The sequence below is a fragment of the Schistocerca serialis genome, chromosome 6 (genome assembly GCF_023864345.2).
Source record: "Schistocerca serialis cubense isolate TAMUIC-IGC-003099 chromosome 6, iqSchSeri2.2, whole genome shotgun sequence".
In the NCBI taxonomy this organism is placed as follows: domain Eukaryota; kingdom Metazoa; phylum Arthropoda; class Insecta; order Orthoptera; family Acrididae; genus Schistocerca; species Schistocerca serialis.
This window is the reverse complement of record NC_064643.1, coordinates 330,167,988-330,240,076: the sequence shown is the minus strand read 5'-3', so window position 1 is coordinate 330,240,076 and position 72,089 is coordinate 330,167,988. Positions and strand designations below refer to the sequence as shown.

At 41.4% G+C, this 72,089-nt stretch overlaps 1 protein-coding gene across 2 annotated transcripts; it reads right to left on the bottom strand.

Moving 5' to 3' along the window:
* Nucleotides 1-55,462: 55,462 nt before the first annotated feature.
* Nucleotides 55,463-67,401, bottom strand: LOC126484486 (tax1-binding protein 3 homolog). 2 transcript variants are annotated; one of them, XM_050108018.1, is made up of 4 exons: nt 67,155-67,388; nt 66,870-66,998; nt 61,302-61,379; nt 55,463-56,242 (listed from the first exon to the last, which is right to left on the bottom strand). In XM_050108018.1, the coding sequence occupies exons 1-4, from the start codon at nt 67,209-67,211 to the stop codon at nt 56,132-56,134; spliced, it is 375 nt and encodes a 124-aa protein (XP_049963975.1). In that variant the 5' UTR covers nt 67,212-67,388; the 3' UTR covers nt 55,463-56,131. The 2 variants fall into 2 exon arrangements, with proteins under 2 accessions (XP_049963975.1, XP_049963976.1); XM_050108019.1 differs by having other exon boundaries at nt 56,165-56,242; nt 61,302-61,363; nt 67,155-67,401.
* Between the last annotated feature and the right edge of the window lie 4,688 nt (nt 67,402-72,089).

Sequence of the window (72,089 nt, the reverse complement as noted above, 5' to 3'; positions counted from 1 at the left end):
TTGGTTCCCTCCCTTTTCGTTTTTTCCTCTCCTCCCTCTTTGTTTTCCCCCTCCTCCAGGTCCCCCCTCCCCCCATCTGCCTTTGGCTCGGGAGTGTCATCTTTGTGCCACCGTTTTCGTGCAGTGTTTTACAATGAGTGTTTTTACAGTGAATGTTCCGTGTTGTGTCTTTTGGGAAGTGTTGCGAACGTCATACTGTCGCTGGATGTGATTTTTTATCTCTTGCGAACAGAAACCAGACTGTCGCCATGTTTTTTAATTGTGTGTCTACTATGTTACTTGTCTGATTCCTGTGTATTTTATTAACATTGCCAACCCCTTTTGCTTTCTGTTTTAAACTTTCCGCATTTTTCCGCCATTTTACACTTTAAGTCACCGTTTTATCACCTGTTTTCCTTGTTTCTTTTCTTCTTCCATTTTTAAAAAAGTCTGTAGACTGTAGAGCAGCGTACTAAGCTGCTGCCACCCCGCCCCCTTCGGGGGGGGGGGGGGAATTGAAAATCAATAAAGGAAAAAAAATAGTGTACGACAGTCAGTTTTACCACTGACGACGACCATGGAGGTAGTGGTCAAAAGCTTGGAGTTTCATCCTGAATTGACGCGGCATGTACACCGAGCGATTTTTATTCAAGAAATACGTCACGAAAGACTTCGTAGCCATACTATGTTATCTTCTTCGCGAATCATTTCTGCTCCAATCCAACTTTCCTACAACAACATTTGCCGCACGACTCTGTAGCCCACCTCTCCTTGCCATTGTGTGTGAAATCGTGCACAACACACACAGCCGCACGAAGTAGCCGCGCGGTCGCAGACGCCTTGTCACGGTTCACACTGCACTCCCTATCGGAAGTTCGAGTCCTCCCTCGGGCATGGGTGTGTGTGTTGTCCTTAGCGTATGTTAGATTAAGTAGTGTGTAAGCCTAGGGACTTGTGACCTCAGCAGTCCCACAGGAACTTACCACCACCACCAAAACTCATACGATCGTGGACGAGCAGTTGAACGGCTAGAAGCCAGTCGAAGTGTGTACCCTTCCAGCATATAAAAATTTCCGGTACAAAATTGACTGAGAATTGAAACTGATAAATTTTGGACGTAAGCAGTGCTACGTCGTGGCCTGTGAAATCAGTCTGAATAAACTGAAAAATTCTTACCTCATAATGGTGTCACCGGATAACGCTGTCTATATATCTGCTCCTAAATGGCACAGCTTAGGCAATGCTGGCCCTATCTACTACTACTGAACAACATTTGTCTGAGATTTGCATTATTAGAAAAAAAACTGATTTTGCTTGTTGACACAGCTGCATAGCTGGTCCTCTGGTTACTAAACAAGACATGCCTATAATCTGGAAAGTTGTTTGTAAAATATTTAAATTCAAGTAAATGGCTGGTAAAAAATTATGTTCTGAAAAACCTTATTATTGAAAACATTTCTGCAAATCATTACATAAAAATTTGAACATTACAAGTCTGACTTCGTTAGTGCTAACAAATCACAAAAAGATTGAAACAAATTCATATTAACATCTCAGACAACAAATTTAAGTACGCGCATGGCGATGAAGAATAATAAATTTTACCTTACGCTACATGGCAAAGAACTGCGCTGCACTAGCGGCGACTGCTATTGCTCTTAATGGCTAGCAACTGTACTGTAGCGCTGAGCTACTACGACTTCGTAACAGCGAGCTATTGCGACTGCTCCATAACAACGAACTATTGCGACTGCTCTGTAGGAGCCAGAGATTATTACTGCTGCCGACACTGCTCTTACCTGCGATTCTATTGCAGCAGAGATGTTTTATATCGCAGGCAGCGCGTGAGCAATACATCGAAATTACATTTGCTCCAGTAGGGTAGTGAACAATAAACCTCTTACGTAACGATCCCCTTACAAGTGTCACTACTGCGACCACAGTAAAGGGTGTATCCAAAAGTGTCATCTCACAATAAAACAAGACCGCGATAGCATGCCAGCGGTCATAGACAGACCATCACACTACAGGAGGATCGATACTTAGCCCTAGTGGCGAAAAGCAATAGAGATCTCACTTTGTCATATCCTCCCCACTCGTCTAAAATAGGGCGCCTAGGAAGCTGTTTTCTCGGCGAGTAATAAAGAACGGACTAAAGCGGGGAGATGCCCTGTCCCCGCTACTTTTTAATTTAGTCCTAGAATGGCAGCAGATAATTCAGAGGGTGTGGAGTTAAATGGAAATATTAAGATATCAGGGTGTGCAGATCATCTAAACATCATTAGCGATAGGAAAGAATCTGTAACAGCAAATGCGAATGCGTTAATCAAGGCTAGTGAAGATGTAGGTCTAAGGATAAGTGAAGACCAAATACCTGGTTACTACTAGAATGCCAACAGCAGTAGATCAGGAAATGTTAACAGTTGGAGACATGCGGTTTGAAAAAGTGAACACATTTAAGTATCTAGGCGTGGACATCACATCGAGAAATGAGAGCCGGCCGCGGTGGCCGAGCGGTTCTAGGCGCTTCAGTCTGGAACCGCGCGACTGCTACAGTCGCAGGTTCGAATCCTGCCTTGGGCATTGATGTGTGTGATGTCCTTAGGTTAGTTAGGTTTAAGTAGTTCTAAGTTCTAGGGGACTGATGAACTCAGATGTTAAGTCCCATAGTGCTCAGAGCCATTTGAGAAATGAGATTGAATCAGAGCTGAAGAAGAGATTACGGGCGGGAAATGTGTGCTACTTCTCACTGAATAGATTACTTTCATCACGGATATTGTCTAGGAATTTAAAGATTAGAATATACAAAACTATTATTCTGCCAGTTATGCTGTATGGGTGTGAGACTTGGTCTCTCACTGTGCAAAATGAAAAGCCGTTTCGAGTATTTGAAAACAAAATTGTGAGGAAAATGTTTGGAGCAATAAGGGATGACATTAGCGGAGAGTGGCGAAAACTGCATGACGAAGAGGTTCACGAACTCTATTCAAGCCCTGACATAATCAGTATTATTAAATCACGGAGGCTGCGATGGGCGGGTCACGTAGCTCGAATGGATAAGGGCAGGGCAGCACGCAGAGTACTGGTAGGGCACCTAGAAGGAAAACGTCCTGTGGGGAGACCGAGGCGTAGATGGGAGGACAATGTGAAGGCTGATTTGAGGAGCCTAGGTATTGAAGGTGAATGGAAGGAAATAGCCCAAGACAGGGACAGATGGCGAAAATACGGTGCTGCGGTAATGGACTCTCGAGTCCGGTATGACCAGTGAGTAAGTAAGGAAGGAAGGAAGGAAGGAAGGAAGGAAGCTGTTTTCTCGGCGAGGTAGACTACAATTCAAGCAAACCTTATTAATGGACTTTATTACAGTAAATTAACTTGACAATAGTTAAGTTTGCGTATTTACAAATATGGGACGCAAGCAAATGACGACATGCAAATAATCAATATCCTTCGATATGTAAAATTTCCATGCAAGCAATTAATACAGATCACAAGTCACGGCTAAAGCGTCTGGATGACGGCACGTCTTCTAGTCCGGCCGCTGCTAGGCGGAATAGCACTTATATTCTCTTCGTATAGCCGCCGCTCCCGTCGTGGTGTCGTCCTAGTCAGCGTACTGTTGGCTGACGTCTCACAGCCCTCTCTGCTGTAACGGCCGAGAGGCAGCGCTTGATGTTACGCCGGGACACACTTCGTAGGCAGATCACTGCAGATTTGCAGCCGCTGTCTCTACGTGTATGTTTGCCAGAACCATTTCGTGGCGATTACACATATTGCGCCTGTTTGTGATGTGTACGTGTAGTCTGAGTAGAACGGATCGCACACGTCGTATTAGGTTTAGGTACTCTGAGGTGGACAGAGGGACTGTGACAGTGCAAACAAGTTAGTGACATACAAATATACATTTCATTGCGCTGCAATACTTAACTAAACTTCTACACCAATAGACCCAGAAGGCCGCAGCGACCGTGGCCGAAGCGTTGGTGTTTCTCCAGCAGCAGTAGTTTTATACATTATGACGCGGTACCACACCAAGAAAACTTTCATGTCCACTTGTACAGTAACTCGTTGGATGTGCTTGGGGACATATACAACCAAGCAGTGGACTGTCGAGGCGTGCGTTACTGAATACTATGTCAACAAGTCTGTCAGTCCTGGGTGCGACACTGCCAATCTCTGTAAGTAAACGCTTGTCTCCATGCGAAGGCTGGAGGTGACTCCACTAATGTAGATTCTCACAGGCTGTTCTCCACTACGAACTGCAATCCTGGAACTCCACACTACAACTGGTGTACGCCAATGCCGAACACGAACCGTTGCTGCCTGTGACCGCCGCATATTATAACGCAGAAATCCATCTCATTGGCGGCGGCGCGAGGTTGTTGACTGGGCCGTGCTTCTGGGTGGTAGTGAACTTCAAAGTGCCGCCCGTGACGTCAGTCATGAACTGTCTCAATGCACCAGCTCCGGTTGCTTCCATTAGCGAGGACCCAAGAGTTTGTATGGTCGGAAGCCTGTTAAATGGATCCCACTTCAACCACACCATTGTCGAGAAAGAGTTCGTTGGTGTAGGCAGCATTTTGGTTGTGGTCACCAAGGGGGGTCCAAAATGATGTTCTCCAACGAATCCCGTTTCGCTGTGGCATGTGATTCTGGCCATCAGTTAGTGTGGAGAGAGAGGAGAATACGTAGCAGACCACAGAATATTTATGAACGTCATTGGTACAGCCTATGCGTTATTGTGTGGGCAGGCATTATGAACAATGCCTAAACACCGCTACATATCTTTGAGTGAGGTACCGTTAAGCATAGCGGTATTCCAGGGAGATTGTTCTGGTTCACGTCCACCTGTTTAGGGGTGCAGTAGGTTCTGACTTTCTGTTTGTGGACACAGGACCGCTGAGGTGCTGGACACACTGGAAAGTGAAGATATTGAACATGTGGAATTGCCTGCGCACTCCCCAGACCTAAACACTATAGACCATACCTGGGAAGCCCTTGGCAGACGTGTTCCTCAACGAACACTCCCTCCCCAAACCGTGCAAGAACTGAAAACCACTTTGAGAGAGGAGTGGAACATTAAAATCCAAGGGCTCCTCAACAATTTGGCACCCAGCATGAATAACAGATACAAAATGAACACTGGTGTCCAAAATTATAGCAACAAACGGGAATTTTGCAAGAATGCCTCTATTTTGCCACAAAATAGTATGAACAGGTGATAGTAAAGTAGAAACGTCTTTGGTGTGACGTCACGTGTGCTGCACTGCTGTTGAAATTGCTCGTTAATATTTTATAAAATTTTAGCCTTCAGTTGCTTATTTTAAAGTTTATTTGAGTTAATATTTACTGTAAAAGTAACTTATTAGTAGATTTTCATTAATCTCAATCTTTCTTCCTGTGTTATTGACTCGAGTGGTCTATTATTCGTGAGTGTGCTTTCGTCGTTCGTCTAAGCCTCACGCCACAGTAGTGTGTTTACATTTTGCGGCGAGCACTGCATCTGTAGTGGTTATAAAGCTAAGTACTGACCCACTTACTTCTGCACTGTTATATTGTTATTAAATTTAATAGTTTTCGGCGGTGTTTCGTGCCGTTTGTGGCGAAATAACGATTTAATAATCTTTCGGAATCGTTCGCTCACTGTGTTTTTTAGAGTTTTCTGTGCGTTGAAGTCGTTTAGTAAATTTCGTGCCTCAGTTTTCAGCTGACGTTTCTTATTGTTTCTTATTGTTTCTAGTGAAATATTTCGGTAAAATTTTCATTCAGTGTTTTAATTTCGTTTAGTGTTCCAGTTGCCGTTTGAATTTTTTGGTTTTACCTAATAATTTTGTGAAGTTTTCTTGGTATTAGTATTAGCTGTGGTGTAGTAGTATTAATAAAAGTAGTTGCTTTCTTAGTTGGCAGAGAATTTAGAGACCATTATTGTTAGTTCTATAAACAGTTCTACTGGTGTAACGTAGACATATAGTTTTTTTCAGTAACTGTAAAATTTTACCATGAATGAGAAGTGTGGGCTCTGTCGTAGGTTTGTGAGTAGTTGGTTACAGTGTGGGATTTGTTAAAAGTATTTTCATGGGAGGGGGGGGGGGGGGAGGAAATGCAGTGGGGAAGACAGTGGTCATTTTAGTGAGATCCTCTCCTGGGAATGCAGGATCTATAGTAGAAATAAGTTGATAAAGGAGCAGGAGCGTAAGATCTGTGCTCCTCAGGTGCAGTTACAACGCGCAAAGGAGGAACTAGATAGGTCGAGGAGGGTGAAGGGTGGTGGGGAACTGGCAGTTGGCACGAAGGCAGCTAGGAAGAGGAGGTATTCAAACAGTTTTACTTTGCAACAGATTTGACCAACTGTCAGCTGAGTGGAGAGGAGCATCGTGTCGGGAACATGCAGCAGTCCTCGGCAATTAGGAGGCCTTGGTTTGTTGCAAAGTCTAGCAGAAGAGAGGAGGTTCTGCTGGTAGGTTGTTCTCACGGTAGAGGTGCGGGCCAGAAGTTGCAGCCGGCCGGAGTGGCCGAGAGATTCTAGGCGCTACAGCCTGGAACCGCGAGACCGCTACAGTCGCAGGTTCGAATCCTGCCTCGGGCATGAATGTGTGTGATGTCCTTAGGTTAGTTAGGTTTAAGTAGTTCTAAGTTGTAGGGGACTGATGACCTCAGAAGTTAAGTCCCATAGTGGTCAGAGCCATTTGAACCAGCAGTTGCAGGCGGTGTTGCGTAGTGAGTACCAGGTCACCAGCACTGTGAAGCCTAGTGCAGGGTTGGCGCAATGACTGACAGCATAGGGGAGTTATGTACGAATTTTACGAAGGAGGATCAGGTAGTGATAGTGGGTGTAGCAGGGAACAGGCTTGATAGGTACGGGGAATATGATGTAGGTGGTGACCTGGTAAAGATAGCTACTCAAACTGGTGGCACTAATGTGCATTTCGTGCAACTGTTTCAGCGTCATGATCGGCCTCACCTTAATGCGGCTGTTAGGCGCGTTAACGCGGGGCTGGGGAGGGTGCTAATGGCAGAGGGCATGGGTCACATATCACAAGGGAACCTCCCCATCGCACCCCCCTCAGATTTAGTTATAAGTTGGCACAGTGGATAGGCCCTGAAAAACTGAACACAGATCAATCGAGAAAACAGGAAGAAGTTGTGAGGAACTATCAAAAAAATAAACAAAATATACAAACTGAGTAGTTCATTTGCAATATATGCAACACCAAGGAGAGTCTGGGCTTAGGAGCGCCGTGGTCTCGTGGTTAGCGTGAGCAGATGCAAAACTAGAGGTCCTTGGTTCAAGTCTTCCTTCGAGTGAAAAGTTTTCTTTCTTTATTTTCGCAAACTTATGATCTGTCCGTTCGTTGATTGGCGTCTCTGTTCACTGTAATAAGTTTAGTGTCTGTGTTTTGCGACCGCACCGCAAAACCGTGCGATTAGTAGACGAAAGGACGTGCCTCTCCAATGGGAACCGAAAACATATTGCCCACGAAATACATCTCACGTATTTAATGCACTCTCTTCCAAAGTAGCGAACAGTCAACTGCCAGCCAGGGAGCCTCGTTAGCAGGAATACTCTCTCTTCCGTGAGCTGTAGTCGACTGACGTCGCGTGTTTCGATGTTTCTTTAGGTGTAGCGTCCCCATACTACGGAGCAGTTACCTCGCATCGGACGGACGGACGGACAGATAATAATTGTCTGAAAATAAAAAATTAAAATTTTGTACTCGAGAGAATACTTGAACCAAGGACCTTTCGTTCCGCAGCTGCTCACGCTAACCACGGGACCACGACGCTCCTGTGCGCGTATTATGCTTGATGTTGCCTATCTTGGGCATGGACTACTCAGTTTGTATATTTTGCTTATTTTTTTCATAGTTCCACACAACTTCTTCCTGTTTTTTCGATCAATCTGTGTTCAGTTTTTCGAGACCTATCCACTGTGCCAACTTATAACTAAATCTGAGGGGGGTGCGATGGGGAGGTTCCCTTGTCAGTGGTGCCAGCTGGATCTATCAGTAGATCGGGTTTCACTAGGCATGGCCCACACCTCAATAGATAAGGGAAGGGGAGGCTGGCTAAGCTTATAGTTGACAGTGTGGGGGGTAGTGGTGGTGGTGGTGGGGGGGTCACTCATGGAAAAATTTCTGTAGTAGTTGGTTTTAGAGCTGCAACTTTTTTAGATTGAAGTCAACTGATAGGTATACTTGCTTAAAGGAAATCCCTCTAACTATGGGCTCTCCTTGCGAGGATGTAATGTTTCCAAATAGAGAAGGAATTAGCATATTTCATCAAAATATAAGAGGTATTAGAGATAAAGTTAGTGAACTGCTTATAGATGTTGACTGACATTATTGGTATATCTGAGCACCACTTAAATAATTTGACAATTCAGAGGCTTCCTTTACCAGGATACAGATTAGCTGGCTATTTCTCAAGTAGTTCCTTGTGGGGTGGCTATGTACGTAAAAAAAACAGTTTTCCATTTGAATCCATAGATGTATCACGACACTGCACTGAACAGATAACTGAATGTTGTGCAGGGGCAGATAAATTTAGTGAAACTAAACTTCTAAGTGTTGTTCTTTATAGGTCCCCTAACTCCGACATCAGAGTATTTCTGCTCATGCTAGAGAGGGTTGTTGATTCACTTTGTAGGAAGTACCAGAAACTAGTTATATGTGGTGACTTCAATATAAATTACGTATATGACGGTGCAAGAAAAAGGATGTTGGTAGATCTCCTAAATTCATATGATCTGATGCAGACTGTGTTCTTCCCAACTAGGGTGCAGGGGAACAGTAGCACAGCCATAGACAATATTTTTATTCATTCTTGATTACTAGATGGGCATTCTGTTAGTAAAAGCGTGAATGGCCTTTCAGACCATGCTGCACAAATTTTAACACTAAAAGGCTTTTGTACTCAAACCAATGTCATATTTAATTACAAACTACGTAGAAAATTTAATCCAACAGCAATCGAGGTTTTTAACCTTGTCAAGGAACAAGAGTGGTAGGATGTTTATTCTGCCGATAACATAGGTGATAAATACAATGCTTTCCTTGACACATTTCTCATGCTCTTTGAGTGTTGCTTTCCATTAAAACGTTCTAAAATGGGTATTAGCAGTAATAGGCATACCGGGTGGCTGTCTAGTGGGATAACAAAGTGAGAATTGTATCAAAATGTTAGTAGTCACAATCAAGCTACAGTAGCCCATTACAAACAGTATTGTAAGGTGCTTAAAAATATTATTAGGAAGGCAAAGAGTATGTGGTATGCGAATAGAATAGCCAATTCACAGGATAAAATTAAAACCACATGGTCAGCAGCACAAGGTCGATGATATAAAGTCAGTTCACAGTAAAAATATTTCTGTTACTGATAGATGAGGTATATGTACTGTATTTAACAATCATTTTCTGAGTGTTGCTGGCGAATTAAATAAAAATTTAGTTTCTACAGGAAATCATATAGTAACTTTCTTGGCAAATGCCTTTCCGAGATTGACGTCTGAAATACTCCTCTGTGATACAGTCAAGAGGGAGGTTGAGTCAATAATTAAATCACTGAAAACTAAGGACTCTCATGGTTGTGATGGAGTGTCTATCAGAATATTAAGTACCGTGCTGCGCATGTTAGCCCTATATTCAGCCATATATGTAATGTTTCCTTTAGGAATGGTCATTTTCCTGAACGATTAAAGTACTCAGTAATAAAGCCGCTTTATAAAAAGGATGAAAAGGATAATGTAGACAATTTTAGACTTATTTCTATGCCATCAGTGTTTGCGAAAGTTATTGAAAAGGATATGTATGGATATGTATGTAAGGATAATTGATCATTTTATATAACATGATTTGCCATCAAATGTACAGTTCGGCTTTAGAAGTCGTTTAACAACTGAAAATGCTATATTCTCTTTTCTCTGTGAGGTACTGGATGGGCTAAACAAAAGGTTTCGAACGCTTGGCATATTTTTTGATTTATCTAGGGCATTTGATTGTGTTGATCACAAAATAGTGCTCCAAGGTTGGACCATTATGGCATATGGGGAGTTACTCATTATTGGTTAACCTCTTACTTTAGCAACAGGGAGCAAAAGGTCATTATTTAAAATGTTAACTGCTGTGATGTGGGGTCTGAGTGGGGTACTGTCAAGTTGGGAATGCCCCAGGGATCAGTGTTGGGACCACTCCTGTTCCTTATTTATATAAATGATATGCTCTAGTATTATGGGTAACTCTAAAATATCACTGTTTGCTGATGACACTAGCTTGGTAGTAAAGGAAGTTGTGTGCAAAATTGGCATGGTTTCGAATAGTGCAGTGCATGACCTAAGTTCATAGCTTGTAGAAAATAAACTAACGCTAAATCACAGTAAGTTTTTAGTTTCTAACACGCAATTCAACAAAACCTGACGTTTTAATTTCACAGAATGGGCATATGATTAGTGAAATTGAACAGTTCAAATTTCTAGGTGTTTAGATAGATAGCTGTCGTGGAAAGCATATGTTCAGGATCTTGTTCAAAGACTTAATACCGCCGTTTTTTTACTATTCTGACGGTATCAGAAGTGACTGTTCCTTTGGCACGAAAATTAGTCTACTTCGCTTATTTTCATTCGCTTATGTCGTATGGTATTATATTTTGGGGTAACTCTTCCCATTCTAAAAGGATATTTTTGGCTCAGAAACGGGTGGTTCGGGCAATAAGTGGTGTAAGTTCACGAACCTCTTGTTAACCCCCGTTCACGAGTCTGGTTATTTTGACATTGGCCTCTCCAAAAAAAAAGTATATATATATATATATATATATATATATATATATATATATATATATATATATATATTCCTTACTGTCATTTCTTGTTAACAATATTAGCTTATTCCCAAGAATAAACAGCTTTCACTCGGTTAATACTCGGCAGAAATCAAATCTACATTTGGATTGGACTTCCTTCACTGTTGTGCAGAAAGGTGTGCAGTATGCTGCTGCATCCATTTTCAATAAGCTACCACTCGAACTCAAATGTTAGCAGTAATCGAAACTGAAGAGTTTCTTCAGGGTTCACGCCTTCTAGTCTGTCGAGGAGGCCGGACGGTGTGGCCGAGCGGTTCTAGGCGCTTCAGTCTGGAACCGCGCGACCGCTACGGTCGCAGGTTCGAATCCTGCCTCGGGCATGGATGTTTGTGATGTCCTTAGGTTAGTTAGGTTTAAGTAGTTCTAAGTCTAGGGGACTGATGATCTCAGATGTTAAGTCCCATAGTGCTCAGAGCCATTTGAACCATTCTGTAGAGGAGTTCCTTGAAAAATTAAGCTGATTATTCTGGTAGTATCGATTGTGTTTACTTAAACTTACGGACTGAATTTTTTCGGGTTCATTAACATTTATTTTTATCTGTTATTACTTTTATGTTGTAAATTCATGTACTGACACGTTCCATGACCTTGGAGATTTGCACCTCAATTTTGTCCTACGGAACTTGACTTATTAAAAAAAAAAAATGAACAGTGTAAAAACAATTGCAACATGCATAACCTAGACAAATATGTTCTTCGTTTTTTCCAACTTAACGGACTTGCGCACACATTCCGACAACTGATTAATGTGCTCAATATGGAGTGTGACCATCTCTGGCAGCAATACAGGCCTGATAACGACTGGGCATGGTGTGAATGATGTCATCAATCTCTTGTTGAGGCAATAGCGTCCATTCTTCCTGCAGAACTCCTTTCAAGTCTTGGAGAATGATCAGTGGATGCTGACGCGATACAACCGCTCTCTCTAGTGCGTCCAAGACATGCTCCATGGTATTCAAACCGGGAGAGCTAGCAGGCCACGCCATGCGTATATCATCTTCCGTTTCCAAGAAAACATCAGCCACCTGTGCTCTATTAGGTCGAGCATTATCGTCCATCAAAACGAAGTTTGGGCCTACAGGACCTCGCAACAACCACATATGATGTCCCAAAATCTCGTCACAATGCCTGACAGCAGTTAGACCTTGCCAGTTCACCTGCACAACTTCATGAAGAGGTGATTGGGCGGTCAACATAATGTCCGCCCACGTCGTTAGGGATCCTCCCTAATAATGGTCTCTTTCCACAATACTTGGGTCCCAAAATCATGTTCGACATTCCTTCCAGACGTGAATCCGTCAGGAATCAGTCTCCAGGTCAAATTGGGACTTATCTGTGAAAAGAACATTTGCCCACTGTTCGACCATTCATGTGGTATGTTGACGAGACCCATTCTAGACGTTCCTTTCTGTGAAGACACTTCAGAGGTACAAGTACAGCAAGTCTCTCACAGTAAAGGCCACTCTGCTGAAGCCTCGATACAACATGTAGAGTGGATAGTGAGAGGTCAGACGCCAGTTGCCGAGCAGTCGTGCCCTTGCAGCCAAATAACGGACCTCTCTTTCTGGTGTCACACGTGAGCGTCCCTGCCCTGGTCTTTGGGATACAGTTTCGATCTCTATAAACTGTCGCCACATCCGAGAAACAACGGAACAAGTCACATTAAGCCATCGGGCCACATCAGTTTGCGAGTGTCCTGCTTTTTTTCTTGCTATGGTCCCCAGTGCAGAGTGTCTGGAAGGCGTCTTCTCTGTACCATGTTGCACCAAGTGTGACTGTTTGCATAGTGATTGTGGATGTGGGACTACCCAGCAAACACTACCCCGTAGGCTAGGTGCACTAACGTCATCATTGGCGTGGTTGCCCACTGACTGGAATGTCATCTTCCATGAATAACACGAACGTACGGACATCTGTTGACAGTTTGTATCATTACATCGTTAATTTACATACGGGACGGGGAAACAGCAGTTTGTTTCTTTAATTTTGGACGCCAGTTTACGTTAGTGCCCAAAGAGGGCATTTTCCTTACTGAGAGTCCGATACCGACCTTTATGTTGGAAGCCTGACGTGTGGCAGATATGAACATTATTTCTGTCTATTATCCTGCTTTCCCATGTGGTGAAATCTGCACCATTTTTCGTTATAAGTATACCACTGCAACTCTATTACGTATGCAATGTGTTTGCTGTTGCCCTTCATTCCTGTGAGTTGCCATTTCAACAACGCTTCTGTTCCTTAGCAATTGTCATGCAGTGTATTTTTTTTAAACCTTCTTGACGATTTTTGGATCATAAACAGTGTCGGCATGCGTTCACCATCTGCAAAGCCACGCCATGTTCAGTATATGACCGAAATCTGTAACGATTAAAAGCATGTTATGTGATGGCGTCTCGGAAAAACAACAAAGGATTGTGTAATTGCATGAGTAAGTTTGGCGAAGACCATGCGATGATTGTATGTTTATTGTTAGAAAGTGAATTAGATATTTGTTTCGTAGATAATTTCGTCGATTTTTTATGAAAATAATGTGGAACGTATACGGTTTCAGGCTACTTACGAATATACTTGATTATTTTGTGAATGTGGCTAACATTTAATAAGAACGAAAATATCACTTTAGTACTATTCATTCAACTATTGATAAGGTTCAATTTAGGTTTTTTCAGCTAAATAAGGTACCAGTTTTTAATTAAAAGTTTTGCATGTAGTGTAGATGCAGCTCTCCAGGGGAGGCTAAACTTAAAATTTGCCTTTTGCCTGTCTGACATTTTATGTTACTTGGAAAATGATCACAGATTATTGTAGTTGCATATCGAACTTCTTCTGAACCGCTAAGAGAAGAAAAAGACCTTTTTTACGCATCAATAATGGGTAAAAAGGTCTTTTTCTTCTTCCAGTTTTGTAGCTGAAGACATCGCTACTCCTATCTAATTGTTGTGGATTATTTATGACGAATTTCATAAGCGCATATACGTATTCTGAAGGAGCTGTGAAAATGTCCAACCCCTTGAAGAGGGGTCTACAAGATGACTGTGAGCGAACCCCACTTATTATTAATACTGTTCGCTTCTGTATAATCAGTACTTATTTTCTAACTGATAAGTTAAAGCCTGCCAAGTGACACACAACTTAGCATTTTTTTTCATGTTCGGTGCGCCATCTTTTTTTACCTGCTATCTTTCACAAAAGCCGGTTATCCGATATTGGCTTCAATTGGGGCCGTCGACTTAATCACCCCGCTGATAAATACGTTATCACACGCTTCTGTGTCAATCAGAGATACTTCCCAACTGCTATCTGTGCGAATCCTGTCGGAAAATCCAATACTTCCGGAATTTTTTGTTTAGGTATGAATCCATTCCTTGTAACTCTCATTCTAGTTTCTAGATTTGACGGAAAATACATAAGCGTCTGTGTAACAGTTGAGAAATCTTGCACGTTATAGCCGAGCGGGGTGCGTAACTGGTTAAGGTAATTTGTGGTTCAAATTGTGGTGTAAACCTTGGACTAGATGTGAATCGTTGCAACTCGTTCTCTGCAGCGCTGATATCCAGTACAACAGCGATCTGGAAGGGAAGATTCAAGCAAATATCAAAACAATTGCCGCCGCTAAGCGCACCGAGTGAGGTGGCGCTGTGGTTAGCACAATGGACTCGCATTCGGGAGGACGGTTCAAACCAGCCTCCGGCTATCCAGAATTAGGTTTTCCGTGATTTCCCGAAATTGCTCCACGCAAATGCCGGGTTGGGTCTTTCGAAAGGGCACGGCCGATTTCCTTCGCCATCCTTGAAAAAATCTAAGCTTGTACTGCGTGTCTAATGACTGCGATGTCGACGGGAAACTGAATCCAATCTTTCTTCCCATTAAGCACTGTGCATTACGCCCCGGCCAGCTTTATTTGTGGTGTTGACGGCTAGCGACATAGTGGCTGACAAAATTACTGCACAACGGAGAATTCGGAACATTATTTACATCAGGCAGTGACCTTGGTTATTACTCCGTGCATCAATTGATCTAATATCAGAAAAGGCAATGAGCATGTCTGATACGGTATAAATATGATAACTCTTTGACTGCTAATGTTTTTCCGCCTAGCCGACCCTAAATTTACGAAAATCGGCATATTTTGTCTTACGCTCTTTTCTCACAATTATATAATTTTTAATTCCATATAAATTATATCCTTACTATTTATTTAAGTGATGAGGAGTGATAATAATACTAGATTAAAACTGTGTGCCCGACCGAGACTCGAACTCGGGACCTTTGCCTTTCGCGGGCAAGTGCTCTACCAACTGAACTACCGAAGCACGACTCACGCCCGGTACCCACAGCCTTACTTCTGCCAGTATCTCGTCTCCCACCTTCCAAACTTTACAGAAGTTCTCCTGCGAACCTTGCAGAACTAGCACTCCTGAAAGAAAGGATATAGTGGAGACATGGCTTAGCCACAGCCTGGGGGATGTTTCCAGAATGAGATTTTCACTCTGCAGCGGAGAGTGCGCTGATATGAAACTTCCTGCCAGATTAAAACTGTGTGCCCGACCGAGACTCGAACTCGGGACCTTTGCCTTTCGCGGGCAAGTGCTCTACCAACTGAGCTACCGAAGCACGACTCACGCCCGGTAACCACAGCTTTACTTCTGCCAGTTCGAGTCTCGGTCGGGCACACAGTTGTAATCTGCCAGGAAGTTTCATATCAGCGCACACTCCGCTGCAGAGTGAAAATCTCATTCTGGAAACATCCACCAGGCTGTGGCTAAGCCATGTCTCCGCTATATCCTTTCTTTCAGGAGTGCTAGTTCTGCAAGGTTCGCAGGAGAACTTCTGTAAAGTTTGGAAGGTAGGAGACGAGATACTAAATTGTTCATTGTTTTAGTAGTACAAACTGATTACTCTTTGCACTCGGAAGTTTATGTCCATATTTTATATAATAATAATAATGATGATGATGATGATGATGATGAAGATGATGATGATGAATACAAATTATACTGGAACAGAACCATTATAACAGATAAAACAACACCACATAACAAACCTGACATCATACTCACCAATAAAAAGAAGAAATTAACACAACTAACCGAAATATCCATACCCAATACAATAATTATACAGAAGAAAACAGGAGAAAAAATTGAAAAATACATCCAACTGGCTGAGGAAGTCAAGGACATTTGGCATCAGGATAAAGTTGACATTATACCAATCATACTATCAACTACGGGAGTCATACCACACAATACCACCAGTACATCAACGCAATACAGCTACATCCAAACATATATATACAACTACAGAAATCTGTAATTATTGATACATGTTTAATTACCCGAAAGTTCCTAAATGCAATGTAACATATACCGTACAGTTAAAAGGAAGTCACGCTTGATCAAGGTCCGCTCCGCGTCACTTTCCATTTTTAACCAGACATACCGTCTGAGAAAGGAAAGAATAATAATACACAGGAGAAAAATTATCTACCGCCTGAACGGTCAGTATTCACACACAACATAATATTTTGTGTCGAGATAAAATCTCTCGTCCACTTTATTTGTTTTTAAATATCACGTTCGAGTTTTTTGCAATATTTGGACTGGGGACGGCACACAGCCCCCTGAAATGTTGATAGCGTAAAATGTACGTATTTTTTTCACATGAACATTTCCCTCTTTTCGTCCACAGTGTTTGCACACGCAGTTTTTTTACATTCTACATAAGTCACATTTTAGGTAACAGTTACAATACTTCTTCACATAGAACGATCACATGTTCCTTCCACCGATGTTATCATCGTTCTCAGAAATTGTATTAAGTGATGGTTGTTGCACAACAAACAATATAAATGGAATTATTTACAAAAGGACATAGTATGCAATTGAATACAAATGGAGATATGTTCAAAAAGGACATGGTATACAATTGAACTGTCATTTATCATATGTCACTTAAACCATTTTGTAAGTTGGATCGTTATCCCGAGGTCGTACTGTCATTTTGGCTGCTTACTTTTGGCTGTTGCAGCTTGTTTAGTGCTCGGAGGCACTCGATAACGAGTTAGTCTGAAATTTATACAATCCCAGGGGTATTAGCTGTTCGCTCCCCATTCGGCGAGGCCTGAGGAAAACCCTGGTGAAAACCTAGGCGGAGCGATAGACCAATCCGCTTCGACCATTTTCAATTAATTATTTATACGACGTCAGTTAAAAAATGGAATGTGTATGATGGTGGGTAACTGTTTGTTACAATATGCATGGGAATTGACTGTTATGATGATAAAATTGATACATCGTAACAATATTTTTGTATATATGACAGTATAACAATTTATGTTGTTATTAATCAAGGTTGTCATCTGTTGTGGTGGTATTCTACGTCACGACGTTCAGCTTCCGGCGGCGTCGGTAGGTGTGGTCTGCGCTCTGCGTCCGCCGTGGCGATGGAGAGGTCAACACCCGCTCGGCGTAGGCGTGGCTCCCGCCGCCGTTGAACGTCAGAATCAGCTGATCCGCCGAGCTGCTGGCGATGCGCATCTATCAGTTTTATTTATGTATTTTTCGAAGTACTTGCGCAAGGTTCCCACTTTCGGGTTGTACATTCCAGGTCTGTACGGTTCCTTACGTAGTCTTTCTTGTATGCTGTCTGAGCAAAATTTCTGCAAAAATGCACACTCAAACTGCTGCATAGTTAGGCATTTTTCGGATATATCTGTCACCCACAGTACCGCATCACCTTGTATAAAGGAGACCACGAACTGTATTCTTTGCCTTTCTGTCCAACTCCTGGGAAAAACATTACGAAAGCTCTTAATGAATACTACTGGGTGGACATTACGTTTCTCACTATTAAAAGGCTGAAATGTTCTGTGTTTAATTACATTATCTTCCTCGCGGTACAGTAGATCGCTACTGTCTATTTCATTCCTTGAATCATGGTGTGAATACACGGTACTGCATATTGCTCATGACCGTAATTAACAGCTGGTTGCGTCTGCGCATAGGCGCCTTCCATACTGATTGTGTTGTCACGACAATCGGTACGCGAAGTCTTATTAACTGTCGGTCTTCCAGTGTTTACATGATTTTCTAACTCACAAGGGGAGCCCACCAATTGTGAAATTCAGATTCGATTCATACTGCGCATAATAAAAGCTCATGGCCAGAGGTGTAATGTGGCAAAGCACCAAGATGCACTTCTCAGCCATTGTCTAGAAAATCGACAGTTAAAAGAAACCGTTGCGGTGAAATACTCTCTACGATTACCGAAAATCTACAGTTTCGTGGCGCAGTGGTAAGCGCTCGGGTTCGTAATCCAAAGGTCGCCGGATCGAGTCTCACGCCATGCAATTTTTTTTATTATTTTTTATTATTAGTTTTTTGTAATTCATATATATATATATATATATATATATATATATATATATATATATATATATATATATATATATATATATAAATGAATTGATTTTCGACAATGTTATAAGTTGCGCTAGGGACCGCATCTACCTTCTTTCGAAGTTAGCAGGTAACTCCGCTGTTATGCGGCTGCTTGTTTCGGCCCATTCAACATCTATCCTTCAAGTGTAACGAGCGAGTAACGGAGTTTATATTTCATACCCGCCACGGCAAATTTGTGTTCGTGGGGTCTCTATTCTAATTCGAACGTTTGACTTACGCTATACGTATTCGTTTCGGAATATCGTCTCTACGTCTTCCGTTAACTATACGTGGTTAACATTACGAAGACAATTAATAACATTTGTGAAATACAACTTTGTTTGCGGAAAACATAATGATGTTCGAAGTCGCCAGTTTTTCCACGACAAACGACTTTCAACAACTTATTATATGCATAATTGTTGCAATTGATTGCCGGGAATTATATATATATATAATCACATTTGAATTACAAAAAACAAATACTAAAAAATATATATACACACATTTGAATTACAAAAACAAATACTAAAAAAAACGGTTCATGGCGCGAGATTCGATCCGGCGACCTCCGGATTACAAACCTGAGCGCTTACCGCTGCGCCAATTCGCTGTAGAAAATTGCTAATCGTAGAGAGTATTTCACTGCAATGGTTTCTTTTAACTCTCGATTTTCTCGACAACGGCTGAGTAGTGCATCTTGGTGCTTTGCCACATTACGCCTCTGGCCATGACCTTTTATTATGCGCAGTATGAATCGAATATGAATTTCACAATTGGCGGCCTCCCCTTGTCAGATAGCCTCTGTGCGACATCTCGTTGCCAAATTGGTAACTCTATTGGCACACGTGACTTCATCTGCGCTAGTTCAGCTTGCATCGCGGCAGCGTTGGCGTCAGTGTTTACACCCATAGCCGCTGTCGCTTGTTACACAGCTGACTTCACATCGCTCTCTATCTTTACTGAGATTTCGCGATCTTTAAGGTCTAACCACTTGTCAAGTTCTTTTTCCAACTTGTGAGCTTGAAGATGCTGTGATATGCAAATGATTAGCTTTTCAGAGTATTCACACAAGGTTGGCGCCGGTGGCGACACCAACAATGTGCTGACATGAGGAAAGTTTCCAACCGATTTCTCATACACAAACAACAGTTGATCGGCGTTGCCTGGTGAGACGTTGTTGTGATGCCTCGTGTAAGGAGAAGAAATGCGTACTATCACGTTTCCGACTTCGATAAATGTCGGATTGTAGCCTATCGTGATTGCGGTTTATTCTATCGTGACATTGTTGCTCGCGTTGGTCGAGGTCCAATGACCGTTAGCAGAATATGGAATCGGTGGGTTCAGGAGGGTAATACGGAATGCCATGCTGGATCCTAACGGCCTCGTATCACTAGCAGTCGATATGACAAGCACTTAATCCACATGGCTGTAACAGATCGTGCAGCCATGTCTTGATCCCTGAGTCAACAGATGAGGACGTTTGCAAGACAATAGCCATCTGCACGAACAGTTCGACGACGTTTGCAGCGGCATGGACTATCAGCTCGGAGACCATGGCTGCAGTTACCCTTGACGCTGCATCACAGACAGGAGTGCCTGCGATGGTGTACTCAACGACGAACCTGGGTGCACAAATGGCAAAGCGTCATTTTTTTGGATGAATCCAGATTCTGTTTACAGCATCATGATGGTCGCATCCGTGTTTGATGACATCGCGGTGAATGCACATTGGAAGCGTGTATTCGTCATCACCATACTGGTGTATCACCCAGTGTGATGGTATGGGTGCCATTGGTTACACGTCTCGGTCACCTCTTGTTCACGTTGACGGCACTTTGGACGTTACGTTTCAGATGTGTTACGACCCGTGGCTCTGCCCTTCATTCGATCCCTGTGAAACCCTACATTGCAGCAGGATAATGCACGACCGCATGTTGCAGGTCCTGTACGGGCCTTTCTGGATACAGAAGATGTTCGACTGCTGCCCTGGCCAGAACATTCTCCAGATCTCTCACTAATTGGAAACGTCTGGTCAATGGTGGCTCGTCACAATGCGCCAGTCACTACTCTTGATGAACTGTGGTATTGTGTTTAAGCTGCATGGGCAGCTGTACCTGTACATGCCACCCAAGATCTGTTTGACTCAATGCCCAGGCATATCAAGGCTGTTATTACGACCAGAGGTGGTTGTTCTGGGTACTGATTTCTCAGGATCTATGTACCCAAATTGCGTAAAAATGTAATCACATGTCAGTTCTAGTATAATATATTTGTCCAATGAATACCCGTTTATCATCTATATTTCTTTTTGGTGTAGCAATTTTAATGGCCAGTAGTGTATAACTGACATCTGTTTGGTGCAGAATTTTAGACCACATTTTAGCTCATGTACTGTGTTCTTTCCAGAGACAAACAATGTCCTTTGTAGGAATAAAACTATAGGTTAAAACTACTGAGCTTGTAAGGGTTACTTTTAGATTGAATGGTAAACTTAATTAGTTTTTCATATTTACAGAAGCATATTTTTCATTCATTTCTCCTAACAGTAATGTTAATATTAATAATGTTAATGGAATGGCCAACTAAGCCAATGGCTTAAGAGAGCCAGGGAATATTAAAATGCTTGTGTGTCACACATGCACTGTAACTTCAGGTACCTTTTGTACATCAATTTGAGGTTATTTCCCAGTCTGATAGACCACAAGTATCATGTATCAAATTTTTAATCTTGACTTTCTCTGAAATATTGTCATACATTGTAAACAGTTACTGTATGCACCCTGTCTGTCTGACCTGGTGGATATTGTTAAAAGTTCCATGGCTCTTCACAGAGGATGAAATTGTATACACGAAAGCTGCAATGCTAGAAAATTTTAGTGAAATGCAGAAAGACCTGTGAAGCAGTTTGTAGTTGACTCTCAAAACAAAAACTGTAATGTATTGTGCATAAATGGAGGAAATACTCATTATTATTTTATAACACAGTTGCCAAAAAATCACTGGAAACATTCACATCCGTTAAATATCTGGGAGTACGTGAGCAGTTTAACATGGAACAACCACATAAAAGTAATTGTAGAAAAAGCAGATGCCAGACTGATTGACAGGCAGACGAGTGCTGGATCCTCGAAGGAGGTAGCTTATGAAACTGTGACTCAACTGATACTGCAGTATTGGTCTTCAGTCTGGAACTCATAACTGGTAGGATTGATGGAGGAAATAGAGAAGATTCAAAGCAGAGCAATGTATTTTATCAAGGGTTCATTTAGTAAGTGATAAGATGACTAGAGTTGCCCATCCAATTCCAGTAGCAGATATTGTGAGAGAGGCTTTGTACATCATGCCATGGTTTACTATTAAAATTTTGAAACTACTGGGATAACAAAGGTAACTGGCAACATGGATTTATCGTGGAGTGCCCTCACCCTCATCTTCCCCACCATGCTGACCTCACCCAGCCTCACTGTCCTGTCTTGTTAGTTTGCTACATTTGAATGTGTCAACAAAGGACAATCAAAATGTACATACTTTCATTAAATGTTGAGTATCGTAGGTACAACTAATTTTAATTCTGGCACTCCTTGGTTACCTGATTTGAGAAAAGTCATCAAACTTCTGCTCCTGGCTCCATTCAACTATACCGTCTAAACTTACATGCTATTAGGAAAACGTAATGGAGAAATGTTCTAATTATTTTGTATAATTAAATTTATTATTGTTGGCTGCTATAGATCATTAATAGTTATTGTGTTTGACAACAGGAATCTTAGGATTCAAATTTTGTCCTCACAGAAAGAAAATATAATAAAATTAAAATTTTAAAATCAGCCTGTATAACATTTTAACTCGAAGAACGTATAATGAAACCTCAAACTTCTACAGGAAATCTTTTTTCCATTGCATGCTAATTGTCTCTTTTTAACGTAAAAACTTGAGAGATATCTTATCTGAACTTGTACTTACCCACTATAAAATAACAAAAGCTAAACAAATAATTAAAAGTAAGCTTATTTTATTGTTATGACATTTCAAATGAATGAAAAGTATTAGTCTTTTTTATATCTGTACAGCTCTTTAGATGAATGTTTTCACAAAAAAAAAAACAGAAAAGTATCATAAGAAATGCTATGCTTTTGGCACAGCATATATTCAGATAATATATGGTTTAACAATAGCCAGATAAAAATATTAACCAGTTTCCTACTCACAGATAATCAACTTCATCACACAAATACTTTCTTGGTTTTGCTGCTGAAGTTGCTCAATCACTCTGTGCAAATTAGATTTGACTGTCTCCTGCCTTTCAATATGAAGCACAGGAAGTTCACTTAGTCCCATAGTTTTGTATTCTCATTGCCACTGTAATGTCTTGTATCATAGGAAACAAGGTAGAGGATGTTGTTTGGTGGCCAGTATCCTCTTTCCACAGCACAACTGCACACATGTATTAACAGGGTTCTTTATTTACTTAAACAGGAAGCTACTTATCTTTAAGAGAGTCCATTTGTTGTGGTACAAGCTTTTCCGTAACAGTCCTCGTTAGCCTCACTGCTGGAGAAGTACAAGTCCTGCTATGAACACTAATCTGGTTGCAACATACTGACGCCAACTTGGAGCGTGAGTTAGTGCACCAGTGACTGAGACTGAGATAATGACTGAACGACTGACTGACAGAGACTGAGCTGGTAGCTAAAAGACTGAGCCCTCTGGTCCACAGTGAAAATCTAAATACTTGCGGTCATGAGGGTGTTGGTGGCGTGTTGCTTGCAAGTCTCTTTGGCCTCTCTCCTCATAGGCATGCTCGATCTGGCGCCTACTATTGATCTTCTTCCTACATCTTTGCCAACAGGTGTGCTGGCAACAGCTTATGCCAGTACATCCCCTGCCCCCGTGTAGGGTAGGGAGGATGCTGGACACTGAGATGAGCTGGTAGCTTTTACTGTGGAGGACGGCATACTCCTAATTGTACCCCACCATCTGGCTTGCAAGGCAACATGAACATCCTCCAGAAAACTGCTGCCAATGCACGTGTCCAGGCCTGAGGGCATTTTGTGGGGTGATGACGGTGATGTCAACAGAGATTGTGGGTACAGGTCCATTGGGTCAGCAAGCGGGGACGGCGGGGGCGAGGCCGCATCATCCATCCACTCCTCTGTGGTGCCCTGGTGGCACCAATGGGTGACTGTGAAGGCCGTGTGGTCCTGTGAGGCTGTGAATCTGGGGAAAGAAAAGCAACAGAGTCACGGGGCAAATGACACACACGAATTTGGTTCTAACAGTGGCGTTACAAACCATCAGGACATGCACTCAAGTATATAGAAGAGCCAAGGTGTTCCTGGATCATGCCTCTTTCCCAGCATCCACAGTTGCCATAAACCCTGAAAGGAACATGATTGTGTGGTGCAAAGTGATACTTGCAGACCACTAGTGGCACTGGATGCTGAGGTGGGTGTAGCAAGTGTAGTAGCGTCCTATGGCAGCAGCCATGCAGGAGTTCCACCAGTGATGGTCCGTCTCGTGGGTGGGAGTGATAGAAGGTGAGAAAGAGTTGCAGAGCCTGTTCCCATGTGTGGGTGGTGCGAAGTTTGGCCATCTGTTGTTTGAAAGTTGTGTTCTGCTTCTCTGTTGGACTGGGGGGTGAAACAGAGCACTTATTACATGATGAATACCATTTTGTTCACAAAACTATTCAAAATCACATGAAGTTAACTGTAATCTGTTGACCGAAGCAAGTACTTTTGTCAAACCTTCAATGCAAAATGTGGAGGACAACCCCACAACCCCTGAATGGTGCTATGTGATGTGGTGGAAGCCACAGGCACCACAAATGGGAACTTGCTAGAAGACTCTACCACTATGAGCCAATGAGTGTTCCAAAATGGTCCTGCAAAGTCTATGTGCAATCATTGCCATGGCACCAATTCTTTGGTGGAATGGACTGGTTTTCTGTGCATTTGCAACACTGTGATGTCATCTGTTCAATGTGGGCATCCATGCCTGCCAAGTACAGTGCCGTTGCGCTAAACTGTTTAGTGCGAACAATTCCCCAATGTCCTTGGTGGAACAATTGCAACACGTCCTTTTGCAAGACTTTGGGAATAAGCACATGTGATTGTTCACTGTCATTTTGAACTAGAATTACACCCTGATGAATGGAAAGGCTATGCTGACTTGCAAAATATCAGTGCACAACTGAGGTCTGGATGCCGTTCAGTGAACAAGGCCAAGACATGTGAGTGTAATGCAACAAAATCCTGAGATCTGGGTCTGCTTCTGTGGCCTGTGCAATTTTTATGTAGTGAAAGGGAAAAGTTTCCAGCAATTCAGAGTCCTGAGCATCAATTTGGCAACAAGATGTGGTAGATGCATCAAAATCAGAGCCTGTGCCAATTGGAAGGCAAGATAGGGCATCTGCGTTGCCATGCTGTGCTGTAGGTCTGTAAACAATTTCACACTGATAATGCAAAAGAAGCAAAGCCCAGCGTTGCAATTTTTGAGCAGTGTGTGTCGGAACCAGCTTTGATGGATGAAACAAGGACTGCATGGGCTTGTGATCTGTCACTAGATAGAACTTGCGACCATACAAATAGTGATAGAATTTGGTTACACCATACACAGTAGTAAGGGCTTCTTTTTTGATATGTGAATAATTGCACTGAGCTTGAGTTAATAACTTTGAGGTAAAAGTAATAGGTCTGTCTTGTGCACCAATTCTGTGCAAAAGCAGAGCATTGATTCCAAAGGAAGAAGCATCGATATGCTAAACTACTGGCTTGGCAGGGTCAGAATGCACTAAATAACTGTCACTGAACAAAACATTTTTGAGTTTCTGAAATGTGTCATTACACTCTTTGGCCCACACAGAAAGTACATTTTTGTGATGCAATGGAGCCACGATCTGAGCGGCATTCAGTATGAACTGAATGTAGTATGCCATCTTACCTAGTACTGACTGCAGTTCAAATACATTGTGAGAAACAGGCAGATCATGGATTGCAAGCAAATGAGATTGGAGGAGGTGCACATCCTGAAAGTTTCACATGAACTAAATACTGACGTTCAGTTTGAAAAAAGTCACACTTTTTGAGATGACACAAGTCCTGCTTCTGACAACACCCAAAAAAAGAGTATACAAATTAGCAATGTGTTCCTCTAGTGCACGACCTGATATGACAGTATCATCACGGTAGTTTGAACGAAATAGCACTTTTGCTGTCAGCTGTTCCAAGTAATGTTGAAAAATGGTGGGTGCAGAAGCACTACTGAAGGACAAACGCAAATACTTGAACGGTCCTAAGTGTGTATTTACAACAAACACTTTCTGTGATTCTTCACGCAGTGGAATTTGCAAATAGGCGTCACGCAAATCTATCTTAGAAAAGTAGCGTCCTGCACCAAACCTGTAGTAACACTGTTCACGTTTACATCGCCCTTCACTTGGCGTAGACCGGGACTGTGTGCTAGGCATGCCCGATGTTCACTGACTGGGCACGGCCCTTGCTGCCAGAGTAGTTGTTGTTTTTGTTGTTGTTGTTGTTGTTGTTATGCCGGCAGAGGTCACGTCCAAATTCTCGCGTGCCCTCTGGTGGACGGGACTCTACTTGCAGCAATTACCGTCCGTGATGCGCCGTGCCAATGTGCGCCTCCCGTGATCTTTCTGGTGGCTACTGCGCTCCTCCTCCTTCGGGGGGTGAAGCCACTGTGATCCACTGCGTCGGAAGGTGGAGCGTCGGGCAGGAGCGATGACCTCCACATCCATTGGATGGCCGGAGTCGAAGGGATCTGCCAACCCTCGAGCCGGAACCTTCGAATACGGCTGGAAGTGACCCACACGAAGAGGCCCCCGTCTTCCCACAACCGGAGTCCGGGACAGAACGGGCGACAAGCTGTCAAACTCCGGATCCTGTTCCACCCTGGGAGGGCAAGACCCAGTTGCGGGAATGAAGGGGAAGGGACGACCACAGGTGAACCAGCCTCCTGAGAAACTGGGCCTGCTAGGGGGGCCGGCTCTCGCTGGGGCATCTCGAACGATGGCGATGCTGGTGCTGGAGCTACTGGAGGCTGCCAAGGCTGAGAACCATCGCAGTGTGGCAGAGGCACAGCGGGGAGAGGAGGTAACGTCCCCTGTGAAACCAACACAGGTGCTGGTAATGGGGAAGCCGGTGTCCGAGAGGTCGGAGGGGGAGTGCCCGAACGTGGACGTAGCTGATTTTGGTGACGACGTACCACCCGGTCCCCTGCCTGCAAGGTATAGAGCCGGCGGCCATTTCGGCGCAGGACCACCGCCGGTATCCATCGTGGATTGCGACCAAACCCACGGGCCCAGACCGACATACCCAGTGGAAAGCCAGGTACTCCGTTTTGTGAAGATTGGCGAGGACCAGGCCGGAGGAGGTGCAGCAGAGTCCTAGGTTGACACCCATGGAGGAGCTCTGCGGGGCTGCATTCCCCATTGGTGTGGTCCGGTATGCCGTCAACAAAAACGTCAGTGCTTCCTCCGCAGGAAATTCGTGCACATACTTTTTCATCTGTGTCTTAAATGTGCGCACCATGCGCTCAGCTTCCCCATTAGATTGTGGATGGAAGGGGGGAGAGCAAACATGCCGAATACCGAAGCGCCTACAAAAATCCTGGAAGGTCTGCGAAATAAACTGCGGTCCATTGTCCGAGACCAGGGTGATTGGCAGACCTTCCACAGAAAAGATTTTTGCTAGTGCCTGGATTGCAACTTCTGAAGTGGTTGAGGAGCAGCAAACCACATATGGGAATCGGGAATAAGCATCAATGACAATGAGCCAAAAACCATTGAGAAACGGGCCCGCAAAATCGATGTGAACAAGTTCCCATGCTTGGGTTGCCGGCGGCCATGAAGAGAACGCTGCCCTGGGAGATGCTTGTTGGCCCGCACACTGGGAACAGGCGGCCACCAAGTGCTCAATTTCTCTGTCAATACCGGGCCAGTACACACGTCTGCGAGCCAAGGTTTTAGTACGGGAAACACCCCAGTGCCCCGCATGTAATAACGTGAGGACCTCCCTACGTAAACTTGCAGGAACAACAACGCGAGGAGCTGTATTATCGGTAGCCAGAAGGAGAACTCCTTCCAAGACCGAGAGGCAGTCTCGTAGAAGAAAATAATTACGAAGAGCGTCCGAGGCCCGGCCCGGAGGGCGGGATGACCACCCCTGCTGAATGAGGCGAACTACTTGCCGGAGAACCGGGTCAGCTGCCGTTTCCCTGGCGACTCGAGAACTAGTGATCGGGAAGCCATCAACCGCTTGGTGAGACGCCACATCCAAATGAAATTGCATAATCTCCTCTCGATCGAACGTAGGATCCGGGCCCACCGGAAGACGAGAAAGAGCGTCGGCGTTGGCATGCTGTCCTGTAGGGCGAAAATGAATGTCATAATGGTACTTAGAGAGGAACAAGGCCCAGCGCTGTAGTCTGTGGGCTGCCCTATCCGGAATCTGAGAGGCGGGGCCAAATAACGATATTAACGGCTTATGGTCAGTGATTAACTGAAACTTCGTGCCATACAAGAAAGGGTGAAACTTGGTAACAGCGTGGACAATGGCCAAAGCCTCTTTTTCCACCTGGGAGTAATGAGCCTGCGTGGGACTAAGCGTTTTAGACGCAAACGCCAGTGGTTGCTCGGAACCGTCTGTGTTGCGATGGGCCTGGACCGCCCCCACCCCATACTGCGAAGCATCTGTAGCCAGGACCAACGGCTTATGGGGATCAAAAGTAGCCAAACAAGGGGCTGACGTGAGGAGGCCCTTCAACGAGGTGAACGCTCGCTCGCATGCAGGCGACCAATCAAAAGGAACACCCTTGTGCAGAAGGCAGTACAGGGTGTGCACTATAGTGGAAGCCCTGGGAATGAACCGGTGGTAATAGGCTATCTTGCCTAAAAAAGCTTGTAACTCTTTCAGCGAAGCAGGCCAAGGAAGGTTGACGATACCTTGGACCAAACTTCCTAGTGGCTGGATACCGTGACAAGAGATGGTGTAGCCCACATACTCAATGGATGGTTGGAAGAAGGTTGACTTATGCAGGTTGCAACGCAAGCCCACAGACCTGAATTTGAGAAAGAGGGTGCGAAGGTTTTGCAAGTGTTCCTTCGTGCTGCAGCCTGTGACAATTATGTCATCCAGGTAATTAATACAATGTGGGATTGTCGACATGACATGCTCAAGATAACGCTGGAATATCGCCAGGGCACTGGATATTCCAAAGGCCAACCGCTGGTATTGGTAAAGGCCAAACGGGGTGTTGACGACCCCCAACCGTTTGGAGTCCTCATCAAGTGGTATCTGATGATAAGCCTCCGACAGATCGATTTTCGAAAAATATTGGCCTCCCGCCGCGGCGGAGAACAATTCATCAGCACGAGGCAAAGGATAGGTGTCCACCACCAATTGGGAATTAATGGTGGCCTTGAAATCGCCACAAAGACGTAATTTTCCCCAGGGCTTCCTTACAATAACGAGGGGTGAAGCCCACTCACTGGAAGAAATGGGAAGAACGACCCCTAGGGCTGTCAGCCGGTCTAGCTCTTCCTTTACCTGAGGGCGGAGAGCCAAGGGGATCTGCCTCGCGCGTAGAAAACGCGGGCGAGCCGACGCCTTCAACATTAAGTGAGCTTCAAAATCTGAAACACGCCCCAGGCCCTCCTCAAAAATATCTGGAAAGTCTGAGATCAAAGATTCCAATGATTGATAGGGAACGTCTTCGGAGACCAACTGTATGGAGTCAGCGATAGAAAAACCTAAAGCTTGAAAGGCATCCAGGCCAAAAAGGTTAGCGGAGCTCGCATCACTGACAACAATAAAAGTAATAGGCCGAGTGACTGATTTGTAAGTCACGTCGGTAGTGAATTGACCCAGTAGGGGAATGAACTGTTTACCATAACCGCGTAGACGCCGGTAAACTGGCGCCAACGGGGGCGATCCAAGGTCGGAATAAGTTTGTGCATTCAACAATGAAACTGCCGCGCCCGTATCTACTTGCAGCTGTAACCCGCGCGACCGAACCGACACCTCGATAAAGAGTCGGAAGCCTGGCCCGATGAAACTTCCTGAATGTCAACGTCCATGTCCTCTGTACCTGCTTCCTTCGATTCTTTTGAGGCTGAGCGGCAAACTTTAGCAATGTGACCTTTTTTATTACATTTGCGACAAACGGCCCAACGCTGGGGGCACTCTGGCCGATCATGATGTATATAGCACGACGCACAGGACGGCAACAGGGGCCGGCGGCCGGAATTCTGTTTACGCGCCGTGCGGGAGCGGCCGTAACGGCCGGATTGTACCGCTCGCACGTCGTCCACCCCGGACACAGTGGACGCGGCCGCGCCGCCCTGAACCGCCGCGACGTCGCACCACGCTTCCAGCTGTTGACCTGCTGCGTGAGAGACTTCATACGATTGAGCAATGGACAGGACTTCCTCGAGGGAAGGGTCTCCTAACTGCAGGGCCCGTTGCCGGACCTCCCTATCAGGGGCCGAACGAACAATGACGTCGCGTACCATAACGTGGGCATACGACTCTCGCGACTGCTCCGTGACAAAACGACACTTGCGACTAAGACCGTGCAGGGTAGCGGCCCACGCCCGGTAAGACTGATGGGGCTGTTTCTTGCATTGATAGAACTCGACCCTAGCCGCCACAACATGCGTGCGGCGGCGATAATATGAAGACAGCAATGAACACAATGCGTCAAAAGACAAGGATGAGGGTTCCTGCAACGGCGCTAGCTGCCGCAAAACTTGATACAGCGAGGGAGATATCCAAGACAAGAAGAGCGCACGCCATACCTCCGCATCGGCAACATGAAACGCCTGGAAATGCTGCCGAAGGCGATGTTCATATGCGTCCCAATCCTCCGCCATCTCGTCATACGGGGGAAAGGGAGGAGGGAACTGCGCCGGAGCAGACGGCGTGGAGAGCAACGCCAGAAGCACTTGTTTCATGGTGGCCATGAGCTCCGTCTGCTGTGCAACCAAAACCCGCACCAAATCCTCCATGCCGTGGAGAAGCTGCGAAACCGGAACAACGACGCAACACGCGAAAGAACGACCCCACTCGTCGCCAATTGTGTAGTAACACTGTTCACGTTTACGTCGCACTTCACTTGGCGTAGACCGGGACTGTGTCCTAGGCATGCCCGATGTTCACTGACTGGGCACGGCCCGTGCTGCCGGAGTTGTTATTGTTGTTGTTATGCCGGCAGAGGTCGCGTCCGAATTCTCGCGTGCCCTCTGGTGGACGGGACTCTACTTGCGGCAATTACCGTCCGTAACGCGCCGTGCCAATGTGCGCCTCCCGCGATCTTTCTGGTAGCTACTGCAAAACCTGTCCTTGAGTTCCTCAGGGTGAGGTAACAGATGAGTGTCATTTACTGTCTGCAGGTTGACTGTAGACTTCAAATCAACACAAACGTGAATGCAACCAGAAGGCTTAGCTAACAAAATGAGAGGACTTGCCTACTGACTAGCTTGAAGGGGATCAATTACACCATTATCTTGCAATTCTTTCAATTCACTGGCTACTTGTCCCTTAAAGCAATTGGAATGGGACACGGCCGGAAAAACTTAGGCTGTGCATTGTCTTTCAATGTAGCATGCAATACAAAGTTATTAGCTTTTCTCATTCCCTCTGAAAATAGTTCAGGAAATTCTTTAAGGAAGCTAGCTACAATGTCTGATACTGAAAGTACATTGTCTTGGATGCTAAAACCAAACAGATCAAAGGTATCTAAACCAAGTATGTTCTTACTGGCTCTTCATTTCAACACAGTAAAATTCACTGTCCTAGTGTGAGATTTGTAAATGGCAGGCAAATTATACTGTCCAGCACTGGAATTTTTTGTCTGTTTTAAGCAGTGAGGTGCTTCTTAGATTTAGAAAGGCATGGTGAGCCTAACTGTTCATACATAACATGATCAAGAAAAGTTACTGAGGAATCTTTGACTACTTGGAAGTTCACACAACGGCCAGTAATTCGTAGTGAGATGAATAGTTTGTTAGAGCATTGTTGCACAGCACTAGGGTGACGAGGAGGCACAAACTTGATATTACTTTTGTCCAAACCTGTTGTAGGTTTTCAAAACACATCATTCACTGCATGTGCATGAGCTTGTTTTTTCTGGGTGCGGCCAAAATTGGCATTTTTGTGCCACTGCAAACAAAGTGCTTGGACATGGCCTTTCTTTTGACACATGTAACACATTGCGTTAAGTGTTGGGCAGTCCTGTCTTTTATGGCAAGCAAAACATCTAGGCAATACTTCACAAGATTCACAAGCCCATTTACATGTCTCCGTGACTTTCTGTGGGGCTATGTATGTGCTTGTTGTTGTGGCTGCTACTGCGGTTGTGAACAAGGGGTGACTCGACCCAACAAATCGGGTCCGGTCAAACTTATCAACGTCTATGGCACCCAAATCATACAGCTCTAAAATTTTCAATACTTGGGGAAGTGATGGATCTGAGTACTGTAAGACCTGTACCCATATTCTACTATCTATAACACTGAATGTTATTGCATCCCATATCATGAAATCACTGTAAAAGCTGCCACAAATACACTTCAATTTACACCTCCTAGTCATGCCTGTTAATACTGTGTACCATTGGCGGTACGTTTGTTCTCGCTTTTTTTACAAGTGAAAAAACTGATATCTGGCTGCAGCTACTTGGACTTTCTGGTCATTATACTGATTTAATGCAGCAATTACTTGGTCATAACTGTGTTCATCAGGAGATGCAGTTGGGAATAGTTTTTATATTAATCTGAACACTGGGGACCCTGCAATCAAAAAAAGGTATTGTAGCTTGACAGTACCTTGAACATGATGAACTTCACAGTGTGCTTGGAACTGAGTAAGATATTCAAGCCATTCCTCTTCTGCATCATTAAATTGCCGGAATGGTGGTATGCTGGTCAGCAGCACTTCTTGGGCTTGTTCATTGGATGGTTGGTCGGTTGTGTGGCTGACGCAGCTTGTGCAGCCAGTAGTTCTTGCACCGTCATCAGTAAGGTACCAATTGGTTGGTTCTGAAACTGAAAAACTTGTGTTAGATTCACCACACTGGCCATCTGTGGCTGAGCCGCAGGGGAATGGGGTTATGGAGGTGGGGTAGCTGTGGTTTACACAAATAAGTTATAGCAAAAAAGTCTCTGAAAAGAGAAATTTGATCAGTTCTGCAACTACCCTCCTGGAATACATGCAAGAACACAACAATTGATGAAATAGAAATGAACACCTCTGCAAGCTAAAACACAACAGAAGCAAGCATAACCTTCATCCAAGTTGATTAACTTCGATCACCACTGAATTATCCTTGTCACCACTTTTGTATTCTTCACCACTATAGTGTCTTGTTCCATAGAAATCAAGGGAGAGAATATTGTTTGGTGGCTGGTATTCTCTTTCTACAACACAACTGCATACTTGTATTAACAGGGTTTTTTATGTACTTAAACAGAAAGCTGCATATCTTTAAGAGAGCCCGTGTGTTGTTGTACAAGCTCTACTGTAATAGTCCTCTTTAGCGTCACTGCTGGAGAAGTAAGAGTCCTGCTACGAACTCTAATCTGGTTGCAATGTACTGACAGATGCTAACTTCGAGCACAAGCACCATCAGGTGGCTTGCGGAGTATGGATGTAGATGTAGAAGTTAGTGTACCAGTGACTGAGTGACTGACTGAGAGACTGGACTAGTGACTACTGTAAGACTGAGCCCTCCAGTCCGTGGTGGCAATCTAAATGCTTGTGGTTGAGAGGGCATTGGTAGTGTGTTGCTTGCGAGTCTGTCTTTGGTCTCTCTCCTGATAGGCGCTCTTGATCCAGTGCCTACTATCAATCCTCTTGCTACATCTTTGCTGACCGGTGTGCTGACAACAGCTTACACCAGCACGCACAGTATGCTCTAACATGTGAAAGTATGAGCTTAAGTTTGCTAAAGAATAAAAATTCCTCATCTCCTTTCCTCACATCACGTCCATGTTATAGCATGGCCGGGGCCTAGTAAAACACTGACTGTCAGTACAGCTTTTATGGCTACTCTTAAATTAAGGAAGACACTTTCTTCACTGCATTTAACAAAGAAATGGAAGAGATATTCTGGTGTTGATAGTTTGATGAAACTGCGATGTGACGGAAGAATTCTGCAGTCCGAAGTTTCTTCATTCAGCTGTTCAGCAGCTATATCTCAGTTGTAAATATTGCCAAAACCTTTGTATTAAAACTTGAAATCCTCCTTACAGTACTACCCACTTGTGCCAAGAATACTAACCACTTGTGCCAAGAAGAAACCAGAAATCTCCATTCATTTCATTCAATAAGGAGACTCTTCTGGACATTTAACAAGGTCCATTGTTCCTTTCACCACTTTCTCTATTTCTTGCTTAGTAGTTCCTGCATCTCTGGACTTCTCATTAACCACTGACTTTCTTCGTCTGATGCATCTTGTGATGTTGACATCACATGACAGGCTTAGACCTGTTCCTCCATGTGGTGACTCAGCCACTAACTCAGCTCTTTCTTCATTGACAGGATAAAGAGAGCCTTTTAGATCAAAACAAAGTCACAGAACATCATACAATGATCTTGGAGTCTTTTTGAACTTTTTATTCAATGTTAGTGCTGTAAGACTCTGCATTCTTACATTTTTAACTTTATCTATGCATGTTGAGAATATTGTCCAAGAATCTCAGAAGAGTCATAGCTCAACATGCACTATCACAGTTGTCTTCTGTTAATACTGGATTTCTATGTATTAATTACACATAATAGTACATACACATCATGGCCAAAAACACTCAAATATGTACATCATATATTCATGCCAATTATTAGAGGGGTGAACCTTCAGTCTAAGGCGTATGTGAACCAAAATGCTGTTTATATCACATATCCAGAGCATTAACAGAGGTAAAAGTGAAAGAAACTACCAGGAAAATAATAAAGAACACAGGGCCAATTGGAATCAAATCCACAACATTTAGTATTGTAGTTTGATATTTTTTCACAGACCACAGAACATGAACACTGTTTATATGCAGTATAAGACCATATATGAGTTCCCAAAAAAAAGGAATTATGTAATTACTTTCAAATCCAGTATTACTAATTCCCTGCCTCCAAAAATGATACTGCTGATGACATGCAGGCTCATAGTAAGGAATGATGATAATAAGGCTGATTAAAATAAAATCGCACTAGCAGTTTCATCACCTCATTGCATGAAATACATTTACGCTTAGTATTTAACTGCCGAGTGCAGAGCAACAATGCACCTGCTCACTACAGTCAAGTGTGCCTCATACCAAGATGCTTTCATTGCAATTTTGCAATGTCCTAGCCAAGCTAAATAATGATTGTTGCTTCACTTATTTATTTAATGAGATGAACATGACTTAACAGTGAAATAGAAGTTCCAAATTTCAACCATTCTTTTTTGTACCATACAATTCAAAACATGGAACAACATACCATCCAAAGTCACATAGCTTGTAACACTAATGTGGTTCATTTTCATTACTGACCAATTCAAAGTGTAACAAGGAGAAAAAAAAAAAGAAAAAACTACTCTTCACACTTTCGTTGTCTTGGTTCACTTTGCATACTGAAAGTAGCCAAAAGCAAAAACCAGATATCTCGGTGCCAGAAAGGCGTAGGTCTCACAAAACTATTGTCTAACACAACTTAATCCAAATCTCCTCATAAGTTATTTTCATAAATCTCCATCACCTTCAGATTTTAGTGCCCTTCTAGCCTGTCCCTTATTCTTCTTCTCCCTTCATGTATCCTCCCTCTTCCCCTTTCTTTTACCCTTCTCCTTTTCTCCATTACAGATCTGAGTACCTATGAGAACAATGCCCAGGGCATGTGCCCTAGCTGCCTTACACTACCAATATGACTGCATGGGAGTCTATGATCCTAGAATAGTTCAGTCAACAAAGTAAAACTAGGAAAAAAATCGTTTAGTTGCAAATTTTTGTACCGTGCTATGAGGGAGTCTCCTGAACAACGTACTAAGAATCCTGATAGGTGGGTGTGTTTATTGGGGGTGGGGCGGGGAGGGGAGAGGTCATTTAAAGGTCACTTTTTATGTTTTTCTCAAATAATTTAAGAACTGTGTTTAATTACTGTTTACTGTTAACAAAATGAGTTAAAAACAAGTATTAAATGTGTGTAACATGTCTAAGTTCAGCAGAGCCATATTAAGGGGTACATTGTGTTCTGTGGCTGAAATAGGATGTACATGTATGGGGTAGAAGTGTGAGGGAAGGTATATCACTGGATTCTGTTCAAGCACTTCCCACATTCACAGATCTGCAAACTGAAGAGCAAGCACAGGTGATTCCACACTCTGTCTACCTCACTACATCACGAGAAGCAACTACAGGATGTTTCACAAAGTTATATCAACTCTCCACAGTGTGCCTTACAAATCACTGGTGATGAAGTGTGCAGAAATGCCAAGGGGGTGTTTGTTTTCCAGAAATTCTTTAAAACCACAGGGATTGCAGACATGAATTACTAATACTACTAAGGCAAGTAGCACATGTGGACAGAATCTACATAATTCTCTGCTCATGTTCTCCAGAGAGGACATGGGTTGTTAGTAATCCTGTATGGCAACTTCTCCCACTACAAGCACTGCTTGCTTTTCAGGTTACAGAGAGACTATAACTCCCCAGCCAGTTCACTTATGTGTGTAGACAAAACTACTTCACTGAGCTTATGTTTATATAGTGGAGTTGTTTTCAGTTTATAGAGTGAGTTCTTATTTCCAGTGGTTACGTGAACTATCGGGTAAAAAAGCTCAACAGCTGCAGCTGTCAGCTGTTTGCTACACTGAAGAGCCTGTCCCGAGTATAACATGCTGTCAATACATATTCAACAATGTCAATTTCATTATCTCCACTATACTGTCTGGAATGCTATTCACAGCATGAGGGCTATTGAATGCATCACCCCAGCCTCGGCTGTGCCAACATCTGAAGAGGCCCATAAACATAATTACCGCTCTCTGCAATAGAACTTGAAATATTTCAACTTAAGTCAAGCAATGCATTATGGCAGATTACTGTGCTAGACTCCAACATGATCAGTTCCATTCCACTTAATATTCAGACCTATCTTGGGAGATAAACTGTGGATGTGTGGCAAGTGGCTCCAAACAGTGTTATCAAGGATGGCAGTTATTCATATGACCAGTAATACAATTAATGGTGAGAGAGGAGCAGTAACTTTCTGGTCCATTTTTAATTCATCACCAAGTGACTACAACACAAATTCACAGCTTTACTCTGTGCTGTCAATGGCAGACAGCACCAAGATGCCACATTCACCAATTCTGTCTCTTTGCTACCAGCACTGCAATGTTCACTGACAACATCACACTTACAATTTAAACACTTCTCAGTCATTGTTTATAGGAACATATTTTACATAAAGGCTCCCTTAACAAATGCAAATAAGTACTTACTAAATAAATCAAAAATAACTTCAATATATAAACACGAGCTCAGTGAAGTTACCTTGTCCACTAAAATAAGAAAACTAGACAGGTATAGCCCATCTGCAAATTGGAAAGTGAGCATTGCTCGTGGTGAAGGAAGTCTCATTTCCCTAAAGAACAATACAGCTGCCATATAGGATGAGTAAGAATCAGTTCCTCTCCATAGTGTAGACCAAGTGCAGTGATTTACATAGATTCTGTCCATACATGTTTCTTGTGCCACTATTATTAGTAATTCATATACAAGTTTCACGTAGTGTTAAAGCTCTTTGTGCAAAATAAACACCCCTGGGTATCTCTGTGCACTGTCACTGGTGATTCATAAGTCACGCTGTGGAGGAGTGGTGTAACTTTCTAAAACACCCCGTAGTTGCTTCTTGTGGCGTGGTGGGGTAGGTAGAGTGGGGAATCACTTGCTCGCTCTTCAGTTTGGAAGCCTACGAGGGAAGCAAGTGCATAAACAGAATCTGGTGACCTACCACCCTCACGCTTCTACCCCAAAATCCAACCACCCCCTCCACTACCACCCTGTTTTGTCCACAGAGCACAATTTATCTCTAAATAGGACTCTACTGTATTTCGACATGTTATACACATTTAATATTAGTTTTTTATCCACTTCCTTTTAGAGTAAACATAATTGTATACTATTAAAACATTGTTTTTAATTATCTGTGATTTTTCCAACCTCTAAAACAGGGAAACTATTACTCCCAGAGAAAAAATGAATAGGGTCTATTTTGTAGAAAATTTGTAGTTTAATTTTGTACTCTGAAGCATTTTCACTAGAAGACAAGGTTTTCGTGTTATTCAAGAGAAACATAACAAAGTGATCTTTAAATGCCCCTTCACCACAACATGCAAAACTCCACAGGTCAGGATTTTTAATATGTTGTTCAGGAGACTCCCACCTAGCACTTTTTCAAAAATTTGTGAGTAGATGATTTTTTCGCCCCTAATTGAATTTTTTTGGCCTAACATCGCTTCCTCCTGCATACACCTCATGAAAAGATCATGATGTTAAAATTAGAGAAATTCAAGCTTACATGTGGGTTTACCAATAGTCTTCCCTGCAACTAGAAAGGAAATTATTGACAGCAGTACACACAGTCTTCCCTGCAACTAGAAAGGCAATTACTGACCGCAGTACACAAAGTAACCACAAAGAGAGCACATGGATATTGTAGCAATAGACCAATCACAAACAGCTGATCACCTTATGAAATTGTAAGAGGTAGAGCTTACCTGACAATGACACAATTAAAAATATTCAAGGTGTTCGTAGATGTGGTTTTAAATGTTTTTGGTGCAAGAGTTTGATCAACTTCTCATCAAATATGATGCACAGGAACGTTACATTTTTAAAACCACAGTAGTCCCTTTCCACCATAATTAAATCTAATAATCATTAAAATGCAGATTTGAGATTTGTTAAGAACAATCTCTCCCCCCCTCCCTCCCCCCCCTCCCTCTCTCTCTCTCTCTCTCTCTCTCTCTCTCTCTCTCTCTCTCTCTCTCTCTCTCTCCACCTCCCTGTAGCAAGGTCGGGGTAAAAAGCTTCTGCACAAATAACAAACATGAAGATACGGTGTTTGGGTCGTGTATGTTAGACAATGATAGCAATATCAAAAAATTCTGACTTGTGACATGCTGTTCTCATGAGCAAGTTGTCTTGAGTGAATTTGCCATTATTTAATGGAAGTACCATTAATAAGCAATGATTGCATTAGAATTGTAAGGTTTTCTCAAAAACTGTTTACATAAGTTTCACAACATGGTTCCATCAAATGGTATCAGTGGCTTTTCCAAGTTATCGATGTGCAGCAAGTTTACCTGAACCATCTACAAAATGATTAAGAGATTCTTGGTTTTCAGAATTCATTACCGGCAGCAATTAATCACTCATAATAACATCTTTTGTACACTGCTAGTTCCTGCAGTGCTATGATATCCACTGGGTGAGAAGGGATTCATCCCCATTGCAGAAGTAAGATCATGAGGACCTCATTAGCATCACATATTTATTGCTAGATCTGAGGATTAGATCTGGTTAGGGGCATATTATACTGAATTCCATTTTCCACAGCCATGCTGTGTTCCAAAGATAAGATGTACGCCATCTCTCATGAAGACAATGAGTAGTTATAAGCTCTGCTATTGTCAGTATAGAAGCTCAGCCTTCCACCTTCTATCTGCCAGTGTTAATAAAACAAAGAATTTTGATAGCCTGTGTGGGAAATGGAGAAGTGGTCTGCCACTGCCATTATCTTAGAAGGGTTACAAGTTTCAGATGATATGGAGATCATTATAAATTACGACGTGCATCCAGAAAGTGAGTTCCCTTATTTTTTTAAAAAAAAAACAGACAACATACTTGCATAAAAACTTTATTGGCAACAGCTACAGCAATGTTTGAGCCATTTTTCAACATAGTCACCCAAAGATTTGAGACACTTGTCATATCGTAGGACTAACTTTCATATTCATGCGTCATAGAACTCTGCCACCTTTGAATGGAACCAGCAAGTGACAGTCGTCCTTAGCTCTTTATCATTGTCAAAATGCTGGCTGGAGGACAGGAATTTCTTAAGTTGCAAGAAAAGATGGAAATCACTAGGAGTAAGATCTAGATTGTATGCTGGATGATCAAACAGCTCCAAGCTGAACTTCTACAAAATAGGTGTTGTGCACTGAGCCATGTGGGGACGAGCATTTTCATGGAACAGCACAACATCTGCAGTAAGCATTTCATGCCTCTTGTTCTGAATGGCATGTCACAGTTTCTGTATTGTTGCTCAGTAATGGTCAGTGTTCACTGTTTCACCTCTGAGCAGGAAGTCAATAAGCAGAATGTCCTTCATGTCCAAGGACACCAACACTTCACTTTCTGCACCAACACAATCTGTTTTAATTTGTTCTTGACCTGAGATCCACTGTGACACCGATGCATTGACTGCTGCTTGGTTTGTGAGGTGGGTGTCTCATCATCTGTGACAATCCTGTCAGGAACCGTCACCATCATCATGGTACCACTGCAGAAATCTTGGTGCTACTTCAAAGTGTTTTCTTTTGTGATTGGGTTTTTCGGCATCCACTTGGTACACAATTTCTTGAACAGCAGGTGCTTAGTGACAATTTTGTGCAGCAAGGATCATGGTATCTGTGGAAAAGGCTGCTAAGATCTGTAATCATGAAGCAACAGTTTTCCAGTATGTGCTGCCGCACCAGCTCAACTAGGTGATCATTGATGAGGGATGGTCATCCACTGTGTTCTTCATCATGGACACTTTGACAACCTTTGGAAAAAAGCTTACGCCAGCCATGCATCATCTGTTTGCTCATGATGTTCTGCCCACAGGGCTGATAGAGCTGTTGATGAATTTCAATGGGCGCTATATTTGGTGCATTAAGAAACATTATCACTCACTGAACGTTGCAGGCGGCAGGAGAACGAATAAGAAATGCCATTTTGGTGCACTGCTGCCAAGGTACTGGCACCAGGCAGGACCTGCCAAGCTGGCATTTGATTGCCACATCATAGATCTGTTGCACATACGCCATTTTCCTGGCTAAATACATTTACTTTAAAGAAAACAACTTCAGAAAACTTACTTTCTTGCTGCACCTTGTATACTATAAGGCTGCACAAGGATGTCCAAATGGTACAGTATGTGCTTTATATGAAGAGTAAAAACCCAATGCATATTTGGATAAGATATAAAACTCTGCTGAGCAAAGACCCCCCCCCCCCCCTCTTCCACCATACAAGCAGCACACTTCTCACAAGAGAAGAAACAAATTTTATGTGACACAGTTATTATAACTATTACAATCCAAGAACAAGTCATGAGCAACAATTCGTTACATCTGCCATTATAATAATGTAATAAAAAGATTGCATTATTGTCATCCAAAGAAACTATCTACAGTGTATGTTGGCATTGTGGCATGATTAACTTCCCTCATATGACTGGAGGCTATGTTTACAAATTGGCTGACATAGATGTTTCCTTTCAGTGGTATGCTGTCATTGAATTTTTTGCTAAAGAGGAAAAGTCTGCTGTTGAAATTCCACTCACGACTTCAAAATGCATGTGGAGATGTTACATGAACACTGGCATTGTCAGAAGATGGGTGAAACACACAAAGATGGGAATATGAGCAACCAAAATGAGCCTCATGGTAGTCACACTCAAACTACCTCCTGGGCACACAAGGAAGACAAAAGTTGACAGGCTCATTACAGAAGACAGATGTGTTGTGACTTGGCAAGACAGCCAAGCCACTAGGAGGTAGCCGAAAGGCACGCGTTTAAGCTCACGCAGGCTGGCGTGAGGTCTGGAACAGTTAAAGGAGTTGAGTCTAGTAAAAAAGTACGTAGCTTCTGGAATACTTAACTTTAATCCATAATTGGTAAACATCGGTCTGACGGTACATGCTTCACAAGATAAATAGCAAATGATAATGGCGCCTTGCTAGGTCGTAGCAAATGACGTAGCTGAAGGCTATGCTAACTATCGTCTCGGCATATGAGAGCGTAATTTGTCAGTGAACCATCACTAGCAAAGTCAGCTGTACAACTGGGGCGAGTGCTAGGACGTTTCTCTAGACCTGCCGTGTGGCGGCGCTCGGTCTGCAATCACTGACAGTGGCGACACGCGGGTCTGACGTATACTACCGGACCGCGGCCGATTTAAAGGCTACCACCTAGCAACTGTGGTGTCTGGTGGTGACACCACAATATTCATCACAGTGGATGAAATCACAACATTAGTTGCAATTAAACATGAAGTAGTCTGGAAAATGATGTAAAGCTTGGGTTATTAACAGCTAACAATAATGGCATCCACTACATCCAGACACTTTTGAAGCTCTGTCATGCAGTGCAGAATAAGTATCCTGAGAAGCAGTTCATCCTGAAGTGTTATATGATGCCTCTGATTATTTTAAATTGGAGAAAATTATTTCATCTGGGTGGGAAAGTCATCTGTACTCTCTGTACAGTTTCAATTATACACCTTCCCCCAACTTCTCTTCAGTTTTGTGGAAGAACAGCTGCAAGGCCAGAGGTATGAGATGCAGGACATCAGAAAGCCTTGTTTCAGTGCATTCAGTCAGAACAGATTTCTATCACAAGGAGATTTTCAGTCTTACAAAATAGTGGAGAAAATATGTAAAGATAAAGGGAAACTATATTGATAACTGACATAAATGGATGTAGATTAAGATCTTGGTATGGATCCCAAACATGGTTTTCCCAAAAATAACTAATAGTAATAATAAGTTGTCCAATATGACTCTCATACATCCACCAGTTTTTAATCAGTGTGTGGCATGAGATGCAATGGTAGAGTACATATATAAAAAAATAAAATATTGTGATGAACTATAGATCACAAGTTTCTTAGAAATGGAGCATAATCTTAGATGGACAAGGAAGAGGATGGAAATTGCTTATGCCCTTTTCAGGGGAACCATACTAGTATCTTGGTAATCATGAAAAACCTAATTCTGAATAGAGGAGATATCACAGTAAATAAGATCATAGCAGAACAAACAGTGCCACGCTGCATTACTGGGCTAAATGAACTATTAAGTTATGCAAATTAAAGAGGAGTGTGAAACAAAGACAAAAGCTCTCAGTATCAACCGAGGCCATTCAGTTTCAACTACACAGTTACTCCCATCAGACATTTTGCAGAATGTCTTAAATGTGTGTAGCACTGCTTGTAACTATTACGTTAGTGAATGAAGTGTTGTTGATGTTTGTTTTAATTGGATGTATAGTGTTTTTCTATTGCAGTTTTAAAATAGAGAATATTATGAAGAGAGACAGGAAGATTCTTGCAAAGGCTGAAAATGTAAAACTTTTTGAGAAAGCTGAGGCTCATCATGGAACACATGTTGCACTTGCACAGGGCTTAAGGATACCTTTGTCCACATTGAATAACAATAGTGGGACAAAAGAGTAAATGAAAAAATGCCAGTTACTCAATATACATGAAATTGGAAGAAATTACTATAGCATCTAACTGTTGCTGCCCACTTTGGTTTCCTGCTCAATGGCAGCACCCTGTGGGAAGCCTGGTGCAGGCACTACTTCTTCCAGAAACTGTGCACGTCACTAGTACCTTGTATGTCATGGACATTTTGCTGATTACAATGAATTTGTTGCCAGACTAAATGCTAGCAGGCACCATCATCATTCATAGATGGTTCACATATCAACAGCAGCAGCATTGCTACTGAAGGGAATTAGCTGGCATCTATGGATCATGTGGGCATCAAACTATACTGTAATTTATACAATATAGTGGTAATGGTGGTGATATAATGGTGTGACGGACCTCAGAAAGTTAGATGTATGTTACAAAATTCACTACAATTGAATCATCATCATCATCATCATCGGTTCCTGAGTCAATTTTGGAATCCATGATGTTATTAAAAAGTATGTCAGTTTTTTGTATGTTCTTACCAAGCCCTTGTGCAGTGATTTTATTTCATGCATGAAGAAAATTCTTCTGGCATCTTTTATAGCCATGATATTGCATCTCTTCTTTCTTAACTATGTTTCCCAGATTTTGAAACAATGAACTTTCCTTCTTGGCATTACTTAACGAGAAGGACCAAACTTAATTTTGGTTCTTTTGCAACTGTATTCTTGATATATGTGCAACAGTGGTACATTGCAACTGATACAGATTTTCATATTGGTGATAAATTAATTTCTACTTATTACTCATAAAAAAGCTTTTTTATATAGCAACTTCCATCACATTCATGAGAAGCAGCTCAGGTCATATCGTATAAAGTTCATAATATTTCATATGATACCAAGTTTTTTAATGTGGAGTAAGCTACAATGGAACTCTAATAACAATCATTCCATGACACAGAACATTTATGATCAAAGTACTAATAACAACAAAGTAGGAAAAGACAGATTGCTACTTCCTGTAAAGAAGACACATTAAGTTGCAGACAGGCACAATTAAGACACTTACATAAAGCTTTCGTCCAGTCTTCATTAGAAGAAGAGAAACACACACAATTCATACACTCAAGCAAGCACACCCCATGTACACAGGACCTCCAACCCCAGCATCTCAAGCCATCCAATTACTGGTTTTTCACATATTTTGAAAATATATCTAAAATTTCTATGTGTCTTATCCAGGTATAGAGAAATCCTTTATTAGGGACCATTTATTTGAAAGGACATGTCTGTTTAAACTCTCTGATGAGTAACTTACTAGAAACAAAATTTAAAAATGAACTAAAATACAGATACTGGTAAGTCTGAATCTATTAAAGTGTCCATTGACATTTCCAAGTTCAAATATTCATCCCATACAGCTTATACAGGGGATTTAATGCAATGTTTATCTTTTACAAATTTCTCTATTTAAATTCATGAAAGTGTTTCGTGGGTTATTGTTGTTCATGCTATGTTGCCAAATCCCATTGTTGAGTGAAGTCTATCTGCTCTTCGTGGCGGTTTCCTCAGTGATGCATACAGTTAGTAACCGAGAAGTGTTCATTTGCTTCTGAATTAACATAGATACTCTGCAAGCCACCATACAGTACATGGCGGAGGGTATCCTGCACAATTTCCTTTCCCATTCCAGCTGCAAACAGTGCGAGGGAAAAACGACTGTATATATGTCTCAGTATGAGCTCTAATTCCTTGTATCTTATCTTTGTTGTCCTTACGCACAATGTATGTTGGCGGCAGTAGAATCATTCAGCAGTCCGCCTCAAATGCCGGTTCACTAAATTTTCTCAACAGTGTTTCTCGAAAAGAACATCGCCTTCCCTTCAGGGATTCTTATTTGAGTTCCCAAAACATTTCCGTAACACTTATATAGATCAAACCTACCAGTAACAAATCTAGCAGCCCACCTCTGAATTGCTTCGATGTCATCCTTCAGTCTGACCTGGTACTAACCTGAAACACTTGAGCTGTACTCAAGAACAGGTCACACCAGCATCCTATATTCTATCTCCTTTACAGGTGAACCACTCTTTCCCAAAATTCTCCCAATGCACCAAAGTGACCACTCACCTTCCCTACCACAGTCTTCACATGCTCGTTCTACCTCATATCGCTTTGCAACATTATGCCCAGGTATTTAAATGACTTGACTGTGTCAAGCAGGACACTAGTAATACTGTATCAAAACATTACAGGTTTGATATTCCTAATCATCTGCGTTAAATTACATGTTTCCACATTTAGGGCTAGCTGCCGTTCATCACACCAATTGAGTTTTTTTCTAAATCAACTTGTATCTTCCTACAGTCACTCAACTTTGACACCTTACCATATGCCACGGCATCATCAGTAAACAACCACAGGTTGCTGCTCACCCTGTCCGCCAAACTATTTATGTATATCTAAAAACAAAGATGATGTGACTTACCAAACGAAAGCGCTGGCATGTCGATAGACACACAAACAAACACAAACATACACACAAAATTCAAGCTTTCGCAACAAACTGTTGCCTCATCAGGAAAGAGGGAAGGAGAGGGAAAGACGAAAGGATGTGGGTTTTAAGGGAGAGGGTAAGGAGTCATTCCAATCCCGGGAGCGGAAAGACTTACCTTAGGGGGGAAAAAAGGACGGGTATACACTCGCGCACACACACACACACACACACACACACACACACACACACACACACACACATATATCCATCCACACATATACAGACACAAGCAGACATGTATGTAGAAAACAACAGTGGTCCTATCACAGTTCTGTGGGGGCACTCCTGATGATACCCTTGTCTCTGATGAACACTCACCATTGAGGACAACACACTGGGTTCTATTATTTAAGAAGTCTTCAAGGCACTCATGTATCTGTGATCTTATTCCATATGCTCATGCCTTCATTAAGAGCTTGCAGAAATCTAGAAATATGGAATCTGCCTTTTGCCCTTCATCCATAATTTGCAGTACATCATGTGAGGAAAGGGCAAACTGAGTTTCCCACAAGTGATGCTTTCTAGAACCATGCTGATTCATGGCTACAAGCTTCTCAGTCTCAAGAAAGTTTATTACATTGAAACTAAGAATATGTTCAAGGATTCTGTAGCAAACAGAAGTTAGGGATATTGGTCTGTAATTTTGTGGGTTCATTCTTTTACCCTTCTTACACACAGGAGTGACCTGTGTCTTTTTCCAGTCACTTGGGACTTTTTGCTGGTTGAGAGATTCATGACATGTTGCCTTGTCAGCATCGGGTGAAAATATTCCATCTCAAGATGTACAATGGCGTGTATGGAGTTACAAAGCCGAAGAATACCCAACGCACAGCACACCAGCCGCTGTATTCAGTCAGTAAGTATCCATATCATCCTCTCCTTTTTTACTCAGTCGTCCATGAGCATGAAGTTCCCTAAAATCTGTAGCTGTTCATTGTTGATGTGCTGATCGGCAATTTTTTTTAACACCACCTCACTTACCACTTAACATAGCACTATGGCATTTTCACATGTACCTTTTCATGTAGCATTTGCGATTAGCTTCTGTTAACTCACACTTTTCTTGATTCTTGAACATTAATTTCCCATGAGTACATTACATACAATACAATAAAAATAATATTTTCTACACAGTTACACATAGGTTTCCATTTAGGAACAGACACACATAAATAATACTATAATTCTACATTTTTGTCTTACAGGCAAGGGTAAGTTTTCCCATCCCAATGGTCATATCTGTGCACCATCTCAACATTGTGTATCCCATGGAAAAATTAATGGACTCATTTGTATCCACTGTATTTAACTACAGAGCGTACAATTTTCTATGAAGTTCAGTGTAAGAGACTACATACCACAGAATTTAAAAAGAACAGAAAGAATTACTATTCTCAAAGGAGAATAAAGCTATTTCAACATGTAGTTACTTCATATTGTCAACCAGGCCTTACCTGATTGTCAACACTTGGCTCAGCATCTTGCTGCATCCATGTGGTGATTCAATAGTACTTTTTGTTATTATGTTTTCTTGTGTGTTGCACTATAATGTGTGCATAAATGTTTTCTTGCAGCTTTCAAAGGTGTATGTCAGTACAGTACAAGTTCTCCTGTGCAAATGTATTTTCCTAGTACAACTAATTATTTCTCTTTTATGTACCAATTTGCATGCCATAATGTCTGAAATAGCACTGCTTTTTGTAATTGTTGATGTCTTAAGTATTGTCAGCAAGTATAGCCAAGACAATCATAAACAACTACAGATACTCATTTCATTTTATAACTTATTGTCATAATATTGTATAAGATTCATGTATACAGATGTACTCGCATTTGTGCATATTTGGAGGCACGTGGAGTTTAGAACATTAGTAACTGGGATGGCATTTTATGTTCCTTCAAGGCTAAGGTAAACTATTCTTTCTGCCTTTCTTAGCAGTCATATTTGTGTTTTTCCTTTGACAGGTAAATATACTGATGTACTAAGGTTCCCCAATCATTATTTTCCCATTCATAAAACACTTTCCCACAAAATACTTATAACTAGATTACAACCAGGACCTGCCACCAATACCTCTGCCTTAATTATATATTCACTTCATAGAAAGTAGAAGAGCAAAGCATTATTCCCATCATCTTTAAAGTTACCTAACTAGTTAGATTCTGGTTTCCCGCAGGTCAACCAGCATGTTCATACATTCATACTCATTCACACAGAGGGTTCTACAGAAAGAATTATCTGCCAACAAAATAATGTGTTCATATTTGTATCCTTTTGGATTACAAGTATTTCAATTAAGTTTATACTACTTGCCTCTTGTTGGTTGAGCACAATTCTGTTCTCTGGTGTATTTAATAATTTATAGTTTCTCCTCCATGTAGTATCCTATTTTCCTTAGAAGTAGCTCCTTTTTAGTATCATATGGTACTGTACATTATAGCTGTAGGTGTAGTATTTAGCTTAGTTTTAGCATAATTGCTAACTTAGACTTAACCTATGTATGGCATTTACCAAGATGTAGTTAGTTTTTAGGTTGTTGTGTTTACATAGCTGTATATATTCATGTATACAACCTGTAGCTTAATGTAGGGGTATTCGGTGTATCATATCCTAAAAATATGCCACACAGTTTATATGCATCGACTGCCTCTCATAAAATATTCATAACTCTCAACATGTCATAACATAATATGTCTTTTTATTTGGCACTTGTCGCCAGATAACGTAAGGTCATAGTAAAATCATATTCACTACATGCATAATTATCAGGTTTGTTCCTTAGTAGTGATGCAAAATGGATCTTTATAGAGGTGCCTTCCTAAAGGACAATGCTCATAATTTAAAATTATTACTAGCTATTTACATGTTCACACTCTTCTACCTTTTATCCCAGGCTTCCTGTGTTCACATGTTTACTTCTTCATATCTTTGATGCATACTGTCCTTTGATATTTCCCAATTTGGGATGTGCTAATAAATAGCATCCTGGATGTGGAATGTCCATTACCAGGAAAGGTCCTGAATATAGTATTTTCAACTTCTTGTTTACCTTTTTAACTCTGCTAAATTTTGGATGTGTTCATAACAACACATTGTCTCCTATCTGGAAGGTAAAAGTCTGGCTGAAATTCTTGTCATACTTGGCCTTCCTTTTTTGTTCTTGTTCACTCAGAACAATAGAAGCTTGTCTTATTTTCTCTTAGAGTGAAGGTTCATGTGCTGGAAGTACGTGGCAAAGGTTTTGACCTCTTGTGAAGTTCATTTCTCCTTTATGTTAGTTTGGTAGGTGTAAATACTGTACAAGTGTGTGAGAAATTATCAACCATGTGTTGAAAGGGAGCAGTATACTCTACCCATTTCATTTGTTTGTTTAGTATACAAGTCCTAATAAAGTGATTAAATTTTTGAATATACGCTCAACAGGCCTTGCTTCTGGGTGAAGTCGGGGTACTACAATGTGTTTTACATGTTGTTCTTTGAGAAAGGTTTTCCATTTAGGATTTGTAAAATATGATGCATTGTCAATTAATATGACCTTAAGTTTACCCATTCTAGGAAAATAGTCCTCTACAAGGTGTACAACGTTGCTTCTGCCGTTATTCCCCCAACATTTGAGGCTTTAATGAAACAAATTGGTTACACATGTATCATTCAAAGTATTTTCCATCGCTGGCCACTACTTTCTCCCATCTTTCGGGCAGTGTACGAATCCCGCGTCGAAAAAATTGTTCGCCTTTTGAAGCAATCCACGAATCGATCCAATTTGTGGCTTCTTCATGAGATCAGAAGTGTTTGTCAGCCAAGCCATGCGCCATTGATCTAAACGGGTGATAGTCAATGGAGCAATGTCTGGAGAATACGGCAGGTGGGATAGGACTTCCCATTTTAATGTTTCCAAGTACATTTTGACCTCTTTTGCAACATGGGGTCAAGCGTTGTCATGTTGCAAAATCTCTTTATCGTGCACCTGTGATTGTTTCACTTGGTTTTAACACCTCATAGTACATGACGCTGACCTGGTCCCACCAAATGCAGAGCATGATCTTGGAGCCGTGAATATTCAGTTTGGCCGTCGATGTGGAAGCATGGCCGGGATATCCCATGGCTTTTTGTGCTTAGGGTTATCGTAATGAACCCATTTTTCGTCCTGGGTCACAATGCGATGCAGAAATCCCTTCCGTTTTTGCCTCTGAAGCAACTGTTCACAAACACACAAACGCCATTCAATGTCTCTTTGTTTCAGCTCACAAAGGACCCAAATTCCTTCTTTCTGAATCATGCCCATAGCCTTGACACGTTTTGAAATGCCTTGCTGTGTCACTCCCACTAATCGTGCCAATTCTTCTTGAGTTTGATGCAAGTCTTCACTCAGCAATATCTCCAATTCTGCATCTTCAAACACCTTCTCTCTTCTATGACTATGCCGGTCTACGACATTAAAATCACCATTCTTCAAGCGTTGAAACCACTCACGACACATTCTTTCACTAATAGCATCCTTACCATACGTACTTGAGAACATTTGATGAGACTCAGCTGCTTTCTTCATATTGAAACAAAACAGTAACACCTCCTGCAAATGACAAGAATTAGGCTCGTAAACTGACATTTTTCAATCAAGAAAAACTGATGCAGACACAAATTGACTAAATTTTGAATGAGGTTATGTTGACCGATTTCCAAGCTAACTGCCTGACGTCTGCGACCTGTTTCTTTTGACCTCTACTTACCACCGTTGTCGCCACTTACGCAAAGTTGTACTCTTGTAGTGTCCTACTAATAACTGTATTAGAGACAGTGGTACACACACACACACACACACACACACACACACACACACACACACACACACACACACACATTTCATAAAGATATCGTACACAGCAATCAAATATTTGACACGTCCCCAAGGAAATGATCCAGCTGTGTCAAGTGACACCAATTCTCTTGGTTTTGTTGTAATGATAGGATGTAATTCATTCAGGGATACCAATTCAAGTGTTTGACTTTCTGACATTTGATACATGTTTTTACTACTCATTGCACTTTGTGGCGCAAATTTGGAAAGTAATAATATGACACAACTTTCTCACTAAACTTCTTTACTCCATAATGACCCCACTTGTTGTGTATAAACCTAATAAAATCAGTTACATAATCTTCACATATACAACCACACCAACAGTTTTATTCTGGCACTCGCCGATGAAATAGCACACCTTTGTATATTGTGTAATACTTACCTGGATTTCCATCTTCCTTGTTATTTGAGTTCCTCCTTTACCTTCCTCCAGTGAGGATCCTTTTCTTGTAAACTTAACAATTCTGGATAAATTTTAAGTAATAGTATCTCAGATTGTAATATCTGCAGTCTGTTTATTTAATTTTGTAAATTTATTTAATCATGGGAGTCTAGAAAGCGCCTTGACTATAATGTTTTGTTCCCCTTTTATATGTCTTATTTCATAACTGAACTCTTGTAAAAATTAGTACCAACAAGCTCTCTGCCATGCATTTTCCCCACAAACAGTATTCAAACTTCTGAAAGGCCCACACAATGGCTAATGTTTAAGAGTTCGGTAGATGAGTATGATCTTCCACACTTGCTGAGTGTTTGGCTCTTTTTGAGATATTCTACCTTCGGGCCATTCCGGTGTTGTTGTTCTGAGTGCCCATGGCACCCCTACCATCCAGCCCCATCTCTGCCCTCTGGGTGTGTCCTTTCCTCTTATATGCTGTCTTCACACACTTTTCTTTTTCAGTGACCACTATACCACTGGCTTTGTTGCTGTCGTATTATTGTGTTTCCAGCAGCTGCAATGGTTGAGCCCTGTCTCCCACTGCCACCAGCACCCTATGAGACATCACATCAGCAGCTGCATTGGTCAAGCTCTGTTTCCCAGTGCCGCCAGGGTCAGTCAATGCCACGTCTGCTGTCAGTACCATCGTGCCTCTGGCAGCCACACTGGTCAAGCACTCTCCCTCATTGTCACGGGTCCTACCGTTGTCCTCGCTCCACTGGCTGCTTCTGTGGTTTCCTTCTGTGTTTTCGGGAGTGTATGTGCGTCTCACTGATTGGCTCCAGTCAGTCATTGGGTTTGCTTCTGTGCACCACTGGCTGGTCATCTTTGGCCCTGTGGTCTCTCCTTCCACTCAACCAGCTGCCTATGTCAGTATGAATCTCCAGCACCACAATTCTCCTACAGTTTCTTCATTTCAAACTTTCTTCACCTCAGGTCCTGGGTTCTGGGAGTAGTCACAGCCACCAAGAGCTACCTCTCCCTTTGTGACTGTCTGCATCGACCTTAGTGAGGTGCTCCTCCCTGTGGCTACCATCCCCAGTTGAAGAACGCCTTGCAAGGTCTTTTGGCTGGTGTCAAGATGGCTTTGCCATCTTTTCCTTGAGGTGGAAGGAAAATCTAGCACATCGCCATCACCAGCCTCTTCAGTTTCCGACTCTACAGCCCCACCCCATTGCAAGCCCGCCCTTGGCTCTTAGGTGCTCCTCCTTTTAGAGACTGTTTTGTGTCTTGCTATTACATTCTATTTTATGGACATGGTACTGAGAAGCTAAATGCTAGCAGGTGAAACCAGAGGCACCATAATTGTTTATAGGCAGTACTTGCAGCAGCAAGGATGCTGCTATCGGGAACTAACTTGCATCCATGGGTCATGTAGGCATCTAGCATCTGCAGATATTCCTCCATCTGCTGTGTACTTAAGTTGTGGCTCAATCTCCAGCAGATTGCACCTCAACCCAACCCAGGCCAAGAGCCAGCCACACCAGGGATGACAGCCCACCGCGGACTGGCCTTGTTACAGTGGACTTTGTCTATGCACTTGCGGTAGTGTCATCATCACATCCAACATTCCTATGTACTTTCTGTCAAGCACATCTGATCAAGAATGATCATTTCAGTTGTCATTTTATAATGTGATTGGACAGATAAAAAAAATCTACTCACCAAGTTGCAGCAGGAGAACACAACACAAAACTTATGCAAGCTTCTGGTGGCAGTGACTCCTTCTTCCGCCAGAAAAGTTGAAGGAGAAGGAAGGACAGTGAAGGAAAAGGATTGGAGAGGTTTGTGAAAGGGATACAGTTCAGAGAAAGACAAACACAACCCCGTGTCAGGGAAGACTTACCAAATCAGATGAATCTATCCAATCACATTATATTGTCAAAAATTGATCATTTCAGTTGTTGTTCTGTTTTATACGGCACTGAACTATGTTGTGATACTGTAATAAAAGTGAACTCAAAAGCTACTTGGAATTGTCACTCAATCATGTGCTTGCAGTCAAAATAAAGAAAACAAAAATTACAGAGAACTGGTATTATACAGCGCATCTCCAACATCCTGGTGAACAGTGCGATGTTATGGGAACAGGCACAGAGGGTAGCAAATGAATTGAGGATTTCTCTGCATCTAATGCAGTGGTTCCCAACCTGGGGGTAAAAACTAAATGATTCAATTGTGTTCCAGTCACAAAACTAATAAATTATTTTCAAAAGATCAATACTATGACAATTTTGTAAGACTCTAATACGATTATATAAGTTACCAACCACTACTTTTTCTCAATTAGTAGCATTAATGCAATGCAGATTACAGGTTCCTCACATAATCCCCTCCCCATACACATGTCACATGTGAAGCAGTAATAGCCTGAAGTCTTCAAATTTCTGCCAGTTCAAGAGTAAGTAGTGCAGCAGTCAAGTGGTTTACAAACAGTAAGTAGAGTGCACACATTTTACCTTGGTTGGCTGTAAATGGGGTTGCAGTATGCAGGACAAGTGCCACAGTGGAGAGAAGTAATGCAGGGGAAGTATGTTTTGCAACAAGTGTCTACCCACACTGTAGATAATTAGCTTTCTTATCTGAAAAGGAGCTGTGATAAAAGTGCTCCAGGAACAGCCTTTCATTCTATAGTTTGTTAGACGCTGAAGTTAGTGATAATGTGGGGGGAGGAGGACAACAACAGATGGCAGGACATAAAAACTGCTGGTAAGTTGAAATAACTTACATAGCACCCTGAATCAAAAAACTTCAATACCAATGATATGGTCTCCTCTTCAAATTACTTCCAAATAAAACATTTACCTTCACAGGTAAAAATTGCTATTGAGGGGTGGCGTAGCAAAGCTCACCTTACCATAATGTTTGGCACCATAGCTGATTGCTCTGTAAAGTTGAGGCCTTTTGGGACTGGAAAAAAAGAAACCATGTTTTTTAAAAATGTGAAAATTCTAAGCACGAACCACAGTGCCAATCATAAGGCATGTCCGATATCACAGCTATCTTAAAAACAAGTTCCACAGCCTGGATACAAAAATGGGAGCCTGTATCAAAAATTTACCTATTTGTCGATTGCTCAATGCAAATCAAAAAAATATATAAAGTTATGAAATGTCCGGTTAGAGTTCTTGTCACTGAATTGCACCAGCAAGTTGCAGCCCTTGGATCTGAAGATTATCTATGCCTTTAAAACACACCATAGAAGAATCATTGCGCAGAAGCCATAAAATGATGGAAGGTGGAGAGAACCCAGTCTCCTTTAACGTATCAATTCCAGATTTTGTGCATTACTTAGCAAACACAAGGATGAAGGTTAACGAATCCATCTCCAACTGCTTCAGGAAAGCTGAGTGTTTTGAAACAGATGAAGGAAATGTACATACAGTGCAAGATTTCCTTAACGTTAATAACAGTGGTGTGACTGTTGAAAGTGTGTTAGTGGAAGATTTGCTTAATTCTCATATGCAGAAAAAGGTGACAGTGCAGGAAGTGGCAGTAGTGATAGTTAGGACAACAATGGAGTGACTTGTACTGCAGTTGTAAATGCAGCAGTGAAAACAAAAAGAAATACATTTCTGCTGCAGATCAGCAACGCTTTCCATTGTACTGTGAAAACTGTAACGAGTTAAAACAGACGACAACTCTGATTCTTTTGTGAAAAAACTTTAAATTTGTTCATATAATCAAATTCATGCAAGACTATTGGTTCCCAACTGAAGGTCAGTACAATTAATAAAATGGGTTGTTGATGTTTTATAAAGTATTTGCTTAAAAAGCAGCTTTCACATTTTACACCAGTTTTTTAAAGTTCCTTGAAAAATGTTAGAGGGGTTTCAATGTGTGTTGTTTGGTCATGCCATAGAATGAAGTTGCCCAGTTTCTTGGTTTATCAAAGTAGACTGCCAAACATACCTGCAAGAATTGGTGTACCATATAACAGCATAAGAATGGTGGAAGTAAAAAGATCCTAATCAAACGGAGACTGGAGGCTGAGACAAGGGTTATGCCTTATCAATGACAATCTGTTTCAATACCAAAAGTAATTGCTGTTGCCAGTGAATGTTAATTCGTCTCAACCAGTTTCCAAGTGAACACTGCAAAGACAACTGCAGACAATGGAGTCCGGTATCTCACAAACGACCATTTCTCACAGTGGCATATAAAACTGCACTTCTGCAGTGAACCAAATAATACAGAAACTGGACAGCAGCTGACTGATTCATTTCAGAAGACCACTTTACACCAACTGTCCAGTGTGTTTAAGCTGCAGAGTGAAATAGGTTAGAGAACTGGGCCAATGTGGTTCTGTGATCTTTTGCAGTTGTTTTTCATATCATGACTTGGGTCCACGCTTATTACACAAAACATATACCGGGATGCTTATTTCAGTATTTCCAGTGAAAGTGTGTTGCCGTTTTTCCTTCATCATGATGCTGAGTATGCTGTGAAAACACCCATCTGCCAACGGGCTAGAGCCATGTTCACAATGTTGCAGGCATATTTTCCTGGTTTTACAATCACTCAGGTGCCATATCACACTTCAACTAGCTCACAATATCACCTGCCATAGCTCTGAAATTTGGTAGTGCCACAGGATCTTATCACCAATGAGTGGTTTCTGATGGATCTAGCATACCTGAAGAAACTTGGGGCCTCCCTTCCTCACCAAATTCACGCCATAATGAAGACTAAGAGGCTGCGTTGCACAGTATTAGCCTGGGGTTGACAGAACTTTTTTTTTTTTTTAAAAAAAAAAGAAAGAGAGAAGATGGAATGAACTTCAAAGGTGAAAGTCCTTAGGAATTCTCACTAAGGGCTACTCAGATTTCCAGAAGTGATAAAGACTCAGAACACTGTAAGATAACACATACTCTATATTTGAACAAATAATGTATAATAATATGAAAGCTATGAACACAACATTACAAAATATTTACTTCTTTTATAAGGTAATCAGATATTCATTATTCCTTAGTCTTCGTACAGTATGATAAATACTTTACACTGCAAACATGAGATGAAATTCATTCTGTACAACATAAAACATTTACCCGAAACCACCACACACACAACTACCAAAGCAACCACAGTAAGTACATTGTGTTTTTGAATACAGAATGTTGTTAGGAAGTTGTCACCTTTCACTTAGATTACTTTCAATATGATATCAAATTTGTGTGTAACAAGCAAAGTCCATCAGAATAAGAATCAAACTATTGAATGTAATAGTCAATATATTTTCCTAATAACCTATTTTACTGGAATACTGATACTTCTTCCAAGCGCCTTTACTTTTAAAGAATTATATGGAATGTTGAATTCCAATGTTAATAGCTTGGCACATTGCAAAACAAAAATCATAAAATATTTGGTATACTGTGACACAGTCATAAGTTAACCAGCCTCTTATGAGTCAATCAAGTTACAGACACAATAAATTAAGAGCATCAACATAGTGAAAGCAGGTACACAAAATGATAACTATGTTCCAACTGGCTTGAACAGTCTGCTGAAGTAGTTCAATCAAGTAGATGTTACACCTTTCCTTGCAACCAGTAAATTCAGTACCGGATGTTTCTTTATGTAATCCACAGCTTTCTTATGAGTAGCCATTGTGAAGTCATACCCATTGCACTGGAAAAGACACAATGAACATTAATTATTATTAATATTCTTAACTTACACAGATATTCTGGTGCGTGGGTCAATGACTTGCTGAAGAGCACAAAATACTTGTTCAAATATGACAAGCGTGTGGGTATTCAAAAATAGGGCAAAGCACTGGACATTTAACTGAAAACAGGTGTCAAGCTTCCCAGAACAAAAGTTATAAAAGGATTTAACTGAGGTCTAAACAACCAACTTTGGGATCACAGCAAGTAACTTACGTTTGGTTTTTTTTCCCACTTATATCTTATACACTTTAATCTACAGATCCACAAAAAACATATATGCCATCACTGTTATCAATGAGATGTTAAAAAACCACAAATTAAATGACATATGAACAAAGGAATCATGACTAAAATGAATTTTCCACAGTCAAGATTGCATAAAATGTTTCCAGAGAGTTCATAGCACTGCTGCCAGTTTCAGCTGCGGGGCCCTAATGGTTAGAGGCGAAAGCAGTAGCCATCTATATAACTGTGACAACACTGAGGTGTTCACATTACAAAAATTGCATTCTATTATTGGCTGAGGTAGGCCCGCAAAGCTGCCACGCCCAGTCCTCTGCAACTGTCAGGGATCAACTTAATCAACTATGTTGTTGTTGTGGTCTTCAGTCCTGAGACTGGATTGATGCAGCTCTCCATGCTACTCTATCCTGTGCAAGCTTCTTCATCTCCCAGTACCTACTGCAGCCTACATCCTTCTGAATCTGCTTAGTGTATTCATCTCTTGGTCTCCCTCTACAATTTTTACCCTCCACGCTGCCCTCCAATACTAAATTGGTGATCCCTTGATGCCTCAGAACATGTCCTACCAACTGATCCCTTCTTATAGTCAAGTTGTGCCACAAGCTCCTCTTCTCCCCAATTCTATTCAATACCTCCTCATTAGTTATGTGATCTACCCATCTAATCTTCAGCATTCTTCTGTAGCACCACATTTTGAAAGCTTCTATTCTCTTCTTGTCTAAACTATTTATTGTCCACGTTTCACTTCCATACACGGCTACACTCCATACAAATACTTTCAGAAACAACTTCCTGACATTTAAATCTATACTTGATGTTAACTAATTTTTCTTCTTCAGAAACGCTTTCCTTGCCATCGCCAGTCTACATTTTATATCCTCTCTAATTCGACCATCATCAGTTATTTTGCTCCCCAAATAGCAAAACTCCTTTACTACTTTAAGTGTCTCATTTCCTAATCTAATTCCCTCAGCATCACCCGACTTAATTAGACTACATTCCATTATCCTCGTTTTGCTTTTGTTGATGTTCATCTTATACCCTCCTTTCAAGACACTGTCCATTCCGTTCAACTGCTCTTCCAAGTCCCTTGCTGTCTCTGACAGAATTACAATGTCATCAGCGAACCTCAAAGTTTTTATTTCTTCTCCATGGATTTTAATAGCTACTCCGAACTTTTCTTTTGTTTCCTTTATTGCTTGCTCAATATACAGATTGAATAACATCGGGGATAGGCTACAACCCTGTCTCACTCCCTTCCCAACCTCTGCTTCCCCTTCATACCCCTTGACTCTTATAACTGCCATCTGGTTTCTGTACAAATTGTAAATAGCCTTTCGCTCCCGGTATTTTACCCCTGCCACCTTCAGAATTTGAAAGAGAGTATTACAATCTACATTGTCAAAAGCTTTCTCTAAGTCTGCAAATGCTAGAAACGTAGGTTTGCCTTTCCTTAATCTTTCTTCTAAGATAAGTCGTAGGGTCAGTATTGCCTCAACTATAGTACTTTCTAAAGGAACTGCACTCATCAAAAACAACATAAACATTAACTGACAGTTTTGCTAGGTTTCCAGAAACACTTATGGTTATGATATTCATATAAATGAAAAATAACTCAAGTTACAACTCTAAGATTTGGTTACAATCTACGCAGAAACTGACAAGAGATGATGTGAAGAGTACCGAGAAAATTTCATAAACAGAGGATGTTGCAATACTGGAGAGAGAAAAGGAGTATCTCTGTATCATCCACAAAATTTAGAAGAAATGAAGTGGGACTGGTAGTCCCAACTTGAGAAATGTGGATTAATATCTCATATTTCTTCTTATTCTTCTGCCACTCCAGGGTTACGCCTAGGCCCTTTCTGGGCTCACCATGTTGTCTTTGATCTTCCCACAGTTTATATCATTTCATACTAGAATAATAATTATTTCATTCGTCACAAGACAGGAAAAATTCATAAGATGTACACACTAGTAAATCCTTGTACTATCCTGCACCAGAAAAAATACAGTGTGTACAAAAATTAATTCCAATTTGTTCCCTATATATTACAACTCTCCTCTTTCAGTGTTTGGAACAACTGACATTAGTATTTTAGGGCCAGGAAAGCTAAGTTACACCCATATTCTCTAAATTTCTCTCTCTTTCAGTTCATGTAGATTGGTTAGTTTGATGACTCCCTACGAGTTTTGGGTTCATTGGTATGTATGGCAGTCCATGGGAACAGGCATCAGCTGCCATTCTCTTGTTCTTGTTGGACATCTTTGATGCTTTCACTCTTGATCTGGACTTCTTACTAACTGAACATTCAGTTACATATATGCCACTTACTCAGTCACCTGTATTAATCTACATTTTATAGTTTAACAGAGTACTCTTTTGCTGAAAGCTTTTCCCTGCTAAGTGGGCTTGAACTGAGAAATAATTAGGAGTTAATGTTGTTGTGTATAACACTAATTTCCACTGTTGGTTTTAACAGCAAGTGCTTGCCTATAGTTTATGGGGTCATCCCAACCCACCCCCAGAAAACAGCCGTACATTACACATTATTGTTGACAATGATGTCCTATACCGTTGTTCTCCCCACAGGACTCGCAGAAGCAAAAGAGTTAGTGTTTATCAACTTTTGCTTTAATTGGCTGGGAGCAAATATCGAGTTTTGCAAAGATTTTTAGTTTTCAACACCCTACAGCAGCAGGGAATATCAGATTTTGACCACAATGTTTTGACAGGTGATGCATGACAACATGTTTGATTTGTAACTACAAAAATCTGAATTTTGAAAAACTGAGCATTGACTGACTTACGAAAAAATGCTCCTTATATTAACACTGGTACAGCTCTGGCATGGAGCAAGATGAGTGTTGTTATGACCCCTCCACCCACCACCACACACTTAGAGCAAGATGAGTGTTAGTATGCGCCCCCCCCCCCCCCCCCCACACACACACACCAACAGCAGCAACTTAACCAAACTGTTCAATGGTAAGCGCTTAACTCATTGGTGTTAACTTGTGCAGTAAATATAATGGAAGAAAATTACCAGCTCACTTGCTATTTCCTAAAGACTGCATCCATTCAGGCTATTCAAGGAAGAGACAGAATACACAGATACAATATGCAGGACCTCAAAAGGGTAAGACACTTGATTTACTAAATAGTATGTGAAAGTATTAGAGAATAAATGGTTAGGCACTCATTAATATCAACAAATAGTTAAATACTTGTAAAGAAGCAATATTATGTTATTACATTAAATTCGTCCAATATTGGTTATAGCGTATTTCGATAAAGATGAAACAGACATTATTCACAAATCCTATGGCCTGTCACTATAGCCTAAACAAAGATGAAGACATTTTAATAAATAATGTCAAACTGAACAGATCTTGAAATGACAGACAGAGTGGCCTAACCCAAAGGGAACCTGTCTCCTAGTCATTAAGTAACCTAAGTGTGAGAAGTCATGTATACCATCTTTCTCTAAATTACAAAGGATAACCAGAAAGGCAATGGGCAGGGACAGCAATGTCATACTGTTGTCTGAATGTTTGTACTTCGTCAGCATCCAGCCACACCAGCATGAGGTTCATGTTGTTTCTCGTTATTTCACAATAAAAGTTTTAAATGTGTGCCACAACTGAAAACCCGGCAAGCTGTGCAATGTCGTCAGTAACAAGGTTTCTGTTCACGAAAAACATACACCGATTGAATTTTATCCAACTGTGTGAAGTGTACACAAACAACATAATCACTGAATGTGGAATGCGCCAATGGTGCATTAGGTTTAAAAGTGGCTGAACTAATGTTCATGATGAAGAGTGATGTAGATGACCAAGCACCATGGCTGAGGAACTGCTTGCACAAATTTATGAAAGATTCAAGAAAACTGCTGATTCAAAAAGATGGAGTTTTCATTCAGTTTTTCACGAAGTTTGCTCCATTGAAGTGTTGCACAGAAGCTAGACTACCACAAATGTTGTGCAAGATATGAGGTTGTGACTAACTGAAGTCTCAGGTGGCAGAATTTTATGGCAATGGAATTTCATAACTTGCTCATTGCTATAATTAAATTTGTGCGGAGACTACACTGAAAAACAGTATTCAAGTGGCACTTCAAAGTGAATATAACATTTTTTTTCCTACTTAGTTTTAATACTAAAACATAATCTACTTTCTAGATAGCTATTGTATGAAAATTTTGTTCTGTGCGTTATTGATTGTTAAATGGTTTGTGGATCACATTTTCTGATCAGAAATTCAGAAAAAAATATTTACAATATAACGTTACAAATTTTCAAAATACTATCTCTCTGAAACCACGTCAAAAATGTCTGTCTGAACTTATTTAGGGAAGTCGCTGTGCACTGTGATAGCCTCTTCATCGGATGAAAAATGCTGCCAATGAATGTTTTCGTTTGTCTTTATGAATAGGTAGACGTCACATGGGCCCAAGCCAGATGAATACGGTGGGTGCAATAACACTCACACTTTTAAGAAGATGCACAGGTGAGGCATTGATGTGATGGGCAGATGGTGCCTACTCTTCCGCTTTGGGTGCTATTTATTTATCATTAGGTACCACAAACAAAACATATATAGCAAGTTAACAGATGCTAATTCCATTCTTACTTGAGTAGCAAGATATGACAAATGTAAAATATTAAAAATGCTTAATAAAATAGTCCAAAAAAACTTGCAAAGAACTCATTTATTATATTTCTACTTACAACATCTTAAATGCTGAACAAAAGTATGTTCCATTCATTACCTGCAATATTTTGTCATGCATCCGAAGGCCTGATTTAGCTGCAGGACTCCCTTCATGTACTTCTGTAACATATATGCCCTAAAAGTAAAAATTATTTAAATTAAGAGTCTTGAATTTATATAAATGTGCTGTTTTAATGGGTTTAAATGTTAATTACAGACAGAATAAACAGCAACACAACATACAGTGATCTGTTGGTATTTTCATCATCCATTGCAATAAAGGAAATAATGTGAAACAATCTTCTTCACTTCTGTTATGAGAAGTAATACACACTGAAAGCTTAATTTCTAAAATATTAATGTGAGGGGACAAGTTAGTTTCAACAATTTTGTGAAGATTTACCATACCCATGTCAACAGAATAAACACTTAACTATACACTGGTGTTCAAAATTAAAGCAACAAGTGGATATTTTGCAAGGTTGCATTTGTTCTGCCACAACAGGTATAGCATAGTAGAAACGATGTACAGAATACAGAATGTAAACAACTGCAACGTGCGTAACAGAAGACAAAAATATTCTTAGTTTTTTCCAACTTAATAGATTTGCCCACACATTCCTATACTGTGACCACCTCTGGCAGCAATATGGGCCTGACAACGTCAGGATATGCTGTGAATGAAATCGTCACTCACGTTGCGGCAATAGCGCCCATTCGTCCTGCACAGCTGCTCGCAAGTCCTGGAGAGTGGTTGGTGGATGCTGATGTGATGCAACCTGCCTCCCTAACACATCCCCGACATGCTCTATAGCATTCAAATCGGGAGAGCAAGCGAGTCATGTCATAAATGCAATATCTTCTGTTTCCAAGAAAACATGAACAACCTGTGCCCTATGAGGTCAAGCATTATTGTCCAGCAGTACGAAGTCTAGGCCCACAGCATCTCGCAACAACTGCACAAGATCCGAAGATCTCATCATGATACCTGACAGGAGTTAAACCTTGCTCAATCACCCGTACAGTTTCACAAAGAGCTGTTCAAGTGGTCAACGTAATCCTTGCCCACAAAAATATAGGGATACCCCTTGATATCAGTCTTTCCACAATTTTTGAGTCCTGAAATCATTTTCCATGTTCCTCCAGATGCGAATCCGTCGAAAATCACTCTCCAGATCAAATCGGGACTCATATGTGAAAATAACATTGGTCCACTGTTCGACTGTCCACGAGGCATGTTGACGACTCCATTAGACGTTCCCTTCTGTGCAGATGCATCAGAGGTACACGTACAGCAGATCTCCGACAGTAAAGGGCCACTCCATTGAAGCTTCCTGTACACCATTTGCCTTGATACAACACATCCAGTGGGTGCTGCGAGGTCAGATACCAGTTGCCATGCAGTACTAAGGCAGTACTGCCGTGTCCTTACAACCGAATAACGATCCCCTCTGATATTGCATGTGGTCGGCCCTGCACTTGTCTTCAGGATACAGTTTCACTGTAAACTGTCACCTCATCTGAGAAACAACAGAATGATTCACATTATGCCATCGGACCACATCAGCTTGTGACTGTCCTCCTTTCATTCTTCCTCCACTGCAGAGAATCTAGTAGGTGGCTTCTCTATGCCTTACTATAACATATATGACTGTGTACACAATGATTATGGCTGTGGGATTATTCGGTAAACACTGCCCCATTTGATAGGTGCCCTGACATCATCATTGGCATGGTTGTCCGTTGACCACAATGCCATCTTCCGTACAGAACACAATCATATGGACATCTATTGACAGTTTTTATGATTATATCGTGAATTAGACATAGGACTGGGAAATAGTGGTTTGTTGCTTTAATTTTGGACACCAGTGTATATTAACATACTGAAGAAAGATACTCATCAATATTAACTCACCATACAGGGGAAAATGATGGACTCTAATATTTTTTGTGATTTTTAATGTTGATTAATTTACAGTATTCACAATACCAAACTATCAGAAACAAGTGATATCAGGAAGTTAATTGCTTGATTATTCCCATGTTTTACCATTTTAATCATTATTGCAAAAAATAAATAATTCTTTCATTATAGCATTTGTGATAGCTTTAATCTGTAAGAGACATTTATCACAGACATTTTTGAGGAAAATTGGTGTTCATGTCACCAGTAACAATAGAAGATAAGAATGGTCAGTGTTGTTTATGAGCCAATTGATGACATGCAACCTTTAAAATCTTAATACTTTCAGAAGAAACGAGCACATAAAAATAAATTTTTTCGACTACCAAAATTTCTGATTTAATTTATGCTGCAATATTATGTCAACCTAACCAATCCATGACATATTCAGAGAAAAACAGTTGTATCTTTCTAACAGCAGCGAAGGAGAGAACAGTTTCTACTCCGGCACTAGAAATTTATTGCCTCTTTATTCCATCTCTTTGGTCACGTGAATGTATCATCCCACTACCTATGCAAAATTGACTTGCTGCCAACTTACAAACAGTAAAGAAACACTACTATTAGTGCTGCTGGCCCCAATCTAGACTTTAACAAAAATGTACTTATGGTATAGCCAGCATGTTTGTTGTCTGCTGAGTTTGAAACTATCGGTGCAATGAATGATGCAAAGTCAACACAACAGACTGTGGATTGGCTGTCAGTAGCCATTCAGAATACTCGTTCGTAATTCCCTATGTTTCATATGTAAAGATACCTGGAATTTTAACACTAGGTTAGAATTTAATCAAATTGTCCGAATTTTCAGCAAAATTGAAAATAAGACATACAAGTTGGTTATTGCAATGATGAACCTATATCTTGACTATGCCACAGATTAGAGCAGACTCAGTTTTCATTCCATAGTCCCAAAAAGAGATAACTCTCGCAGGTGTGGTACAAGTCAGATAGTATAAATTAATAAACATAAAACATTTGAATATAAGAGTCACTACCATGATCATTTGTCAAGAGTGTGTCAAAATATGTGAATATGTTATGATAAACTGGAACTGCTAATATTTACAGAAATAATACACTGTTAGAATGAAACATACTAAATTTACATACTAAATTTATCATACACAAAATACCTAATCTTGACTGTTGTGACCAAGTGCTTCAAATGGTTCAGATGGCTCTAAGTACTATGAGACTTAACTTCTGAGGTCATCAGTACCCTAGACTTAAAACTACTTAAACCTAACTAACCTAAGGACATCACACACAACCATGCCCAAGGCAGGATTCGAACCTGCGACCGTAGCAGCAGCACGGTTCCAGACTGAAGCGCCGAGAACCGCTCGGCCACAGCGGTCGGCACCAAGTGCTGTCAGAACTGAAATATAACAGACATTTTTACTTAAGCTGATCTAATAGTCCCTGTTATGATATAAGACTATAGAGTAGAAGGACTTGGCAATCAAAAAGTCTTTCAAACTCTGTTTAAACTGTGCTTTGTTTCAACCCAAGTTTTTAATGGTTGCCCGCAATTTACTGGCAATGTCTGTTCCTGAATATTGGACCTGTTTTTGGACCAAGATAACTGAGTGTACATCTTTATGTAGTTGTTCTTGTTCCTAGTATTGATACTGTGTTTTGAACTATTGGTTGGAAATGGAGACGTAATACTTGCTAAAAATTTCTTTAAGGAATATATAAACTGAGAAGCAGTGGTCGCAATACCAAGTTCCTTGAACAGATTTGTACATAATGTTCTTGAATTTACATCACAAATGAGACTTTTTGTTAGCTTGGTTTGATGAATTACCCCAGAATATGATCCTATATGACATAACAGAATGGAAGTAAGCAAAGTGTGCAAGGTTTTATATATTTATATCTCCTACATCTGACATCATTCACACTGCAAATAAAGACTTGTTTAGGCACTTCAGCAATTCTGTGGTATGCCCTTCCCAACTGAATTTATCACTGAGTTGTAATACCTGAAATCCAGCATTTCTCATTGCTTACTGCATACTATCACTTTATTGGGTGTGACCAATGGAAACAAACTACTAACAGCAGCAAGCATTGAAAGAGCATGGTACACAGTAAGTGCACTACAGCCAAGAGTGACGTTAATATTGATAATAATAAATAAATCGCAACAGGCAACAGCCTAATCCTTGAAAGTAAGATGATAATGATTAATTGAAAAGGAAATCAATTAAATTTACACTCTACACAGAATACTGCTAGTAAATTATCACTATAATGCTAAGCACTACTTGTGCTTATGCCAGCTACATATAACATAGTAGATAACAAACCACACCGCTACTCAGTTGTAGCAAATAGCTGCTGTATATCTACTATCACTAAGTTTAATATTTATTTGATTACAGTCATGGTTCTCAAAGTAAATGGTTACTGAGATCTGTAACACCAGCAGCTAACATGATTGTTATAAGTTTTTAATGTCCCTTCCCTAGACCATTAGAGAGTAAGTGCTTGGACAGGGATGGGGAGAGAAATCAGCTGAGATCAAATTCGTGGAAGTCCCCTGGCAATCACCCACAATTGTTTTGGGAAGTCTTAAAAAAAAAGGTCAATACAGAAGGGTGGGGGCTCAACTCTGTGCATGCAATGCAAGTACTGTGTCTTTACTGCTAGCAATTGTGTCTGGGTTGCTGAGGATGATTAGGCCCTATGAAAATAACCGGAAACGAGCATGAACTATGGTCACTGGAGCAGACTAATTAGATAAGCACTTGAATGATATGATAATTATGGTTACTGTATACGTATTCATTTTTCTGGTGAGGAAACATCACAAAATTAATGATGTGTCAGAGACGGAGTTAATTATGGTACCATCCAAACTTTTTCTAACAAATTGTCTGCAGAAGTTTAACAATGAGGCCACTTCACTTCACACTGTGAAGAAACAATTTTGGTGAAACTGCAAATGGGTGAAAAGTCCTTCTTTAAATTTTGATGTATCCCACAATGTTATTGCTTCATTTAGAAGAATTATCTTTAAAAATATTCTTAATTACTCCATACACAATTCTATAAGAGGTCACAAAAGTGAGCCAAATATAATGTAGACAGAGAATGTAAGAAAGAATATCATATTCATTACACAATTAACATACATAAGAGATTTAAGTGTGATTCATAGCAGTTACCACCAAAAAAGTATAATATATCCATCTTAAATAACAGCTAAAACGCAGTAAAAGGTTACTTGCATAGTAATGCACATGGGGACAACTAATAGGCCTAATGGTAGGCGTAATATTTATTTCCAAGCATTACAGTTTATACTGAACTGATTTGAAACTAATTTTTAGTAATTCAATGTAACACTAATCTCACTTCACTTTACTGACTACAAAGGGGTGAGGAGGAATAAATGCAACATGCATCAATGCTGCTGTGACCCTCTCTGGAGGTTGTATGCTTTTCAGTGCATGCAATGATATGAAACTGAGTGTTAGGTAATCACATATTTCCATCTGAACACTTTTACGAGAACCATTAGCATTCTACATAAACTGTTAGAACAACAGAAGCATCAGTAAACAAGAAAAGTATTTCGGAAACCAGCCAACGGAACATTGTTTCACATTCATGTTAAAGTAAGTTGCTAGATACGTAACAATCACGTACATAATCCGTGTATCCTTGCGGGCTTTTCCTGTAGTCTTGGTCTATGCCTCCACCAATCTTGAAACCGCATTTTAATACTTCCCGACCTTCACTGTCTATTCCAGGTTCCTTATGCAACGTTATGGGAATCTGAAAAATATTAGTAGGAAGATCACGACACGTTAGAAGACGGCTCCCGATGCAACAATTTCACAGTGTCCCAAACATCTGCTACATAAATAATTTTCAATCTACGACATAAAATGCTAGCAGCATTTAATATTCCAGAACACGCATCTGACATACACTAAGGCATTCCATAGCAGTTCCCGCCTCATGCTGAAATGCCATTTTGGCGCACATTGCATAGCCTGATTTAAAACAACTCTAAAAAGAAGACTGTGTTAAATTTCCTCAACGCTGCCCTCAGCAAAAATCTAACCACCAGCCACGAAAACAAGCACACAGTGTTAACACACACAATTCACAGCTACTTCACAGCAGTACTACGCCCATCTGACAAAGATAACACAACAGTGTATGTCATACGCGCTTCTCCATAAACGAAACCGATGAATCATCGGAAGAACCTCGTTTAAGCGCCCATACGCTCTCGTACAGACAACATATAAAACTAGGCCATAAGGGGGAAAAAAGGGAAATTCTGCTGTCGTTCTGCTACCGGAAAATACAAGTGCGCTTCATTTCTACAAAGCCGTCTAGAGGTACTGTATAACTGAAGAAAAATTTACTTACAAGCGTAATTCGGGGCCTAAAAACACTAAATTTCGTTTGGGTACAGTTTATAAAATCCGTTTGCAGGTGAAGGTGTATTTAAAACAGGTTTCAGAATAACACATTTATTTGTATGATAAACCATATGAAAGTGGGCTTACTGTCAGACATGCCTCGTGGAGCCACAAGCATCTTTAATATTAATAAACAATTCTTTGTATTTTTTGCCATCTGTTTCTCGGTCTTTATTGAAGCCTATTTCACCCTTAGCTGTCCCACATATTTTCAATCAGACTAACAGTTTACACCTCATTTAAAATGTTTGCCTTATTCACGAGTTACATAAACATGTAGTCATACTTACGAGGGTACTACAAAAACACTAGAAATCAAGATAAAGTGGTAACAAAAATAATTAAGATTTTCATAATCATAGTTTTCTATAGAGACACATGAAAACCAGCTATCCTCTCTTCATGTTTAATTGTTTGCCAATATTTATTCAGAGATCTGAAATATATAACGAAATATTTTTCATGTAGCTACAAGTAATGATTTTGTATGACAATATACTGTACCAGACACAATAAAATATATTGCAGCTACGATAATTCTTATACAGGATGAATCTTATTAACGTTTAAAAAGCCCCGAAGCGACGTAGATGATGCTGAGACTAGTAATTTAATATTAAACACATGGAGTCGCAAATACCGGGAAATCTCACAAAATTGACGACAAAATAATGATGAACGAGGCCCACGAGAATGACAGGCCGTGGCGCGTACGTCGGGAAGATAGACCTGAACTCGCCCGCTCAGCTCAGCAGACAAAAGGCGTGTCGCGTTCCCACTGTGCGTTAGGCTCGCGACTAACTATTGCGTTCTTATTGTGGAAGAAGTACGGCTGAAGATCAATCAGGAAAGAACACATAACACAGGCAGTGATTACACAATAGTAACCAATGGAACGTTACAGAAAACTTGGGTAGAAGTCCCCAGAAACGTTCTGTGAAATTTACAACGTAACAATTATATCGTAGCACATAGTTTAGAAGTCATGGAACGCTCGAGCGCCAGCTGTCGCATTAATGTAGTGTACTGTATCATGACGTATCTTTCGTGGGGCCCCTGGAGGCCTCGCTAGAGCATGGAACCGTGCTAGCAGCTTAGAGTACCTGTCGTCTGCAGCCTGGATCGCCTTGGCGTCGTAAGTTGCAGCGTGGCGCCAGAATCCAGCGGTGGACAGCGTTGACAATTGACGCACGCGCGAACCCACTGACGACAATCTTTTTGTAACCCCAGCCACACGTAACAACCAGATACGAGCTTTGTCATCGCCTTCAACCATGGATGACATAAATCGTGGATGTTATTAAATATTTGCTTATGCAGGTCTGCCGGGACGAATGGATGCGCTTTGTTATTGGAGGTGTCGCAGTAACTCTTAGTGTCTGATCCTGGTACAGCTTGAGCTGCAGACCCGCTGTCTCATTGTTTAGGCAATTTTTGAGTTCTTGATATGGTTGTTGTGTTTGGACCAGGTGTGCGAGTTCGATAGTCTCCTTGATTGAATTGACACGCGACCAATAGTCTGCCACTACATTGTTCAACCCAGAGATGTGTTTAATGTCGATGGAAAATTGAGCAATAATTTCCAACTGATTAAACTGCCTCGGCGAGCATTTGTTGTTATTCTGGCGGAAGGCGAATGTCAGAGGTTTATGGTCTGTAAAATTGTAAATACTCTCGTCTCCAGCAGCGTTCGTAAATATTTCACTTAACATAGATGGCCAACAGTTCACGGTCGTAAGCACTCCATTGTTGCTGTGCAGGCGATAATTTCCGAGAGAAAAAATTGAGGGGCTGCCAGGCTTCGCCCACATATTGCTGCAATGCTGCCCAGATGGCCACCTGGCTATCATCGACCACGAGCGCAAGAGGCGCGTCTAAAGCAGGGTGAGAAAGAAGCATTGCGTCAGCTATGCTTTTCTTAGCAGTTTCGAAAGCGTCTATCATGGTCTATGACCACCGCACAGACGCTTTGCCTTTTGTTTTCGGACTGGCCAGTGCTGCTGTAAGTGGTTGTTGAAGTTTTGCCGCATGTGGCACCTGATGGCAGCGATAGAAAGTGAGGATTCCGAGGAATCTACGTAATTCTTTGGCTGTCTCTGGGAGGGATATTCAAAATGGCTTTAACTTTCTCTGCAAAACAGTGCGATACTGCAGAAGAAATTAGGTGACCCAAAAACGTTATCTCTGGTTGTCCAAACACACTCTTAGTGATGTTTAAAACAATGCCGTACTTGACAAGGCGCTCAAAAACTCTGGCGTCGCTGAGGAGATGAGCATGTCTTCTACATAGGCAAAACAACATGGTAACCCTCGTAATGCAGAAGCAATGAATCGTTGCCATGTTTGTGCGGCGTTTCTCGGGCCAAACGTCATAAATAAGCTTTTGAACAAGACAAAAGGCATTGTAATGGCTGTCTTCGGGATATCTTTCTTAGCAACCAGAATTTGTTTGTATGCTTTGGCGCAATCCAACACACTAAACACCTGTTTGCCACAGAATGTGTGATTGTAGTCTTTTAGGGGAGACACTGCATAGCGGTCTGGAATTGTTCTTTTGTTTAAGGCTCGGTAGTCACCGCACGGCCGCCACATGGCGTTCTTTTTAGGCACCAAATGCAAGGGTAATGACCACGCCCCACTAGATAGGCGGATAACGCCCTTGGCCAGCATAGCATCAAACTCTGCCTTAGCGATCGCGTACCGGTCGGGAGCTAATCGTCTGAAATTGAGGGGCCAGCCGTCGTATTAATGTTGTGTACTGTATCTTTTGTACCTTTTGTGGGGCCCGTGGAGGCCTCATGAGAGCAGGGAACCGTGCTAGCAGCTTAAAGAACCTGTCGTCTGCAGCCTGGATCGCCTTGGCGTCGTAATTTGCAGAATGGCGCCAGAATCCAGCGGTGGATAGCCCTGTGACTGTGTCCAGCAGCCGAGCGTTGGCGATGTCAGGCATCAGGCGGTAATGCGCCAAGAAGTCTGCGCCAATGATAGGCTCCATCACGTCTGCGACTATGAAGTTCCACACCAAAGAATTTTTCAGTCCGAGGTCTAGTTCCAAGTGCTGTACTCCATAAGTCGTGATCGCAGACTTATTAGAGACCGACAGTTGAAATGCGGCGGTCGGACGGTATTTGTGTATCTTATCGTGTGGTTGAATGCTGAGGTTGGATCCGGTGTCGATCAAAAACTTTCGGGCTGTCTTGCAGTCCGTTACGAGTAGACGAACAGACGATCTGCCCAGTGCGTTTACTTCCGTGTGATGTTTGTTGCTGGTATATGCACAAGGCAGATTACATTTGCATGCCTGTTCTCCATATCGCAGATGATACCAACTTACGTTAGTAGGCGGAGCATCACAAGAGGCGTGCGGGCGCGATAAAGAGCTGCTTCGGGATCTTCATTGGAACTGCCCATTAATGTTCCGGTCGGCGAGCAATTAATTCATTTGTCTACTGAGGGCGTCGACCTTGCTTAATAACTTCTCGTTCAGCTGTTTGTTAGGCCGTGTCTTACGTGAGTGACAGAAGCGAGCGACAGCACACGACAGCTTCAGGTGACAAAACACAACCGCAGGTGCCTATCTCCTGCTGCAACTGGCGACGTTTGAATTCAAACGTGTTTGAATCTTGTTGCTGCGCACGCGCGACAGAGAGCGACAGTCACGTGTTTTCTTGGCAAGCAGTGGAGCGGACGCGACAGCAGCTATGAATTACTTAACATCCGATTTTAAGAAAACTATTCGGTGAAAACATTTATTCTACCGCAACTTATAGCCTGATACCTTTAAACGATAAAGGACTGAATTTATTTTCGTTATTCGTCATAGTTACTGTGCTGCACGAAACTGAATACATGGTTGCTCGAAATTTTTAAGAATTTGCAGAGGTAAAATCACATTGTGTAGACTTTCCGTATAGTTCATTTTAGGTCATACATTATTTCGTATGAAATGTACCCAATGTATCTAAATTGTATTTAAAGTTGAGATCAGAATGATATCTCTTTTCATTCTTGAGATATTGGTTCTTATATCCGCGGACGTGTCGCTCGCGGCGCGTCAGAACGTTTCCAGCGTTTCGGGAATCAAGTGGTCGTAAAAATCGTCGTGTATCTCATAAAAGGTTCAAGATATCGAAACGACGAATCTTGGAAATGACAGTACGCAGAAAGGATTATTTTATCATATGATTAACACTCGATACGGTTTTGTAAACGCGTGAGCAGTGCGAAAACAAGATACCCTATAACTTACACCATGAGATTTTGTCCAAATTTTCATAGCCAAACAAAGGGAGAGAAACAGGTAAACGGTGTATCAAAGTGACCAGCATGAGGTCCAGTTTGGAATGAAAATATTTAACTGCTTGAAAGTAATCAGGGTGATTAACGAAAACTTAATTAATAAGCTGAGGAAAAGTTGAAATATTTCACGAAA

Bases quoted from the DNA above. Each gene is read 5' to 3' on its own strand.
- LOC126484486 (XM_050108018.1), bottom strand. From the start codon at position 67,211: ATGTGCGCCAAAATGGCATTTCAGCATGAGGCGGGAACTGCTATGGAA. The intron at 66,999-67,154 runs GTATGTCAGATG...AATATTTTTCAG, and splicing joins CTGCTATGGAATGCCTTAGT to ATTCCCATAACGTTGCATAA. The intron at 56,243-61,301 runs GTAATGAATGGA...TGTCTTTTCCAG, and splicing joins TGCATGACAAAATATTGCAG to TGCAATGGGTATGACTTCAC.